Source organism: Populus nigra, chromosome 3 (assembly GCF_951802175.1).
Source record: "Populus nigra chromosome 3, ddPopNigr1.1, whole genome shotgun sequence".
Lineage (NCBI taxonomy): Eukaryota > Viridiplantae > Streptophyta > Magnoliopsida > Malpighiales > Salicaceae > Populus > Populus nigra.
Window position 1 is genome coordinate 6,979,203 of NC_084854.1, and position 72,089 is coordinate 7,051,291.

At 31.7% G+C, this 72,089-nt stretch overlaps 4 protein-coding genes and 1 long non-coding RNA gene across 8 annotated transcripts; 1 reads left to right on the plus strand and 4 right to left on the minus strand.

Annotated features, from left to right (window-relative positions):
- Window positions 1–2,212: 2,212 nt before the first annotated feature.
- Window positions 2,213–3,127, minus strand: LOC133687880 (uncharacterized). Its single transcript, XR_009841055.1, has 2 exons — window positions 2,793–3,127; window positions 2,213–2,574 (listed from the first exon to the last, which is right to left on the minus strand). It is a non-coding gene; the product is annotated as an uncharacterized LOC133687880 (long non-coding RNA).
- A 1,821-nt stretch (window positions 3,128–4,948) lies between these two features.
- Window positions 4,949–6,585, minus strand: LOC133688378 (large ribosomal subunit protein eL21z/eL21y-like). Its single transcript, XM_062107848.1, has 2 exons — window positions 6,285–6,585; window positions 4,949–5,390 (listed from the first exon to the last, which is right to left on the minus strand). The coding sequence occupies exons 1-2, from the start codon at window positions 6,519–6,521 to the stop codon at window positions 5,133–5,135; spliced, it is 495 nt and encodes a 164-aa protein (XP_061963832.1). The 5' UTR covers window positions 6,522–6,585; the 3' UTR covers window positions 4,949–5,132.
- Window positions 6,586–21,391: 14,806 nt separating this feature from the next.
- On the minus strand, window positions 21,392–22,161 carry LOC133689156 (dirigent protein 22-like). The gene has a single exon (XM_062108933.1). It carries the CDS (start codon window positions 22,109–22,111, stop codon window positions 21,524–21,526), a length of 588 nt encoding a protein of 195 aa, XP_061964917.1. The 5' UTR covers window positions 22,112–22,161; the 3' UTR covers window positions 21,392–21,523.
- A 9,025-nt stretch (window positions 22,162–31,186) lies between these two features.
- On the plus strand, window positions 31,187–34,242 carry LOC133688875 (uncharacterized). 4 transcript variants are annotated; one of them, XR_009841217.1, is made up of 8 exons: window positions 31,187–31,512; window positions 31,621–31,671; window positions 31,919–31,970; window positions 32,054–32,112; window positions 32,245–32,290; window positions 33,694–33,881; window positions 34,092–34,123; window positions 34,217–34,242. XR_009841217.1 is itself a non-coding variant. In XM_062108511.1 (8 exons), the coding sequence occupies exons 1-6, from the start codon at window positions 31,387–31,389 to the stop codon at window positions 33,834–33,836; spliced, it is 477 nt and encodes a 158-aa protein (XP_061964495.1). In that variant the 5' UTR covers window positions 31,188–31,386; the 3' UTR covers window positions 33,837–33,846; window positions 34,092–34,123; window positions 34,217–34,242. The 4 variants fall into 4 exon arrangements, 3 of the variants coding, with proteins under 3 accessions (XP_061964494.1, XP_061964495.1, XP_061964493.1); XM_062108511.1 differs by having other exon boundaries at window positions 31,188–31,512; window positions 33,694–33,846; XM_062108510.1 differs by having other exon boundaries at window positions 34,092–34,242.
- A 35,454-nt stretch (window positions 34,243–69,696) lies between these two features.
- LOC133688850 (zinc finger protein 8) lies at window positions 69,697–70,725 on the minus strand. The gene has a single exon (XM_062108472.1). The coding sequence runs from the start codon at window positions 70,588–70,590 to the stop codon at window positions 69,883–69,885; it is 708 nt and encodes a 235-aa protein (XP_061964456.1). The 5' UTR covers window positions 70,591–70,725; the 3' UTR covers window positions 69,697–69,882.
- Window positions 70,726–72,089: the final 1,364 nt, after the last annotated feature.

Consider the following 72,089-nt stretch of genomic DNA (forward strand, 5'->3'; position numbering starts at 1 on the left):
TACCAACATCAACATCTCAGGCCGAGAATTCTCTAGTTTTCACAGCAAGGCAACAACACAGAGAATAATATTATGGTGCTGTGTGCACTTTCCTTCCTGCCTTTTATTTTCTTGCTTGGTTCTAAGATTAATTTTTTAATTTTTTTTTAGTTTAATGTGGGTGTTCGGGTTAATTTATGCATACCTCGACTAATCCTACAGGCCCTGAAGTTAACAACCATATAAGCTTTTAGTGGCTATCATATAAGTAACCACAGAGCTCGAACCTGAGATCACAGAGAGAGCATATCTTTTAGTTCTAAACTTTTATCACTGGACCACCACCTAGATGATTTGTACGCATTTCCACTAATTTCTTAATTAATGATTGGCAGGAGAGGTGATACGATGCACAAGATTAAACTTGTTTGAAACAAGAATTTCTTTCCTTTTTCAGAATTTAAACAAAATTTCTTCGAAGGTCAACCTTTCCCCGTAATCGTAAACCAACTTCTAGCTAGGCAATTCGCTTAGAATTCTCATTAATTTCCTCGTAACATTGATTACATTTAATCTGACTTGACTGTCTATATATTTTATTAAATCTCATTACTTGATATTTATGAAAATTTGATTTATTGGGTTGATTATTAACATTTTTTTCCATTTTAAGTGACCATGAATGTTTGTAAAGTAATTTATCAATATGTTTATATCATAATTATGTGTGTGATATATATTGCTTCTCCATTATTGGAGTCTTCCACTAACTTATTTATCATTACTAAATTGATTAGTAAAAAATATGTTTTTTTTTTATTTTGATTGCACAACAAAACAACTAAAAATATCATTGGAAATAAAAAAATTTCATGAGCCATGAATTGAGATACAATGTTTGTTTTTTTTTTTGAAAATATATTTTTTCCCCATGTTATCCTAAATCACTTTTTTTTAAAAAAAAATTTAATCCATTTACTTTGTTTTTATTTTATCTAATTGAAATAAAGTCAGCTTATTCAATCCACTCGAGTCTATGACATGAGTATCATATATTTTTTTTTTCTAAACACGCTTGTAGTAGCTAATCATTATTTTTATGCAAAAACAATAGTCCAACCTCGTAGCGAAACGTGAACGCCGAGGCTAGTTTTTATGTGTACTAATTAGAAATATTATATGTGACATGGGACATCTTAGTGAACTATAAGTTAAAAGGGGTGAAATTAAAAAAAAAATCATCATCTAATCTTATGATTACTCGAAATCCTAGTTGGTCTTTAGATGTTCTAGGTAAGAGGTTGATTATATAATAGGAAAGATATGATCACTCTGTTTATCCTACATAAGATAAATTACATTGTTATTTATTTTAAAATGAAATATGTTCATTATGCCTGAGGATTGCATAAACCTAATGTTTTTATTTTAAACTTAAACTAAAAAGTTGTATTGGTTTGGATCCAAAAAGGCATAATCCCCACTTTGATGAAAGTCAATGTTGGACCTGATATAAAAGTGTAGTCATCAATGTAAACATTTGGTAATTAACATCTAAGGATAGAAGTTGAGAACATACCATCTAATTCTAGGTTGAGTTCTTGATATATATGACAACAAATATGCAACATAATAAATAGAAAAATAGAAACAACATAATAAAAGACATGCATATTTATCCACTAATTTCATTACGCGATAATCTTCATCCAATGATAAGAATTGATAATGAATCATTTAATCATAGGTTGAGTTCTCAAATAATAGATAATGAATATTAAAAATATATATATAAAAAGCCATCATAATTTTATAGTATCTATAATTCCTACCTAAACATCTATCAGTTTGGTTAATAGCATCACAACTAAACATCTATGAAGGTACTATATGTGAAATCGAGTTGAACCCCTCCAATGGCATTCTCAAGGCTTGTTATGCAGAGTGCTTGGAAAAACTCAATGGCCATGGGCAATGGGCACACATGGATCCTAAGCTTCTTAGTGTTTGCTTCTATTATTGCCCATGATGTATCTTGTTTCTTCATTAATTTAGTTACATTTTATGAGAGAGACGGAGAGAGAGGGGAGACATGATTAAAAGAGACAAATCACATGACAGTCACGACTTGATTTTAACCCAAGTCATTCTGCGGACTGTCTTCCGAGCCAATTATTGTTGCTTTGTGTAAGACAACACCTATAGATGGCAGTGAATGATAGGAAGAGCAAAATCAAAAAACATTTCGCTGATTTTGTACCAAAATACTGCATCCCTTTACATATGAGTGAAGACTCATCTTATGCCATCATGACGATGCCCTAGATCTAAATGTGTATTTTGTACGTGCCTGAATACAAACTCCGGCATTGTGACACAACAGTATGGGAATGCATTACATTGGAGGTTGCTTGCAATAATATGTGCAAGAACAGTTGGCATTCCTACACTCTCCTACCCCTAGAGGTTCCTGGGAACACTCTTGGTTACATTTCTGCAAGTCACATCTGTTCATGCTTAGCAGCTTGTGGCACGTGTGCTCTGGAATCCTCGCCGCATTGGCCCCATGGATTGCCCTGGCATGGCTAAACCCAGCTGCCAATATGAAAAGAAAAACATTTGAGTGGAACAAAGAAGCATGAATGCCTAACCTCCCAAATGCCATAGGTCCAGCAGTTTATGGCATGTTAACATGATTTGTTGATTTTAACATCTATTTCTGCTTTAATTGGTAGTCTGCCAAACTCGCACACAAGGTAATGGTAAAACATATGTGAAATGATTAATTATTTGCAGGGTGATAAGAGAATAACCTGAGACTAGCAGGAGCAGAAGAGAGAAGAGTGCATAGGATATCCTCATCTTTCAACTTCAGCTTGATCTTGTAGACTCAGCTTCTTCTTGGTTGGAAGAGAGGGGAGAGAATAACCTGAGACTAGCAGGAGCAGAAGAGAGAAGAGTGCATAGGATATCTTCATCTTTCAGCATCAGCTTCAGCTTGATCTTGTAGACTCAGCTTCTTCTTGGTTGGAAGAGAGGGGGGTCCTCAAGCTTAATGTCTTGATTGTATGGTAAGATTCTTTCAACATGAATAAAGGGTTCAAATCATTTCAAATCACCAGCTAGTGAATATTTTCTTCGAGAGAATAATTTGTCTTAGATCCCCAAGTCACTTCTGTAGTGCTCGTGACAGGCTTGCTGTAAAGTACATATTCTTTTCTTTGAAGAGACCATCTTTTTTTTTTTTTTTTTTTTTTGAGAGAGAGAGAGAGAGAGAGAGAGAGGAGGGGTTATTAAGAGTGTGTTTGGTACTGTGTTAGTTGTTGTGGTTGTGGTTTGAAAAAAGTTGTTTTATAAAAAGTATTTTTAGTTAAAGTTGGTTTGAAAAATTAGGTGTTTGGTTAAAACTGTGGTTGAAATTGAGGTTGAAAAAAAAATAATTTAATGTGTTTGGTTAAGAATGCTTTTGAAATTGAGGTTATAAAATAATTATATATATATATATTAATAGTTTTTAATTTAAATATTATATATTTAACTACTGCTATTACATTATGAAATGAATAATACTTAATATAAAATATTTTTTATTGTTCTATTAAACTATCTACAATTCCATCACGTATGAAATACATCCAACAAAGACTACAGTTGCATTGGTTTCGTAAGTACGCAACAACATCAGGTAAAATATTATCAAAAATAAAATTGGGATTGCGATCAAATTCTATAAATATTACATCATCAAACGATCTCCTTCTAATTTATATAGTGTTATTGAATAATGTGAAATACTAGTTTTTCAAATAAAATACAATTAAAAATAAATATTTTTTTTTTACTGGATCAGACCTAATTCAATATATTTTTATAGCTGTGAACCGAGTCTGATATTCACTGTTCACGTGAACAGTAGAGGAACTCTCCACTGTTCACTTAAGTGAACAGTGGAGAGTTTACTCTCTAAGAACGCAGGCAAGAGCTGCGGAGAAGCAGATAAAACTTGCTTCTCATAAACTGAGTTTCGATCTCAGTTTTTAGGTGGGATCCATGTGAAAAAAAAATGTGGTTTACAATAACCAAACACTGATTTTTAATATTTGCTTTCAACCAAACGGGGTCTAAGATGACAACAAATAACAACAGAGGCAAGCATGCCACGGATACAGAGATGTGTCAAAGTTTTATTCAACAGATGTGTCAAAAGAACTACAATTAACTCGCTGACTGCTGCTTCTCATGTAACAATTTTATGCATTCCTAATTTCTAACTCGCAGATTTTCTTTGACATGGATAATTTTTTCGCAAATGAATTTCGATTTACTGGCACAAACTACTACTGGAATTTAGCCAGCTTAGAAACGAAAAAAGGGGACTGCCATGCCTTTCCTCTATCCAGTTTTGCGTGATACATGAAAAATAGTTGCCACCAAGTCCCAACGCACGGTGAAGGCCAAAACAGAGGAAAACAAAGCAAGAGCAAATGCATGGCCGAAAAACTAGCTGTGAACATTAATCATACATTAATGCATAAGGAGCTTCGAAACTAAAATCCTTGACCCGTCAGTTTAATATTAACATTTTGGGAACGCAGTGAAATCCACTTTTCATTAAAAAAAAATATTTTTTAAATATTTTCAGATATTTTGATATACTAATATAAAAAAATAATTTTTTTAAAATACAAAATTATTATTTTGATTCAATTATAGATAAAAAAAAGTTAATAAAAAACTACTTATTTTGATGCAAGATATAAAAAACAAGTTGATGTCAACAGGATGCCAAGAACTTGCCTAGCAGCTGTCGACAGTAAAATAACAAGTTGATGTCGCGAAGGCAAAGAAAAAAGCGAGTGGCTTAGCTGGTAAACATTCAATACTTGAATTATCAGGAATATTTTGAAAAGGCAACCGATGCTTCTTCCAAACAAGCCACCCTAACGAGCAGGAAAATGAAACGCAAAAGTGCAGGGAAAACATTTAATTCGAAAACTACTTTAAATGAATTCCAAATTCCCACAAGTATATTATAATCTTGCTGATCTCTAACAGTGAAATGTAAACTGAAACTGAAAATACCAATGACTCGCCCCAGTCCACAAAGATTGGAGACAGAAACCAAACTGCACGACAAAAAGTTGAGAGGGGACCTAGTAACCGCCCTTGAGATCATTAACAACATCATATGGAATGGGTGTAACAGTTTCCAATGTCGCACCTTCAACCATGAAACCAGGTTTAGGACCCTGTGGCTGCCTCTTTGTGCTGATAACCTCACCTCTGGCCTTAGCCTCTGCCTTCAGTTGATCATTCTTCTTCTTCCTGAGACGAAATTCCTCAGTGCACCTTGAAGGCAGCAAATGCTCCACTCTTACATGGATCCTCTTCCTAATGATTCTGTTACCCACCTGTAAAAATGAAAGGGATTAACATGGAAGCCTTCCATTGCTCAAATTATAGTAAACAGTAAAAAGCATCAATCACTAAAACAACACAAGCAACCATCTCAGAAACAAACAGGCAGGTCAATCCGTTATGGTGACATGCAAAGCACAAAATATGAGGCCACGCTGAGCAATGGTGTGTAATGATGTCAGATGGAAATTCAGTAAAAACCTATTAGACAAAGATATAATAAGGCCGTCTACAGTTCGAGCTAAAAAGAGAACACTCATGTCATGCAACCAATGATACAGGGGCTCATTTGAATATTCAGCAGAAACAAGTCAAAAGAAAAGGTCTAATAAAAAAAAGGACCACGACGAAAGAAAGGACCAACGACAATGAAGGAGGTGTGAGCTCGGTTTGGACCCTTCTTTGATCCACCTTCACGGACAGGGAAGCGAAAGAGCATAGTCCACGTATGGTGGGCGTGGCAGGTTGGTTACCTCAATCTCATACAAAATGGCTAAATTAAACAGTTCAAAAGCTAAGCACAAGCAAAGATGTCTAAGCAGTAATTAAACCAAAAAAGTAAAACCAACCCAGCTAGTTACTTCAGCTTCAAAATTACTGGTTATGAAAATAAGCTCAAATCTCCAAACAAAGTAAAAAAAAAAACCTTATAAGACAACCTCAAATTCATCAATAACAAAAAAAAATCACAAATAGATACCCTCACAACATTTAGATATAAAAAAGAAACCCATGTCAACCACGAAGCAAACTGTCTATACATATCGAACCTATAAGTAAAAGCCTATCATTTTCACACAAACAAATCACCAAACACATAAAGTGCACTAGAAAACTCTTACCAAAAACCCTAAGATACAGTTAAGGATATAAGGAGATTAATATACCTGCTTGTTGATCTCGACGCCGATGGCGCGTTTGGTGACATTCCAGACACGTCCAGTACGTCCATGGTAGAACTTGTGAGGCATACCCTTGTGGACAGCGCCGTTAACCTTGATGTCTACATTGTCTCCAATCTTGTAGGTTCTGAGGTAGGTTGTCAATGGAATGTAACCCTTCTTTCTGAAGGGACGAGCAAAGAGATCTCTTGTGCGAGACCGGAGACCGTGACCAGCCGGCATTCTGTGTCTGTGTCTGTGTCTGTGTCTGTGAGAGAGGGGGCTGGCGAGGTAGGGTGCAAAGAAGGAACTAAAACCCTAGATGGCAATTTATAGGTGGTTTTGGACTACGGTTTGTGTTTGTGGGTATTGGGTTTTGTGGGCCTGTATCTGGTTCGAGGTTTGTGATTGAGTTGGGTCTAATAATGCAGAAATGTGAGTGTTTCTCTTTGGGCATGTGTGTGCTGAGTCTGATGGGATAAAGTGGCTTATAGCTCGGTATCCCTAGTTAAAGCAATTTCAATTTAAAGAATTTTTTCAATTAAATAGAATTTTGATGGGTTCAAAAAGTTAAAAGATTGATCATCAACTAAATCAAATGATTTAAGGTTAATTTTAATTTAATTTTTCTAAAATCCAGTCCAGATTAGGGATCGAGTCAATAAAATATTAGGTTTAAGAAACTCTAGACTCTTTCATAAGCAAATAAAACTTAAGTAAATATTTTTTTTTCTATTTTTTTTAAATCAAAACTTCATATTAAAAAAAGAATATTCTATTTTCTTATTAAGAAAAACCCATCTAGGGTTGGAAACTTATGATCATGAAAACCGATATATATAATTATTATTGGCATTTTATGGCGTAATTGTCGAGAACCGAGCTTGAAATATGCGCTTACCATACGAGACAAGTAATGAAAATGGAAAATTCTTTTCACTACGGCTTATGGACCACCTTCACATGTAGTATAATCTGCGCTACGCTTCAAATTAATTCAATTTTTTCTTGAAACTAAAAGAAAATTCAGATGTTGTTTTTTTTGAAAAAAAAACTTCTATGAGATTTGTTTTGATGTGATCCAGTTAATTTTGTAGGTTCAAAAGTAATCTAGATAATCTTTAAAAACATATTTTGACTCATTTTTTCTCTCCAAAATAACATCTATTTTTAATATTAAAATAACAATATAATTAATTGACAAGAGTTAACCCAGTTTAACATGTTAAAATCATGACCCAGGTTATGAGACTATAATAACTCTATAGAAAAAAAATCAAAATAAATTATAAAACCTTATTCACAATCAACCCAATATTAAAAGATGAAATAAAAAAAAATCAACTAAAAAAAATGACTTAAGTTAACTTGTCAAACTTATGACCCGTGTTATAAGACCAAGATAACCCCATATAAAGAAAATTGAAAAAAATACAAAATCTAATTCTTAATCAGCACAATATTGAATGTTGAGATTAAAAAAAGAAATAAATTAAAAAAACAAACATAAAAAATAACTCAAGTCAATCCGTCAAACTCATGACCTAAATCTTGAAACTAAGATAACCTCATAGAAAGAAAAAAAAAAGCAACTTGATTTAACCTGGATTAACCTATCAAATTCACGACTCTGGTTATGAGACTCAAATTAATAGAGAGAAAATTAAAATAAATATTGAAACTCAATCCCTAATCGCCCTATCAGATCTAATGTTGAACGATGATTTTTTTTAAAAAATTTAATTAAAAACATAACATAAGAAATGAGTCAAGTTAACCCCCGTTAACCTACTAAGTATTATTTCAAGTTATGAGAACAAAATAACCTAATAAAAAGCAAACAAAAAAATCATGAAGTATAATTCTCAATCAAACACAATATTAAATGATGAAATTCAAAAAAAAAAAACTAAGTCAATTGGGTTAGTCTGTCAAACCCGTGACCTGAGTCATGAGATGAGAACAACCCAATAAAAAACAAATCCAATGTTGAAAGATCAATGACCTAGGTCATGAGATCAAGATAATCTCTTGGAAAGAAAATTGAAAAATGACCAGATTTAACCGAGGTTAAAATATCAAAACCTACAACCTTAATCATGAGATCAATATATCCCCAATATAAATAAAATCAAAATAAATTATGAAATTCAATTCTCAATCGATTCAATTTTGAATGATGAAATTATAAAAAAAATTCAATACAAAAAGGATATAAAAAACAACTTAACTCAACTCAGGTTAACTTGTCAAATACTATTCTTGGGTATTGAGGCCGAAATAACCTAAATTCAATATTAAGGGATAAAATTAAAAAAAATTAAAAAAGGAAAAATAACTTTAGTCAATCGGGTTAACCCACTAAACCTATGATTTATGTCATAAGAGTGAGATAGTCCAATAAAAAAATTAATATTATAGGATAAAATTATATAAAAAAAACATTGATTGAAAAAAAATCAAAGAAAAAAAATGAATAATACTATGTAAGGAGAGAAATACATTGACAACCCGTCTTTTAGTTTTTTCGTTAATTTGAAAATTAAGCCAAATCAAGATTTATTAGAATAACTTCTAGTGATCAAGGAGATGGTGCACGATGCTTTTCACATGAAAATGCTATTATATATATCACATGAAAATGCAACATATTAAAATCATAAAAAACATATAAAAATATTAATTTAATATTTTTTTTCAAATAAAAATACTTTTAAAAAGCATCTAAAAATAAAAATAAAAACTGTGTTAAACACCTTGGAATAACTTCGTGCCTAGATTTTTTTTCCTAAATGGGTTTATTAACATTAACATTAACAATTAACAAAAACAATAATTTAATATACTGTGTACTACAGTGCATTCCAATTTCTTTTAGTTGACATGGCTGTTTCGTTAAAGAACCAATTCAACTAAAAAACTTAAAGTTTTAGATGTGGTTTCAAGATATGATTTATAATATATCTCATAATTTCAAGTGAAAGCTTTTTGGGCTTGAAACTTGTACAATCCACATTACTTTGTATTATTTATTTTTTATCAAATAAATAGAGATTATAAAATTTAAATTCATGATCGCATGATCATTAAAATTCTAATATTATATTAAAAAATTATTTTAACCTAAAAACTTAAATTTTTAAATAAAATCTTAAAATATAATTTATATTATTTTTTAATATATTCTTCATTCGTATTTGTTTTGTTGATTTTTTCTCGGCAGGTCATATGTTTCAACTCAACTTTTTTATTTCTAAAAAAAAAGAAAACCACCAAATCGACATAAGAAAAAAAGAGAGAGAGAGAGAGAAGGGAGGGCATCAGAGAAGAAAACGTAATCTTCTCTTTCATTTTGTACGAAAATAAGTTAAATTGAAATGATTACAGCTTTCAATACAACTTCTTTCCCAAAAAAAGGAAGAGAAGTGAGGGAAGCACCAAGAATGCGAAAGAAGAGAGAGAGAGAGACACCAAGTAGACAGAACAAAAAACAAGAGAGGAATCGAAGATTGCATGTACTATTTTGGTGAGGTGTTAGTAAAAAAAAGGTAGAAATGCAAGCCACCGGTGGAGCTACAGTGACGGGTTCTTTTGCAAGTCAACCTTTCCAATAAAAAGGTATGGGGTCTTTGGTTTCCACATCAAGTTAAGGTTAACTCAGTGAAGCCATGCAGGGCTTCTTCCCTTGAATGAAGCTACCTCCCTTTTCTATCTCTGTGCCTATCCCTGAAACTGGAGGTTACTGTAAAATCTTTTGTTCTCTTTTTTTTATCATTGTCTTGCTCATCTCTTGGAGTCACAATGAGTGAATATAAACCGTATTTGCTGTGATTCTATTGAAAGGGTTGGCTTTTTAAGAAAAAAATTTGTGCTTTGTTAATATATTTTAGCTCTATTTGAAATGGTATCATAGAGTGTCTAGGTTTTAAGGGCTATCAATTTTCAACTAGAATATGCCAGTTATTTATTTAACTGTTTGGTTGGCTTTATATATATAACGAGAATGACAAATACAATGATATATAACATGATTCTAGGTTGGATCTGTTGGAGATGAGTGGTGAGACTGACTCTTTGTGAATAGAATTTCATGTCAGGATTGTCTAACTGACAGAAGAAGCTTCAAGGATTATGGACTCAGTGAAGCTGATCCTGAAGGGCGTGAAATTATAAATAAGGAAAAGGATGAGCATATCCAAAGTCAAGCCCAGTTCTCTATGGTGTGGCATAAGGTGTTGGCTGTATATGTATCGAAAAGGCTAGCATGTCATGCATTAGTTCTTTGTCCTGAATGTTGTAACATCCTTTATGACCATCGAATGTTCAATCAACTTTTTGCAGAATTTTCTATGACAAAACAACACTAGAAAATTGTCATGGCAAGTATTTGGTGTTGAATCAGCTACTTTATGCCTCCATGGGATTGCTGAAGATGAGGAAATAATGCGGAATGCATTTAAGATTGCAGGTGTGCTCAATATATGCTTTGTCACACACTGACTCAACATGCATGTCTACTTTGTCTATCACTTCTATTGTCTGCTATGGGAATTTATTTCTGTTGGCTGAGAAAGATGTACAGAAGCATCGAGTGTTTTATGCACTCTATGATGAACTTTCACGAATTCATCATTTATTCAATGCATGGTCATCTGATCAAATGGATTTTGAACTTATGTGCTTGAACTTCATTAGCATTCTTTTTTAGCTAAGCCAATGCGGTTAAGTTATTTTTCATATTTGAAAACTTTTTGCTTCTTGTTTATTTTTCCTCGACTCCTCATATTCAACTTGCAGAACCACTGGTTTACGTGTTTGGTGCCAATTACAGGAAAGGACAAGGTTTGGTGCCTTTATCCCAACAAGAATGAAGCAACAATATCAGTGCAGGATGCTGTTTGTCAGGAAATTTTAACTGATCTAGAATGCATCGCAACCATGGTACTCTTCTCTCACAGTTGTAGTGCAATTGTCGTTTAATTTTAGCAGATTCTAAAAATACAAAATCATGGTGTTGAGTTTGAAACTCTTACACTAGGCACCCTACTGCTAACCTTTCATGGTGAGCAGAGAGGGGGGTATTTGTTTGGTTTGTTAGGAGGAATTTTGAAGATGCATTCGCGGGTTTTCAAACACTTTACAATATTGTAATAAAAGTTATGTTATGATGGTATTTGTGATGAATCTTAAAAATCATGTGAAGGGAAAGAAAATGTGTTAAACTTTTAATGTCCGATCCTGTATTATGGTTATCTAAGGTTATATGCACTGTTTATTTTTCTTCTTAAACTTTTATATGTTATATGATTTCATAGTCAACTGAGTTAATTTATCAAATTAATGAAACAAGTTATAAAATTGAAATAACCTTACTAAAAGTAAATTAAAAAAATTATAGAGTCAAATCCCTAATAAATCTAACGTTGAAAGAAGGAGTTGAAATTAAAAAATCAATTAAAAGACACAAAAAACAACTTGAGTTAATCTGAGTTAATATGTCAAACTCATAACCCGAGTCATGAGATGAAGATAACCTCATAGAAAAAAACTAAAATGAATTACGAAATCTAATTCTCAATCAACCCAAAGTTGAAGGATGAAATTAAGAAAAAAATCAATTAGAAAAAAGAAAAAAAATCAAGTTAACCGAGTTAATTAACCTGCTAAACATGTGTAGTTCAGGTCATAAGACTAAAATAACCTCATAAAAGTAAATTGAAATAAATAATGAGGCATGTTCAATAAACCTAATAAAAAAATCACACACTATTATAGTATTTTGTAACGAGGGGTTCAACAAAACCCTTTTTTTTTTAGTTTTTTGGTTAATGAGGTTAGTTTGTGAGCTTTGAATTCTTTGTTTATAGGCTCTAGCTAGCTGTTCATGGTTTAAACTTTTTGTTCATATGGTTACAAAGGAATGCCGTTAAGTTGTCGATGAAGATTGTAGCAGAGATTGCAGCTTTTTTTGTAAGGTGAATGGATGAAGATATCTCAAGTTAGATCAATTCCTTTTAGGTTTTTCTGAGCTAATTTAAAGTTTATTATGTTGTAGTTGAAATACTGGGCATGGCATTGGAATTTGTGGACAAGTGCCTAGATAGGTTCAGGAATCAGTCTTTCTATCTATGCATGATCGTAGTAAAAGACATTAAAGCTTAGCAAATACCATCAATGATAATGGTTTTGCCTTCTTGACCAGTCCAAAAGAAACAAAAAAATGAATAAAACAATTCAATTAACTAGAAAACAGAGATTTTTTTCTTTTAAGGCCATTGATATGCTTTTTTTTTTGTTTCAGCTTCCGAGAATTGCTCGACTGCTACTTCTGTCAGAATTGAATGTTTGCTTTCTTTTGAGCTCTACGATTCTGTCCATCCTTTGATTAGTTTTCTTAGAATTAGGTTTGTAAATAACAACTTCGTCAACCTTCTAAAATGCTTTCATAAATAGCATTCATGTTTATCTTGCTAATAAGCTTTCTAGAGTATTGTTTTGCCATCTTGGTTTTTGAGTTTGATTTTGGGGTTTCATTTTGTTCTTACAGTACAATGAAATCCATGGCTGAGGAGCTTTAAAGAAAGTGTATGAATCCAGGATCTTTTATTTCATTAATTTATTGGAATCCCATTACAAAATGAGTTTTATATTTATTTTCCCACCTGACATACTCTATGATTTGTTGCAAATTCCTAAAGATCTTGGAAGACTCTTTTGTGAGATTCGTCTCCTCAAGACATTGGAGCATAATAACATAATGAAGTTTTGCACTTATTGGGTTGATACTGCTAATATGAACATCAATTTTGTGTTATAAATCTTCGTTTTATAAACTTTGACACAATAGGAATTTGCCAAACTCAAATGATTCCATTGGCGATCCTGTACTTTTCTGTTGATTATGCTTTGTGGGTTCTTCGAATTGTTTATCATCTTATGATTGGGTTCTCTTTACTTTTTAGGTCTTTGATTAGGTATAGACTAAACACAAGAGATGTAACATTAGAGTTGTGCTTTTGAGAGGGTTTCTCCATCACCATAGCCATGACCCCTTGGGATCCACATTGTGACAATATGTTTTTGTGAATGAGAACCAAAGAAAAGTGAAGATTTGAGATCTTGGCCTCGCTGCACTTTGAAAATTGCATGTTACTCATTTTGTTGTTGGGTTTAATTGACAAATCTCATGAAATATCTTTCATTGCTCTCTTTAACCGGAGTTTAAGAATTAGTAGAAGTCTTATAACAGAAGGATTTAATTAGAACTTGCACAATAACATATAGATATAAAAACAAATTTGTTAGTGCTCAAATATTAAGATCATATCCTATTTTTAATTATTTCTAACACGCTAGGTCATTAATTGAATCTAAACTAGTAAGCATAATGTGGATAATATATCTAGTAAATTATTCCAAATCAACCTCCAACCTCTAATCTTTAAACCTTTTAATTTCACTATTATGAACTATAAATAATAAATAATAAGTTTTCTTGGTCAATTTTTCTAAATTAAGAAGCATCTAATACTGGAAAATATCTCTTTCACCTAAATTTAAAACATAATACTTGTATGAGAATGTCACTTACTAATAAACATAACATTTTTTTCAAAAAAAAATAAAATTATCTCATGTTTTCTATGTACAATTCACACTAAAACACTAGCTAGAATAATCTATAATTTACCAAAAAATAATTACGATAGTAAAATTAAAATTTTTAAAGGTTAGAAACCTTTAAAAAATCAAGTTGTTTTTGGATAATTTAAAAATGCTAAAATCATTGTTGATTTTTGTTTTCATTGTTGAAATATTGTATCAATTATGTTATTCTGTTGTTTACTTAGGTAGTCATTAATCTTAAATGTTGATAATTAGCTAATGATTACATTGATTTCTAATTTTTAGATTACGAGTTTTAGTTATTTTCTTTCAAGTAGTGTTATGTTTTTACAACTTTTGAAATGCAATTTTTAAACAATGATCCGTTAGTTTTTTTTTAATTAGTATAGTCTATGTGATTTGATATAATTACAATTCATAAAATGATTACTGATAATTCTACAAGATATACATGAGAAATTGAATTGTGACTTGTACAAATTTTGTTGAAATTTCATGAAAAAAGCCATGGAAAAGTTTTCACCAACCTTAGTTTATATTAGCATTCAAAGCCATGAAAAAGTTTTCACCAATCCTAGTCTATACTAGCAATCAAAGTCTATACTACCAGCCTAAGTCCATAAGAGAAATAAGTACAACACATGTCAAGCCATATCTAGAAACCAACTGGAACCAAGAGAGAAATTCCAAGAAACTAAGCATCTTAAAAGTTGGAGTGCAAAGTGTAGAAAACGAGTTTAACATAGATAGAAGAAGATATGGAATCTATTCCATATTACATGGAGAACATCATGTTATTTAATTTATATGGAATCAACGAGGAACTAGGATAAAATATTGTATGCAATTCCTACTATTCTCCTTCCTTTTTTGTTGAATGCATATTCTATATATGTGATTGATTTTTGAAACAAACATCATAATTCTTGTAAGGTTACATTGAATAAGATAACTTGAAATTATTCTAAAAATTTTTCACTATCAACAAATTCACCTTCCTTTTTGATTGATTTTATCGCTTACATTTAGTATTAGAGTCATGATGCTTTTATTTTGGATTTAACAATATTGAGTTTGATTTATAACAACTATATGCAATAGACTCTTGGAAGGACAATCCAAAAATATGTCACATTTCTTCAATGGAATGAACTACAATTATTGGAAAGCTCAAATGAGAATATTCATCCAGTCAGCTGATCAGCTATGAAAAATGGTTGTGAATGGTCTGCACATTTCTATTAAAAAAATGGAAGGTAAAATAATAGTTAAATTTAAAGATGATTAAGACGACAAAGATTTGAAAATGGTACATTTTAGGGGTAATCATTTTCGGTTCGGTTCGATTTTTAACTATTAAAAACAACCAAACCGGTTTTTTTGGAAAAAAACAAAACTGAACCGAAATCAAGTCAAACCGACTGGTTTCGGTTCGATCCGGTTCGGTTCTTGATTTTAAAAAACCAAGAAAACCTATATGCTCATATTTCTTCTCGAACTCACCAATAAGATGCCTTTTTACAACTATTGTTTTCCCTGCGTTGTGCAAACGAATTAAAAGCCAAAAATCAACACCACTGATTTCATCCCAAATCCAAAACTCTACTATAAATCAAAACCCAAAATTTCCAGGCACTAGAAATCTGGACTTTCACAGAAGTCATTGAAATTGAACCTTACATTATTCAACACAAAATGCAGAATCATGAAGCAAGCAAGCAAGCAAAGTAATTATATCACTAGATTGTTGCCTCAAATGTAAAGGGGAAACAAATTGAAAGATATCCATCCTACTCACACAAACAAATCTTCCCATGGTTTATTGGAAAGACTACTAACAATAACATTTTGTATGTGGTGTTGGTTGGGGTTCTCATGACTTACAAAGGATGGTGGTCTCTACAATCATATAAGTCACAACATATGGATCCATGTTTGAAGCAACCCTTCTAAGTTTAGGGGGAGAGAGAGGGAGAGAAAGAGGGAGAGGGGGTTGTGGATAGGGTTACTAGAGAGAAAGAGTGAGAGGGGGTTGCGGCTAGGGTTACTGAGAAGGGGGATAATTTTTTCTATTTATAATGCCTTTTTTTGAACCGGTTCGGTTCGGTATGGGTTAATCGGTTTCTACATTACAAAATCGAAAACCGAACCGAACCAGGATTTTTTCTAACTATTCTAATCGGTTTAATTGGTTTTTTTTCTTGATTTGGTTTTTTCGATTAAGTTTTTCTCGGTTTTCTCTGTTTATTCGGTTTTCCGGTTTTTTTGCACACCCCTGGTACATTTGACTATTAAAGCTATAAGTTTATCTATAATGCTTTAGGTGTAAATAAGTATAACAAGATTAATACATGTGAAATTGCAAAGCAAATATAGGATAAATCGGAAATAACACATAAAAAAACTTCACAAGTAAAAGAATAAAAAACATATGGACTCATAAATCAATTTGAAATAATTAAAATGCAAGAACATGAAAACATTGCTAACATGATGACACAATTCACACACATCACAAATTCACTGAAATACTTAGAAAAAACTTTTTCTAATGTCAAGCTAGTTAAAAAAAAGTATTTAAGTATATAACAAAAACACAAGAGTTAAAAATGACTATTATTTTTGAAGCCAAGGACCTAAATAAAATGAAACTTGATGAACTACATGGGTCCTTAACCACCCATGAAATGATATTCTAAGGCAATGATTAAACAACCAAAAAAAGAAAAATATAGCACGTAAAAGTAGTCACAAGTCTAATTATGAAGGTGAAAATAATAGTGAAGATGATGACATGACTTTACTCATAAAATAATTTCATGAATTTCTTAAGAAAAAGAAAAGATTTAGTAAGAAAACACTTGGTAAAGATCTCAACAAAGACTCTATAATCTGTTTTAACTGCAATAAACTATGACATTATGCTTATAATGTCTAAGTGCTAGAAAAGGGCAAGCATTAAACTTAAGGAAATTCTCTAAAAGACAAGAAAAAAATGCCATGATGGCAGAAATATGGAGTGATTATGACGATGATGATTATGATAAAGATTAAGAGACTTTTAGAGAAGATGAAAACAAATGTTTCATGGCTAAAAATGATTGTGAAGAAGAAGAAGAAAAAGAAAAAGAGGTAATTGATGAAATATATGATTTATATTCTGTTTTAGAAAAGAAATTTAAGAAATGTTTAAAGAAAAATATCATTCTTAGTAAATAGATCACTTCCTTATATCAGGAACTAAAACTGTTAAAAATAAAAAATGAAAGTTTGGTTGAACTAAATAATGAGTTAAGAACTAAAAATGATTCCATCTTAAATAAAAATGATAGCTTAAGAGAAAAACTTGTAATTCTACAAAAAAAAAAAGCTAGCACATGATTCAATGCATATACCTAATTATGTAGTGTTTGAAAAAGAGCTTGTAGAACATCAAAAAGAAAATACTAACTTAAAGTCTAAAATCAAATATCTTGAAACAATTGTATTTAAATTCATTGAGAGAAGAAACAAGTTCAAAAACTACTTCGATGTTAAAAAAAAGTCTTGATAAAAATGGGTTGGGATATGATCCATATAAGCAACCTCAAACAAAACCTAATTTCATTAAAAACATGAGTTCAAGCACACATAAAATCATCTGTCATTTTTGCAACCAACAAAGACACTACATATAAAACTACCTTATTAAAAATTACATTGGTTGAGAATTAATTTTTTTTTTAGTTCTATCCTTCAAGATTGGAGTTTTTTTTTTATATAGGACCTTGTGATTTTTTCCAATATCTTTTCTATGCATTTATCCTGGTCCCATTTCTTAGACCGTGGGTTTGACGAGTTTGCCTGGGATGACTCAGTTGATTTTATGATCTTTTTTTAATTGAATATTTGTTACATTCCATCTTTCAGCATTGAGTTGTTTTAAAATTAAGCTTCGTAATATTTTTTTTATTTTTTTTTCTTTTGGGTTATCTCATTTGCATGATTAGGGTTGCAAAGTTTGATTGACTTACCTGATTTGCTTGTTGTTTTTTTGGTTGTTTTTCTTTAATTTGTTTCTTCTATATTAGATTTGTTTGGAAATGAATTTAAACTTTTATATTTTTATTTTCTTCCTATTAGCTTATCGTGATCTTATGACTTGACTTGTATATTTGGCTCGATTACTTAGGTTGGCTCAAGTCTTTTTTTTTTCAATTTTGTTTTTCATTTAATTTGATGGAATCTTATCTATGTTGTTATATGTCCTTTTATTATTTGATTAAATTATGCCTTGAACATCTTTTTTTTTTTTTTTTGTACTTCATTAAAATAAGTTTGCATTACTCGAGCATCTTTTTTTAACTTATAAAAAAATTGTTCTGGTTCGTGGCTACATGCCCCCAAATCTAGAGTATACTATAAAAGTATATATGTCCCTTCCAACTTAGTAATTAAGCCGTACATTCATATTTATATTTGTTTATTTTAAGCAATTTCTTTAATTGATATCTATCTAAATCAACACCACAAAAGTACATTGTATTTGTTTTTAATCTAAAGATACTCTATATTTAAATTCAAACAAAATTAAGAAAAAAAACTAAAATAAATAGACAAAACATTTCACCCAGACAAAACTCATTGTAGATAGAAACATTGTTTTCTCCTTCTTGACCTTAAAATAAGCTTTTTGTCATGTGTTTAAGGGTAAAATAGTCTTTGTCTTGGGATAATTTTGGTGTTTTAAAATTAATTGGGAGCTAGATGGGTATTTTGTGGTTGAATTGTACTGTGAATTTAGAACACTGCCCTTAAAAGAAATCAATTTTTGAACTTTTCTTAGGGTTTGTTTTGTATTTTAAATAGTAAAATAACTTTTTTATCCTTAGAATAAAAAAAAATGGGAAAATGGAGAGCCTTTTCATTATTTTTAATATTTTTCACAGTAAAAAGACCTTGGCATCTTTGGTGTCAAATAATTTAACTCTTAGGTTAAAGGATATTTGTGTCCTTTTATTGTATTTTTTTAATTAATTGATTGGGGGTGCGGTCATTTTAATAATTAAAAAAGGCCCTCCATTACAGATTGAGCTCTGTTTTTTTATACTTTATATGACCTTGGTTTTATTTTTTTATTTATTTAATTGGGTTACCTAGGTGTTTTTATTTGTTATTCTTTGTTAATTTTATTTTTAAATTAAATTTTATTCTTGAATTAAATATAATTGGTTTATTAAATATAAGAAGATGATGCTCACTTTATTTTGTTTTGTTTGATTTTTTTTCCAAGACGTTTCTCTAGTGACTCATGCGACTTCTTTTTATATTGGTGTCCAAAATTTTGCGCTCATGTTTGAACCATCTTAACAAACTTTTTTTTGTGATGAATGATATTTACAATGAAGTGTCAGTGAGTTGCCAACAATATATTTGTTTTCGTTTCCTTTCAGGTATAATATCGGTGACTCATTTATTTTAGTTGATTGTTGCCAAATGTTTTTTTTTATGGTTTGTCTGCTATTGTTGTATGTAATTTAAATTTTATTATTAGACTACCCAGTCTTAATGGAACCAGTCGTGTTAATGACTCGAATATTAGGTTTTTCTTACTTCTTTATATATATTTTCATCGTTTAAAGATCTTTTTTGTGTGCTAATTTTTTTTTTGACTGGCCTATGATGCAACACGAGTCATTGATCTAGTAATAATTACAAGGTAAAAAACAAAAGAAACCATGACTGAACAAAACAAAGATTGTTGTTTATGATAGTGGTAATCATCTCGAGGTCAACAACTTTTTGGGAAGTTGCTTAATAGGACAACAATAATATAAGAAACACATAAGTTTTAATGAGAAAAAAGGATTGGGATATATAAACCTTAAATTCATAGTTTTTTTTAAGAAAAATAAATATATGGTGGTTATTTTCTCAAGAAGTTTACAAGACTTTTAAATATGCTAGAAAATCATAACTCCATGCATTAGGAAACAACTTAAAATCTAAGAATATAAAGAAAATTAAAACACAATCCGAAATAAAATAATATTCCAAAAAATCCAAGAAAAAATAGCTCAAACAACAATTTATAGAATTAAATAATTCGTTCGAGAGATCCAGTGGTCCAAAAATAACTGCTCATAGAATCATTTGAAAAGATTTAAGCCTAATTAAACAATCAAATATTTTATTATTGTAATTTTAAATTGTTAATATAATTTAATACGATAAAATTATTTTATTTCAAGCTTAGATTTGTTTTGTTGGTCTATTAGTATCTGTTAGGCTATATAACTGAATCATATCTAGACTTGCTTCTTGGAGGATCGTCGCTTGCGTTAGGTTTCTATAAGGTACTGTTTATTATAATTACAACTAAGAGAGCTCAGATACTGCTCTTTAATTTTTTTTTAACCCTCCTCCTCTAAGAAAGGGATTTAATTCCGAGTCTCCACCTTCATATTCAGTCTTGAATTCTTCTGCGTGAAGGAATGGAAAGCACTATCGCCCTTGCCATTTTCACCATGTAAATATGCAAAATCCTTCACCACATAAATCAAGGTCTAAGAGCCAAATCTTGAGTGTGACCGCTCCGCATGAAACGAAGTGTCATTATTATAATCTGAAGGGCAGATTTTCATAAAGGTGTGATTCTGGTTGTCTGTTTTCGTTTTTTTTCTTGTCTTTTATTTATACTTTAATTAGCCTTGATAATTTGTTTAATATTCCACGTTCCACACGCTCTGTAGTTTAATTAATTTAAGCACAGCGCGATTTTTTTCTTAAAAAAAGTAAAAAAAAATCACCATATATAACGTGGATCCATACTTCATCATCAATAACTTCTTCACTGTGTTTGTAAGCAGAAGATGGATAGCTAGGTACTAAGAAAGGGATTACAAATATTTTTATTTTGATAAGAATGGATTAAAAGGAATCCTTTAAGGTAATAATTATCTTCTAAAGTATGCTAACACTGGCTAGGTGAAAGTACAGCAACGAAACCCACCTTGCAATTACTTCATGGACACTAAAGCATGTCCTTTGAGTCCAGGTTTAGCGATTTCCAGTAGTACAGTAATATCAGTTAAAGGCATCTTTCATTTAGGGCTAAACTGCCCTACTCCTCCCCTTCAATGCGATTAATTTGGTATAATGGCTATTACTTTTGGCAATTATTTTCCAGTGTCATTAGTTAGCTCGAATATTCCATCAAAAAGAAGGAAGAAAACAACGAAGCTGGCTAGTGATTTTATATTTTAGTCACTGTCACTTGGAAAGAATCTACTTATAAAGAAAACCACACTGACACGGCTATGTATAAGCTCATAGAATCAACATCATTGTTGCCTAAATATTCGAGACCCAACGAGTGGGATTTTACGCGTAGAACACCTTGAAAAAATGAAAGCAGTGTAGACGGGGGACCAAAGGGAAAAGAAGTGTCAGCGGTATGGCAGCTTCATTCTATTTACAGATATCTTGGCCCATCAAGACATGGGCAATTAATTTTTCAACAACTTAATTTATTAATTAATAAAGCACTGTGCCACCAAGGAGCATATGATGTATTCAGCAAATTACAGCAGCGCAGTTTTTTTCTTGAAAAAAGAACTAGAAAATCACCCAAGAACAACTCAATAATGGAAGACATAAACGTTATACTCCACGATAGCATCACCAGTTTTGAAGTCAAGGTCATGAGTTTTTGCCTGAGCATAGCCTCTCGCAAACCTGAAAAGCCCACTCCCACCAACAACTGGCATCTCTCTAATGCCAGAAAGCACACTGTTTCGCCCCAGAATGCTAAGGGTGCTACCATTATACTTCCCTTCCGTGAAAACAAAGTTTAATGCCATCAAAAAACTAAGTTCACTTTGTGATGCAGATGCATAAATCCCCTGTGCTCTTCCTACAAGCTTGGAGCTGATCTCGGGCTTCACCGTCAAAGGGTCATCCATCATTGTGACCAGTCCAAATGATGAGAAAGAATTCTTAGTCATGGCTGCCCGGGCAACTGGAACAGCAGTGGGGTTGCTTCCACTGACTATGTCATGGAAGTAGAAGTGGAGGTGGCTTAGTTTCTCTCGCTTGAGGCCTAGGGTTTTTGGAGATAAGTTTCTTGAGAAACCTTCAGGTTTTGCTGCAGCAAGGGTCAAGGAGAAGAGAATAACGTTGGAGAGAAAAATGAAGGAACTAGTAGCATTTGCGAAGATTTTGGCCATAGTGAATCAGAACTAATTAACGTTTGGCAGAGAAAGAAAAGGTTTATAAATGGGCTTGGGTGGGACTTATATATATAGCCACTGAGTATGGAGTTTAATTACCAGTAGGTCCTTCTCTTCCAAGAAATCTTGTATTTTAGCCTCTTCTTTGTAATAAAAAAAATATATATAAAATGCAAGATTTGAGTCAACAATCTCGTGGTTTTTTTCATAAGCAACTAATTGAGTTATGACATTGAATTGTTATAAAACGATTAAAAATATATTAAGGTGATTTATTTTTCATGTAAACCATAAGATACCCTTAGTTTTTTTATATATGGTGATTAGATAATGTAAAAAAATAAATAATATAAATACTATTAAAAAATATGTTAAAATTTAAAAAACAAATCTTTAAAACGTTTTCTGTCGGGTCATAAAGGTAAATCTAATAAATTATCTTTATCATGGACCCGGGAAAGAAGGCAGAAAATAATTTCTTACCCCTACTCTTGGTCTATGAGAAATAATTCTTATTTCTTAAAGCTTGTTTCAAGCACAATGTAAAATGAACGTATAGTATGAACAACCAATATCAGAGAAGAATTGTGCTAATTGAAAGAGAAAAATACAAAAAAGAAGCAATCACCTTGCTGTGACTCAATATCTAATAGTATTGCATTCATGACTGCACAGATTTAAAATCGAGGAACATATAACCATGAAAATAAAAAATTAGATGCCTGTATAATAATCAAATATTAAAAAATCAATTTAATCTAAAACCTTAAGTTATTAGAAAAGATTTCAAGATATGATTTATATTATTTACTAACATACCCTATCAAGTGAAAATAATTTAAACTAGAAACTTGCAGACTCATACTATATTGTGCTTGATTTTTATTAAATAAATAAAGATGATATTGAGATTTGAACTCGTGACCACTTGATCATCAAGACTCTAAATACCATATTAAAAAATCATCTCAAATCAATAGTTTAAACTATTATGTTAGGTCTATTTATATTATTTTTAACACGAAAAGTCTTTAAACCAATTGTTAAGGCAAGAAAAGGAAAAATGTATACATTTGACAAAGAAATTACTCTAGACCTTCCAACACGGGTCAATTTGAGGAAAATTATAAATAGAATCCATGGATGTTCAAGAACTTAATGTTGAATGCAGAGAACATAAAACAAGGAAAAGGTGTTGAAATTTCCGAGCTGCCCATAACCTTCTTTTCCACTGGACAAATTGCAGTTGCATTCGGGCCGTTGGATATAAAGACAGTGCAGATGGAGCCATGTGGAAAGTGAAAGGTCTTTGACTGCCAAGGTCTAAAGAAGACATACTGACAAGTCTATTGGACCACTTTGTATTATTCCTCCAACATAAAAAAAAAAAGAAAAAAGAAAAAAGAAAAAGAGCACTTGTGAATATTTGCTTTCATGATATGCTGCCTCCAACTTACGGATGCTTTGAGGAAAAGACTAATCCAATGATAAATTGCTAGCAGCAATGGTTTATTTAGAGGTAACAATGAAAGCACATAAAAGTCAGAAATGGAAAATGAAACAACTAGAGAAATTATACTTCTGTGGAATATTTATGCCCTAGGGACATACTTTCCACCAACTCATGAAGCACGATCTTGGAGAGTTCCACCCTAGATTTTATGATCTTGATCGATTTTCTGTGTCCCGTCATCAAGATATACCATTCCAAGAAGGCCAAAGTTGCCATAAATTGATCAGTTACTCTATACCCACACATGATGTAGCTTGATTTATAAGTCTTAGGCATCCATAGCCACCACAAGTAGATCCAAGTGCCTCATCCGGTCATGTCTTCAATTTATTCTTTAAAGGTTACCAGTTTGAGCTCTACAAACCTCAGGGTCACTAGAGGTTTACATGGTCGTTAACTTAGGGACCCGTGAGATTAGTCAAGATATACACAAGTTAGCCCAGACACCGACGTTAATAAAAAAGAAGAAGCAAGTGCTGCATCTTCCCCAGTTGCATGTTTGTAAGAAAATGAAAGGATAGATAATTTATTAACAAAGAATGAATCATATTACGTTACATCATGAACTAAAAGGGTTCATGATTAACATAAGCTTGTTGTTTATCCTTTCAACTTTTATTATACCTTATAATAATGTCTCTCTTTTTTTTTTCATGCTGGTCATTAATTTTTTTTATTGTAGCCTTTTTATGAGCCTATTTTAGATGTTTAGTGAGTTGATGGTTCATATTCATGATTTTAAAAGATTTAATTAAAGGTTTTTGTTAGATTTTAAAACTTGAATGGAAGTCAAACTTAATGAGATGTAGACTAATTAAAATTGCTATAAATTGAGATTCTCGATACCCATGCATGATGTAGCTTGATTTATAAGTTACCAACTTCTCTTTGGTTATCTATAGAACCACAAGTAAATCTAAGGGTGAGCAAAAAAATTGAATAACCAATTGAACTAAAAAAATCAGAAAACAAATTAACTGAAAAAATAAAACCGAATTAACCGATTAGAAAATCATAAAATATTTCCGATTCAATTCAGTTTCGGTTTTCAAAGTTTGAAACCGATTGAACTGAACCGAACTGGCCCAGTTTAACTAGGCTAGCACTTGAAAAAAAAAGAGTATAAATAGCATATTTCTTTTAACCTTAAACTTAAATCAGCATTCTCAGCCACCCCCTCTCCCTGCTCTCTATCTCTCATCTCTTAAATCTATCTTTTCCTCCTCCATGCTTCACAACCATTAGATTGTTCTAGAAACGAAAGACCCAGACGAGGAATTGAATAAAAAGAAAAGGTATCCAAGCCGATTAGAAGGCTGACATAAGAGTTTCCAAAAAAAAAATGTTGAGAGGGAACTTAATTAGCTAAAAATAAGAAGAGAAGTGACTTCTCCCATGTGAAGAAGATAAAGATGGATTGTGAGGATCTATGTAGATTTTTTGCAATTGGTTTTCTTTGGTTCAAATAATAATGATTTGATGGTTTTACATTTCAATAACTTTTGATCTTCTCTTTGTTTTTTTGCAGTCAAATTACTTCTTTTCTTTCCTTTCTTTTTGTTTTGTGTATTTTTTTGGTGGGTTTAACTTCTGGGTAAGGATCTATATAAAAAATAAAAATTGAAGTTGATTTTCTAGAAAATGGAAGCAAGTACAAAAATAAAAGCCCTAAAAAATATGGTCAATAAAAAGCCCAGAAAAAATTCATTTGGAATAATTTTGGTCTGAACCAGTTTGGAAGGGGAAAAACCGAACCGAACCAAACTGAAATTAATTGGTTTGAATCAATTTTTGATTCGATTCGGTTCAAAAACTTTAAAAAATAATAATTTTGGTTTGGTTGTTTATTTTGATCCAAAACCGGATTGGACCGACAATGCTTAGCCCTAGGTAAACCCCAAGCAAATGCCCCATCTACCCCGTTGCTTGGGTTTTTTTTTTCCAATGGTGTCAAGAGTCCTTTTTTAATAAATAATTAATATGTCATCTATTTAAGCAGAAACATATCATCTTATTGTTCAAATTCTAGCAATTTTCAATCACTGGAAAGTCATGGTTTAAGTTTTTTTATATAAAAAACCCAAGTTTCAATTTGTTTTCACCTTAAAACATTCAAAAAACATCCTATGACCTTTAATAAATTGATTTTCAATCTCAAAACATCACTTATTCATTTTAAAACTGGAAATCTAATCAAATATAAAATATAATTTTACAAGTCTCGACCAAAGTTTTTTTGTCGTGTTCAAAGAGAAACACCACCCCTATTTAATTTTCCTCTCCAGGATGAATACATTGATGTCAAGATCAGCTTATTTATGGCTGGAATATGGCTTATTAAACCCTGTCCTTCTTTTCTCTCTCTATTTCAACAACCTTTTCTCTTATCTCTAAATATCCAGGAAGTAAAATGCATAATCTTAAAACAAAAGAATCAAATTAAAAAAAATAATCAAAGACCGGAAGTTTTTCCTTCCTTAAATAAGTAAAAGATCCAAAACACTATTTTTATGTTAATTTTGTTCCTTGTTGTTTGATTTTTTTTAACATTAACTTAAAATTCAATTATGTAATATCGATCTTTAATTTAATGTCATAATACTTCATGACACCTCAAATATGCTAGAATATGCAAATTAAAACAAATGATATAACTTAAAATTATGCTAACATAATGTGAGAGGATTAATTGAAAATAAATAAAGTTTAATGATTTTTTATTGTATAATTTTTTAAGCACAAGAAAAAAAGATAACCATTGTGAATTGTAAATATAGTAATTCACAATGCATTTTTCTTTGTCTCCACTGTCATGCCCTCATCGCGAGGGTGTGGCATCGTGACAACACTTTCTGGACAGTGTTCTATAATGATTTTTTGTTGGATAAGAGAGTCGTTACCTAATATTATAGCTATTAGAAACCCTAACTGGTTTTTTAGAGATTCTAGGTAAATGACTAATTGTGTAAATAAAAGATATTAGCATCCATAATACACCCTACTTAAGGTAGGCTGCATTATTTCCCCCCTCCTTTGTTTGCCATGGTCTGAAGATGTTTTTATTTCTATCAGTCTATTATGGTGGGTTTGCCACGATGAACAAACCCTGGTTTTCTAAGTCAAAAACTTGATCTGGAATGGTGAAATGTCCCCATTTATCATTAAGGTTTTTTTTTTTCGGGGTGAAATTGATATTTTAGCTATCGCATCATTCTAAATAATATTTTAGATAAAATTCCTTATATTATGAGTGAATGATTTATATTATTCTCAATAATATTTTGGATATTAACCTCATACAAGTCTTTTATCCTTATATTAAATTAAGTAATAATAAATTATTATCCCTAATAATATTTTGGATATTAACCTATTTTAGGTTTTTTATCCTTGTATTATAAGTGAATAGTATATTTTTCTTGCAAAAAAATTTAATAATTTTGAAATATAGGTCAAAATCCTTTAAAATTTTACAAACTTGTTATAAAATTCATGCCAAAGTATTTACAATTTTTTTTTTAAAAAAAATGCTCTGATATTTTTTAAGGATTTTTGGCCATATGCAAGAAAAAAAAGTATTTTTTGTATTGTTTCTTATTTTTTAGGCTTTGTTTGGTAAAAACGCATTTTTTTAATAATAAAATTGTCAAAATAGGCCGAAGAGGATGTTTGTCAAACACACTCTTAAACCAAAAAACTCTTTAGCAAAAACATTGTCAGTCAAATAAGGCCTTAGCTATTTGACCTGATTTTAACCTGACTGAGTTGAACCAACTAGGTTGACCCGAGATCCTTGGTTAGACTATAAACCAAACCAAAGATTTGGTTTTGACCTGAAAACAAACCAGAAAAAAAACAAAGCTAAAAACATATTAAACATAAAAAACTCAAAAATTCTTGAACAAAACAGATCAAATGCAAAAAAATAAAAATAAATAAAGAACATTCAAAGAGAACCCAACAACGTGGATCAATATTTAGACCATATTTCATGAAATAAAAGGCGCAAAAAAGATGGAAGTCAATCACTAAACAATAATAAAACATCAAACATTGACGATTATCAACCAATAGTCATGATTTAGTCAAAATAGATTTCAGTTCAAAATTGAAACCTTATGATTAAAACCCCTAGAAAACTTATTATTAATGCAAATAAACCATAGATTATTGTCTAATGATGTCATGTGAAGGTGAAGAAACAACAAAATGGACCAGAATTGGTTCAAATCATGGAGCTAAGACAATGTTCTTTTCAAGAACACGAAGAATACTACCTAGTAACCCAGAAACCCAGCAACTATCAAGCCTTCAAAACTGACATTTTTTACTTCTAAAGCATGTTTTCTTCATTCTAGCAAGTCATATTATCATAACCGAACATATGTGAATAAAAAAACTAACAAATAATATCAAAACATCAAAATCATGCAAAGAGATTCCAAGCTTCAAAAGTACCAACTTAAAATAACCTATATATTTATGCAATTTGGATTCAAATTTTTAATAAACCTTTAATAAGACCTAACTGAAACCTAGAAACCTAGAAACCTGCATCAGGCAACACAAAAAAACATCATAGCCTTGTTGCCATATTTGACATATTTCAAAATCACTTCATTTTATCAAAACTCACCCAACAAATATCACCTAAATATTCAGAAACATCAACAAACAACTCAGAGCAAGATTTAAACAATAAAACAATCTTTTTATGTATTAATCAAAATCAAAACTAAAGAACATCATAACAATAAAACATGTTCAAAAACACTTTTAAACATGTAAAACAAGCTAGATATGTGTCTTTTAGACATCACTCACTAGGTTAGTGAAGGATTATACATTCCCAAGACTCAGAATAGTTACTGTCTTTCTTGCTTCGAAAACCCAATCTTTTGCTCAAACTTTGACTTATCCTTTTAGCTCTTAAATGCCAAGCAATAAACTTGATTATGAATGAACTCCAAGAATAAGCTTTTTTCTCTTTTTTTCCTTGCCACCTTTTTTTACTTCCTGCCTTGATTTTTCAAGGGTTATGTATATAGGTTTCAACTTAGGATTTTTATGGATTTAATCAAAGATTGATCCTCATTCATCAAAGCTTGGCTCTTTTATCAAAATGAGAGAGTTTTATGTATGTTTTACAGCTATGAGTTATATACATATGTTAGATTTGCAATGGTAGTTTTGCAACAAACTTAATTTCAAAGATTTCAGTGGTTTTTCCAAACTTGGAGACCAATGAGCTTGTTTTCTAGCCTTTAGATCTTGAGAGAAACATGTCCAATCTTTGATAAGAACCCACTAAGGAGGCTTGCAGTGTGAATACATGAAAAAAATAATGGTCTTGCAAAATGAGAATCACAACCATCGATGATTGAGTTATCCACTTTTGAGACTTTATCGGAGCAACTCCGACGTCATTGTCATTGAAGAACACCTGAAGTTGATAGAGGGCACACCTTTCATTTCAATCGAACCTTGCTTGATTTGAAGGTCTATAGCTTCACATCCATTCGCTTGAAAGTGCCAACCCAATCAACCAAGAATCTAAAAATATAGTGATGACTGATCGGGGACAAGATATTGTTGAGTTAATTGAAGAAAATAGGATGTAAATGTTTGATGAGAATAACTGATCTTTGTAAAAGGTATGTTTCTCAATTGACTGGTGGTGGTTACAACTTCAAAGGTGGTCGAAAACGTCATATTCATTAATTGCTTTTAATGAAAGTGCTTACTCGATCAACCAAAGCTGCCAAAGAAAAAGATAAACAGTGGTCGAACAACACGTCATTTAGGTTACAACTTCAATTTCTTTTTTCTTTTGATTTAGTTCTTCTTTTCTTAATTGCAATTGTTTTATTTATATTGACTGTTTCTAATTGGATTTTATTTTTTATTTCGTCCCTAATTGTTTGATTTTGTTAGTTCTTTTTTTTATCAAATTTGGTTCTCATTCTTTTAATTTTTTTTTTTTGGTTTTCAATCAATTTCTTGATTTATTTGTTTTTCTTTAATTCCATCCTTGATCATTTCTTTTCATTGAATTTTTATGTCAAGTTTGGTGCTAATTCTTTTAATTTTTATTCTTTTAATTATTATTTTTTCAATTCCATTCCTAAAAATTTAATTTCATTTAAATTTTCCCTTAGCATTTAATTTCAATTGGTTTTGTGTTGAATTTAGTTCTAATTCTTTAATTGATATTTGTTTTGTTTTTCATTAACTTTTTTTCTCTTAATTTCATCCCTCAATATTTGTTTGGTTAAGAATCTAACTTTTTCTTTTTCAAGTTTGCCTTTAATAGGGTCATCCTAAACTCATGACCCGGGTCATAGATATAAAAGATTAGCCCGGGTCAACTTTCATCTTTTTTTAAAGCATGTTTTTGCAAATATTTTTTTTGTTGGTATTTTTTTGCTTTGGTATTTACTATGTCATCCCAATTTCATATCCTAAGTCATATATTTAATTTGTTCACCCGGGTTAGCTGTCGGGTTCACTCGAGACCTTTTTTTTTAATCTTTTTTTATGTGTTTCCATCATATTGCCATGTGTCCATTTTTTATATTTTTCTGATGTGTTCGGTCTTTCATAATATTTTTTATGTTGTGGGTTTATTCAATCATTTTCGTTTGTATTTATCGTTTAAACCATGAGTTTTTTATGATGGATTTAGCTTTTATTGATTCAAATAAATTTTTTTGGTAAACATAATCAGGTAAATATCTCATCTTTACAGTTTGTTTCTTGGTTATTGTTAATAATTTTTTATTTACATAAATGGTTATAAATTTATTTATAGTTAGATAATTGCATAGGTTTTTCAAATGACACTTTTACTTTTTCACTTAAAAAAACACATTGGAGCAACTTCTATACCCAGTATTTTTTTTTTAAAAAATATAACTTGCATATCAAATAAATGATTTTATTTTTTCCCTTTTTTCTCTTTTTTCTCTTTACATTTTTTTTTTGGAAAAATATTATTTTTTTATGCTTTACACGTGGCCTATTTTTACCATTTTTTATTATTCTTTTGTAATTTGTTTTTTAATGTTTTTTTTTTCTTTACACTTTTTGTTTTTGGAAACTTATTCTACACAAACTAAGGAAATGGTGTTTCACTGTAGCAATTGCAATATTGTTCTATTTTTTGGCTATGTTAAAAATTAGCTTAAGATCTTACATATTTTTATTAATGCATATAATTTTTATTATATTTTATTATATGTAAGAGTCGACTTTGTGATGCATGGTTATATTTTTTACTTGATGTAAGAGAACACGTTAATAATACTTACACATTAATTCTTTTGTGTTGGAAAAAATAAATTCAATCTATAGCTAGACGAGCGAATAAACACATTAATATCTTGTTTTTTATATTTATTGACAAAAATAGTTCTCATAGATGTTCTGATTTATAATTAGATTTTTTTTAAAAAATAAATTTAAAAAGCTTATATATTTATTTTTTACATTTGGCTAAAAACATTTATCCCATCTGCCGTGAATCGCAATTCGCATAACTAGTCTTACCTAATTGCCAAATACACACTTAGTCATCCTCGGCAAGCAGTAGCATTGTAGCATGAACCAATTATAAAACTAGATGGGCCAATTTATGTGTTGGGCTTTTGATTTTTGCTCTCTCTGTTGTATGTAGGTTTTGAATTGCAGAGTGCCAGCAAGCGAGCGCTGCGAGCGTCTTATTTTGGTGAGAGTGAGGCTACAAATTGGTGGTGGGTCAATGGGTACTAGAGAGGTATACGAGCAGAAATTAAGAACCGGAAATCTCTATCACGATCCTACTATCAAACCTGGACTCGGTTCCCCTCGCTGCCCTCGCTGTCTTTCTCTCTTAAACCCTATTTCTGTACCTACTCATCTTCAATCTCTGTCTCCTTTTCCCCTTCTTCTTTCAATGATGTAAAAAAATGTTAACAACCTGCTGATTTGCAACTTTTTTCCTTTTTCGGTGCAGGCAAAGGGAGAATGGACCATTACCTCTATTTTACATGACGCAACCGCTGTGGTCAGTTTTTTTTTTTTGAATTTCTGTTTCATCCAATTTTCAATTTTTTGCTCGATTTCTGTTTAATTAAACTCCATTTTTAGTTGTTTTCATGATCGTTTAATTTTCTTTTCTGTTTTTTACTTTTCGAGATAAGTTGAGTTTGAGGATTTTAAATAGGAAAACTTCGAATCCTTATTGTATTTTCGAGAACTATTATAGTTGATGATTTAATTAAAAATTTTTTTTTCGTCATTGAATTGAATAGGCTGGTTCGGGTATTGGTGGAATGCTCAGTGCAGTTCATGGTTTCAATACCGGTAACAATTAAAAATCCCTCGTCTTGGTGAATTTTGCTGTTGTTTTCGCATAGTGTTTGTGTTAAGTACACTTTTTATTTCAGGGATTCCATTCCTTCAAAATCGATTGAAGGGACCAAAGTGGCTTCCTTTCCTAGTCGGGGTACATCTATTATCCTTATTTGGCTCTGCTTTTTGAATCTCTTGACTAACTTATGCCTTCCACTTGTTTTTGGCAAATATCAATGAATCATGACACGCTTACTCAGTTTGTTAATGCGTTGTTTACTTACAGCTTCCTCCACTGCTTGCTGTTTCGGCTGCCAGTGCTGCATTTGGAGGTAGGCGTAACCTCTGTTACTGTGATTGATTTATTGCAACATTTTTTCTCAGCATGAAATGGATAAGTGGGTTGTCTTGATTCTACAATTTTATTTTATTATTTTTTTTTTTATGGGGGGGCCTGCTTGAGGTTATACGCTGAACTAAGACTCCAATGCCCAGTTTGGTAGTGACTTATAGAAGTCACATTCCTATAACCATTTTCTGAAAATGGAAATGAGTTCAGGAACTTCAACATTTTTCTGTTGCCATATTACCCTCTACATACTATTTCATGAAAATAAAATATTTTTCTTTTCCTCCATATACTAATTCTGAGTTGCCCCTCAAGTGCTTGATACTGCGATGGGCAATAACAGCTATATCAATCAAAGGATCAGTTAGTCCCAATGAACCAAACAATTCAAATAATTTCAGTTTCAAAAAAGATAAGTAAAGACAAAAATTGCGAACATTTAGGTGTCAAGTAAATGCTACTGGTTTATTGTAATTCAAGCTAAAGAGTTTAATGATCTATATGATCTGATCGATTGTGTAAGGCATGCTGTAGCAATGGTACCAGGGAAAATATAGAGAAATGTTTCACACAGCTCATGAAAGTACGAGCTTGAAGAGTTTCAATGCAATCCAATTAGTTGCTGGCTTATGGATCATAGGAGGTTGGCTTGAGAGCCCAAATGGGGCCAAAACCTTGGCTTCTTGCTGCAATAGCATGTCACTTGATGAGAAATGAGAGGACTAGGCTGGTGTGCCTCTATCAATCTTGTGGAAGTTTCATCATCTGAGGCAGTAACAGGTAGCACTAGCATGGTGAAATAAGAAACTTAAGAGGGTAATTGTCCTATTTGAGCCGAATGAGTTTCCACCTTCCTCACAGTTGTGGGATCCCTAAAGGTTAGCTTCTTGGATTTGGACAAGTACGAGAGGAAGTTCCTTACAGGTTTGGGTCAAAGGTATGTGACAGGGTTAGTGAAGCACTTATAGTCCGTACTAGGTTCCTTGACAGGTACTAGACTGCCTTGGTGCTTAGTCTTCTAACTGGCTGCTACTAGGTCCTCTCAGAGCATTTTTTTAAGGGTATATTGTACCATGTATCTTATTAATACAAATAAGGAATGTTATTCAATTTCTCGTATGTTGGACGATTTCTTTCCATGTCTTGTTGACTAGAACATGCGGATTTATGGGAGTGTTAAAACTCAGCATTAGTGTTTTTTTTTTTTTTTAAAAAAAATGTATAATGGCATGATTGATAAAACAAACGTCTTATACTAAAGCACTTCATCATCTTGACCGTGTATTTTCGTTTGCTGATTTGCTTTCTTGAGTTAGATTTACATGTATTCTTATCTTTTCTACAATTTACATATATTGAATTGCGTGTTTAATTATAAATTTGTAGGTTATGTGCTTCCAAAGTTTGCTCAACTTACTGTGACATCCTATTATGCTTCCTCAAGTGCCTCTCATTATGGGATTTCACTCCTCACCCGACATATTGAAGAGTCCTATACTTCCCGAGCTCAGCAAGAAAAGCTCAGATGATGTCTTGCAGGTGCATGTGCAACAGAATTTACTTTCCTCAATTTTGTAAGCAGGTTCAATTGTGTGCATGAATGCATGAATTTGTAGATGCTGTAATTTATGACTCTTACATTTCTGCATTTTTTAGTATTAAATTTGTCATGCTAAAATCAATTCATGAGCGATAAATGTTGTTTCAAGATGCTTTTGGGGTGCTCTTCCAACCATCTTGATTGTAAAGGTATTGATAACTAATTCGCTTTCTTTGGATGGCAGATGTTATCAACATGGACGACTGTCATATAATGGTATAAGTTGTCAAATATAGGGATAACAACTGTTACTTTACAAGCTACATTATATTAATGTACTAAAAGAGTTTGTTCTTTTGAAAAGTGCAGATGACCGTTTGGGCATCCTTATAATTTCTCCGTGACCTACATTGGTCATTTTTACAGTTTATATATATATATATATATATATATTGGTCATCAAGCTTTATTTTTTATTTTTTATAATTTCATCCTTATAAGTTATATTATCATGGTTTTATGTGATGAGATTTTTTTTCCGCTTGTCATGCTCATATATTTGAAGTATCAAAGAACATTCTGGAGTTAAATTAAAGATTGATCATTGATGTGATGAACTAGAATTTTAGGTTATAGTTTAAAAAAATTTAAAATAATAGAGATGACATTTAACACGAGAAAAACTGCAATTTTGTTTCAGTTTCAACTACGCAATTGTCCTGTATCAGGTTAAATTTTTGCCAACATAAAAAAAAAGGGATAAAGAACTAAGAAACGAGCATCTTTATTTAATTAATTAAAAAAATAAAATTCGTTTAGAAAAAGTTAGAATCTTGAAAAAAAAATCCAAGATAATCCTTGTACTTTCAAACCCATATAAAAATCATATGGAAAGAATAAAAATAAAAAATAAAATGTTATTGGATGGAAAAAAAACTAAGTATAAGTGAACCTAAATTCAGGATAATTTTTTAAACCTTTAACATGTTAAATTGTAGAGTTGGATTAAATTAAGAATTTCAATACTGTCTAATTAAATTTTGAAAGTTGAAATCAATAAAATTAATTTAATTAAAAATCAATTTTTTTTAAAAAAAAACTAAATTTAACAAAGACTGGAAAAAAACCAGAGGTAGCCTTTGTTATTAAAAAAAAATCTCATAGAAAACAAATAAAAAAAATATTAAAGAATGAATTCACAAAAAAAAGCTTAAAAAAATAGAAAAAAACAAGTAAATCCAAGTGAACCTTATAATCCGTTAAATTCTTGACCTGGGTTCAATTTAGAAACTCAATATATAAAAAATTAAATTTTGAAGGATGAAATCAATTAATTTAATTTAATTAAAAAAATTCCTTTAGAAAAACTAAATTTAACAAAGAAAAAAACCAAGGCAATTCATGTTATTTTCAAAACAACTAAAAAATCCCATAGAAAATGAATAAAAAAATAACAAAATGCTAGAGGATAAGGAAAAAAAATGTTAAAAAAGTTCAAAAAATCAAGAAAATCAATGTCAACTTCGTAAATTATGATTAATCTCTTAAATCTGCAACCTATTAAATTTTAGATTTGGGCTCAATTAAGAAGTTAAAAATCTGACCAATTAAATATTGTAAAATTAAATAAAAAAATCAATCTAAAAAATCTTGCAAGGTAAAAAATAGCAATAAATAAAGATTAGATTTGATACGAAAAAAACTCAATAATGATGAAATTATATATAAAAAAATAATTTCAAAAACCATCTTTAATAAAAAAAAAAAGAAACCAAATCTGACAAATAAAAAAAATCCATTAGTGATAAAATTGAAAAAAAAAATCCTTAATTTCATAAATTATTCTAAATAAAAAAATTATAAAAAAGAGAATATAAATGAAATTTTAAGGATAACAAACCTTAAGTTTGATTTAATTTTTTTGAAGACTAGCATGAAAATCGAGTAGGAGATGAGGAAAGAGAAAAAAACAAAAAGTCACACGCACTAAACAGGTAACAATCATATCACACACACCGTTTATACATGGAAAAGACACTAAAATACTTTAGCTATCGCCCTAAAAATAAGGTTTTGGATACTGGATGATACCATGCCGTCCAAACCTAGCAAACATTGTTCACACATTCTAACTTTTTTTTTTATATATATATTTATGAAATCATCATGTTGCCTCTGATGATGCTCAATAATTATCAAATAACAAAATGTAAAAAATAAAAAAATTCCTAAATTAAAGGCAAAACTTTTTGAATTATAAGGACAATGAAGTAACTTAACTGTTTTAAAATTAAATCAAAGATTAAAAAGCTCTTTGACCAAAGTTTAATGTATTTTGCTTTTAATAGTAATAAAGTAATTACATTGTACAATCAAAATGCAAAAAGAAATCATTTACATCTATCCGTTTTTGTATGACTAATAGGTTTTATGGTAAAAACATCTTTATCCCTGAAACAAAGCTATATAATTTTGCCAAACAAGAGAAAAATAATAATTTTTGTAATGTTTTTTAAGCTTCAAAATGGCTTTCTAAAGAGTTTTGTTTTTATATTTTTAAATTAAAACAAGTTAAAATTTAAATTTATATGATTTAAAAACTTGTACCTAACTTTATAACCATATGAGAGGGTCAAAACTTGCATTAAAAAAAGATGCGCATTAATATATATAAAATCAGGTTAAATAATGTATCATTAATCCTTTAAAAAAAAACAAAGAATGCTAGGTAAGTGGATTTGACCTTTTAAGCCTATGCACGCAAGGCTTATATGTTAAATAACCCTAACCTTTCTCTCTTTTTTTCATAGAAATTTTCATAGAAGATTTTCATAGAAGATTTTCAAAATATTTTTTATTTAAAAATATATTAAAATAATATATTTTTTTATTTTTTAAAAATTATTTATAACATTAATATATTAAAATGATTTGAAAATATTAAAAAATAACAATTTAAAACAAAGAAAAAAAATTAAAAAATTAAATATTTTTAAAAACGTTTTTTTTTTAAATAACAATCAGTATCGAAATTTTCCACATTGTTTAACCAAAGTGATCTTGGAAATAGTCTGTTTGCCCACCTGTCCCTCTTTCACAGGAATACGAGGCTTTGTCCTTCCAAATCAGTTGAGTATATAGGAACTGTCAAGTGACTGTTGCATGGCCGGAATCTGCGACTGCATATCCAATCGAGCTCCTTTCAATGCCAAATATGCAACTGGGAGGGTCCATTTGTATGTGTAAACCGCTCGAAAAACCATGACTCCTTTGACTAACTAGGTTGTGCTAGGATCTTTCATGGATGGCCACAAATGTGCTTCCTATGCCACTGTGGGTTAGGCACCCTTACTGCTAGGATCTTTCATGGATGGCCACAAAATGTGCTTCCTATACTGTGTAGCCTTCGATGCGTGAACGGGAAAACATGTCCTTGAGGCATAGTAGCCAGCAGAGAAATGTTGTCTTTTGTCCTTGTTACCTTGCTGACAGCTTTATCTAGCTGCTCCCAGAAAGGATACGAGAGGAAAGTGAAAAGTTTTACCATGGATATGCATTACGTGTGGCAGTGTTGGGTATGTGAAAAGAAGATGGTTATGTGATTAACCTTAGCCGAAACATGAACTCTTTACGTTTTTCAAAATCTGGACCTGGGCTTTGTTAAGTACCTACTTGGGCGAAAAGCTGTTAAATCTTTGTCCGAAATAATACTTACCTCAGCAGTACAATCTGTAGCCCAGCAATAGTAGATAAGTATAGGCCTGTAAAATTTTAATCTATAGACGTTGAAGTTCCAGGACAAACAATCGTAAAAGTAGCAATTGAAAATGAGTGGAAGGCCATGTAAAAAGTAGTACCTTATTATTATTATTATTAGGAAATACATGTTTTGTTGGGATTATCTTAAACCAAAGTGTCGAGAAGAGAAGCACTCACAAATAAATCGTAATCCTAAAATATAACAACTTTAAATTAAGTTGTCATATAAACTTAGATGGGAGTAATTTTGTGTGACATCTTGTAATATAATTTCTTATAGTGAATTTTCCTGATTGTCTCACTCGTGGAGGAGGCCTAAGTTGCCAAACCACTTTAATTTTATGTGTGCTCTTGTGTGATTGATTGTGCTTGTCTTTTATATTTCTCACTTACCAATTGGTTTGAGGTTTTAGGGTTTCCACTACAAACTAGTATCAGAGCTCGCTTTTTTATCAATTGACTTTTGCAATGGCGAAAAAAGTAACGTCGACAATGAAGTTTCATATAAGAAATTTAATGGTAGAAATAACTTCAATATATGGTGTATTAAGATGCATGCCTTGTTAGTTCAACAAGGTTTATTTAATGCATTAAAAGGTGTAGACAGTCTGCCTAAATGGATGAATGATGAGGATATATAAGATCTTATAGAAAGGGCATATAGTGCTATTTTGCTTTGTTTGTCTGATGAAGTTCTTAAGGAGGTTGTTGAAGAGACTACATTTGTTGGGTTATAGACAAAGTTAGAAAATCTTTACGTGACCAAATCCCTAATGAACTGATTGTGTCTGAAGCATCAAATGTATACTCACTATATATGCCTATTAAAGACCATCCTGATGAATTCAATAAAGTAATTTTAGATTTGTAAAATATTGATGTTAAGGTTGAAGACGAGGACTAAACTTTGATTTTATCATGTTTGTTACCTCTATCTTATGAATATTTTGTTGATACTTTGCTATATAAAAGGGATACTTTTAGTTTAGAAGATGTCAAAGCTTTCTTAAACTCTAGGAAGCTAAAAAAATGAGTGTTAGGGAGTCATAATGATGATAATACAAAGGGTTTAGTTATGAGGGGAATAAGAAATAATAAGGTTTCGAGTAGTGGAGGCAAGTCTAGATCAAAATCGAAGTAAAAAACAATTAAATGCTTTGAATGTCATGAAGTAGAGCATTTTAAGAAGAATTGTCCTAAGCAGAAAGACAAGAGAAAGAATGAGGAAACCTCCGATGTTGCAAATATTGCTAGCAAAGGAAAAATTTTCGATGAAGCTGAAAATGTTCAGGCTATGTTTGTTGATGGCTTAAGTGATGAGTGAATTTTTTTATTCTGCTTGAATATTTCATATTTGTCCCAATAGAAGCTAGTTTTATACTTATAAAGTTGTCAATGATATTGTTTCATTAAAGGACAACAAAGAACTTTTTATTATTGGTATGAGTACTATTTGAATTAGAATGTATGATGAAATTATTAGAACAATAAAGGTTCAACATATTCCAAAGATGATGAAGAATTTGATTTTTTAAGTCTTCTTAATTTCTAAAGTTATGGTTATTCTGCTAAATGTGAAGTTCTAAAAGTTTGTAAAGATGCTTTTGTCATGATGAAATGAAAGCTAATTAATGACCTCTACCATCTTTAAGGTTCCACAATTATTAATTAAGCTTATTTATCATCTATGATTGATTTGAATATTGCTTCTGCTCAGTTATCGCAAATGTAGCTAAGACATATAAGTGGAAAAAAAAGATGATAGAGTTAAGTAAAAAAAATTTACTGTGTGGTATGAAAAGAGATAACTTAGATTGTTATGAGCATTGTATTTATGGTAAAATATACAAGGTCAAATTCAGTACAATTATTCATTGTACCAAGGGCATTGTGGATTATATTCAGCTTGACCTTTAAGGTTCTTCTTCTATTATATCAAAAGTTGTAGCATAATATCTATTAATATTTATTAATGAATACTTTAGCAAGGTCTAAGTGTATTTTTTTTAAGATAAAAAGTAATGTGTTTATCATATTCAAGTAGTGGAAAGCCTTGATTGAGAACCAGATTTGTAAGAAGATCAAATACTTGAGAACTAAGAATGATTTGAAAATTTTCTTATGTGAGTTTGATGAGTTCTGCAATAATAAAGGAATTTTTAGACATCATAATGTCAATAATACAATATAACAAAATAGAATTACAAAACATATGAATAGAACACTATTGAAAAGACCACATTATATGCTTTCACAAGCTGGAATGTCAAATCACTTTTGGGCTAAAGAAGTTAACTTGACTTGTTATTTAGTGAATAGATCTCCATCAATAATTTTAGAGTTAAAGACTCCATATGAGGTATGATCTATTTCTCCTACTGATTACTCTAAACTAAGAGTATTTGGTTGTCCTACTTATGCTTATATTAAGGAAGCTAAACTTAAGCCTAGAGCAAGGAAATACATATTCTTAGGTTTTGCATCTAGAGTGAAGGGATATCAGTTATTATGTGTTGATAACAAATCACTTGAGTTTATTACTAGTCTAGACGTGACATTTGATGAGTTTACTATGTTTTGAAAGAAAAATGAGTCAACCAATATTGATGTTGAGATAGACTAGGGTACTAGAAAATAGGTAAAGCTTGAGGTTAGATTTTCAAAGATAATGCTGAAAGATGTTTCAATTAAGTCTATTAAGGAAATGGTGTATGATATTGTTGTTAAAAATGCATTTAAAGAACAACCTTATAGTATTGCTACAAGGAAATAAAAAATGATAGATAAAGCATTAGTTAACTGTGGTTATGCTGATTTAGTTGATTTTACCTTAATGTTATAGATAATCTTGATGATCATAAGCTTTGTTCTTATAAAAAGGTAATTTCTTGCAAAGAACCCTCTTAATAAATGATTGATATGAATGAAGAGATTGAGTCTCTTTATAAGAGGAGAGATGAAATCCCAGAGGTTGAGGATGGAAGGTTTAAAGCACACCTAGTTGCTAAGAGCTTTACATAAAGAGAAAGTGTTGACTTTAATAAAGTGCTCTTCTTAGTTGTGAAGTATAGTTCTATCTAGATATTGCTTATTGTGGTTGTTTTGTTTACTTAAAGCTTAAGCAGTTCGATATCAAAACAACTTTTCTATATGGTGAGCTAAAGAAAGGGATTTATATGTATAAACTAGAGGGTTTTATTGCTCAAGATAAGGAATGCCATGTGTGCTTATTGAAGAAGTTATTATATAGGTTGAAGTAGTCATTAAGACAATGGTATAAGTGGTTTGATATTTTTACGTTTGGATATGGTTACTCTAGGAATGACTATGATAGCTATGTATATTTTAGAAAACCTTTAGATGGTTTATTTATGTACTTATTTTATGTTGAAGACATGTTGATTATCTCCAAGAACATGCCTGAGATCAATATTTTAAAGGATCAGTTAAGTGGTGAGTTGTGATGTAGGATTTGGGTATAGCTAAGAAGATTTTAGGTATGGAGATGCATATAGATTGAAGTGTTGAAAAATTATACTCATCACAGAGAAAGTATATTGAGAAGGTACTCGAGTGTTTTGGTATGCAAGACTACAATTCAGTGAGTATTCCATTTACAGACCATTTTAGGTTATCTTTAAAATTGTTACCAGAAACTAAAAAAGAGAAGGAGAACATGTCAAGTGTTTCATATGCTAGGGCAATTGGAAGCACTATGTATGCTATGGTCTGCACTCGTCTAAACATTTCACATGTTGTTAGCGTGGTCAACAGGTTTATAGAAAATCATGGTAAAGTCCTCTAGTAGACCATGAAATGAATACTCTGTTATCTTAAAGGTACTACAGATGTTGGTTTGGTATATGATGAGGGTAATAGCACTAAAGGTGGCGTTAAGAGCTTTGTAGATTCAGATTATGCTAGTGATTTGAATAGGAAGAGATCGTTGATAGGTTATATTTTTACTTTCTTGGGGTATGTCATTAGTTGGAAAATAATTTTGTAATCCATTATTGCCTTGTCTATAATAAAGGCTGAGTATATGACATTGACAGAGGCAAAGAAAGAAGTTTTATAGCCGAAAAGTTTATTCGATAATCTTGGTTTGTCACATGAGTTGATTGTTATACATTGTGATAGCTAGAATGCTATTCATTTAGCCAAGAACCATACCATAGAAGGACCTAACTTACTGATATGAGATATCACTTCATTCTAGATATCATGTCACAAGGTATTGTAATGGTGAAGAAGATTACTATAGTTTAGAAACATGTAAACATGTTGACAAAGCCTATCTCTACAGTCAAGTTCAAGCATTACTTAAATTTGATTGTTTTGTGAAGTACTTTAGAGATTTTTGGTGGAGGAAATAAAAAAGAAGTTCAAGTTTCGTAAGTTGGCTCAATTTAAACCAAGATATAGATTTGTTGAGTTTGTCTTAAATTATAAGTCAAAATGAGAAAATAAATGCTTATATACTTATTTCATAAATAAAAGCCTAAAGTTGTCATATTTTAGGGTTAAAGGTTATTTGTGAGTGTTTATTTTCTCGATACTTTGGTAGCTATAAAGAGAAGAGAAGATGTGAGTTTTAGGTTACTTTGAGATTTTTAGTGAGATAACAATTTTGTGTGACACCTTGTAATCTTCTACTTTCTCATAATACATTTTTTTTTATCATCTCGCCTATGGAGTAGGCCTAAATTGCTGAACCATGTAAGTTCTATGTATGCTTTTGTGTGATTAATTATGATTGTCTTTTATATATCTCTAGATACCAGTTGGTTTGAGGTTTTAAGGTTGTTTTCACTACATGCTTTTTAGATTCTTTCGTGTTGATCAAATTGATCAAATATGTGACTCATAGGCAGATTAATCTTAAGCTGATAAATTATGATGTTGTAGTTCTCAATTATTCATTGTAGGAATAAAGTTTGAACCATTTATGTACACTACCATTAAAATGGCAAATAACAATAGGAACATCAATGAAAATAATATATCAGTAATTCTTTATTGAAATAACGACAAAAATTTTTTGTCGATAATTTTTGATAGAAATAGCGACATAATAGAAAAAAAATAAAAAAATCAATTAAAATCTTATCGATAATTTCATCGAAAACTTGACACATCAATAATGTCGATGAAAGTTTTGATGGAATTTTCAATGAAGATTTTAAACGTTAAAACTCAATAATTGTCTTTTTCCTTTCATTTCTTCATTTTCTAAAAACCACAAAATCCCCCTCTTCAATTCTCATCATATTCCAATAACCCTCTTGCAAATCCAGCCACCTGAACTCGTCAGTGTCAACCAACATTTGTCAATAGCATCAACTTCTGTCTCTTGATTTCATGTTTTGTTAAGTTTCACACCACCATGTTAGTAAACTCACCCATATTCTTTTGTAGCCCATTTTATTTTTTAAGTTAATTTATTGAAATGTGTTTGTAGTATTTGTTGTTCGCTTGTATATTTAAGTGTTTTCAATTTTTTTCTAGATAATATTATTGTATTAATAAATGATTTGTATGTTAGGGTTTGTTTAAGATTTGAGAGAAATTGATTTTATTTGTCATTTTATGAAATTGAGTTTGGTTCTATAAGTGTTATAATTGAAGAAATAAAAGGTACCAATTATATTTTGTTAATTTTATTGTGAAGTTAGAGATTTAGGAAAAATTGATTTTTATGGAATTGATAATAATTAAAATGTATTAATTTAATTTGAATAAGTTTGAATTGCATAAATGATGGATAATTAGTTAGGCACTAATAATTTGTTTTTAATTTTATTGTTTAGTTCATATTTTGATGGAAAGTGGAATTTGTGGAATTGATAATCAGTTATTGGGTTGCAAATTTATTTTTAATACAAAGTTGCTATTGTTAATCTGTATAGGTTTTATAAGTAATGGATGATCGTTCTTGAATGTATCGAGATTCAATAGAATGGTTGTATATGCAAGATTATCTTAAAGGAGTTGAAGGTTTTATTAATTTCATACTTTTTAATCCGAAATTAGTGGGGTGAAATTAGGTATCTATTTATGAAGTGAAAAAACAAAAAGTTTCACCATAAAAATGTTATGATGATACATCTATTTAAAAAAAAGGTTTGGCAAGAAATACTTATATTGATTTCCACATGAAGAATCCTGAGTTTCTTATGAAACCATATTATAATGAATGGTTCACTCAAATCCAACTTTAACTTCTAGTAACTTACGAGAGTTTGTGAATGATAATAGTAATTCTTATAAGAGATTGTGATGGATACAATGAAAATGAATCAAAATTATTCAGGTGAAAGTTCATGTAACATCCCTTTAGATTAAGAACCAAATATAGATGCAACTAAGTTTTTTGAGCTTTTGAAAGATTCTGATGAACCATTATAGGATAGACGAATATCTCATAGTAAATTATCAGCAATTGCACAAGTGTTTACCATCAAGTCAGATTATAGGTTAAGTGAGGCTAGTTATGATCAGATCCTTGAATGGATGTAAAACATATTACATGAAGGAAGTTGATTAATGATGGGTTTCATGTTGCAAAGCTCAAAGCCACTTTCATCTTACACAAGGATGCATAATTTCTTGTATATGAATGGATTAAGTGTCTATGACTTTCTATTGTATATGCTTCAAACTTAGCTAGATTGATGAATTTAGGGGAATGAAGATTGTATAGAATGAAGAGTCATGTCTACTATGTGTTTATGCAAATACTCATTTCACCTATTTATAAGGATTTATTTCCAAGAGAGATATGTGATGCATTGACAGAGATTAATCACTTTTTTAGAGATATTTGTTTGACCAATTTGCATACCTAACATATATAATAGCTTGAAATGAACATTATTAAGACAATTTACAAACTTGAAATGATTTTCCCTCTCTTGTTTTCAACTCAATGAAGCATTTGCCTATTTATCTAGCGTATGATGCAAAAGCTAGAGGTCCTATATAGTACAAATTGATGTATTTATTTGAGATGTCAGGGATTATATGTATCCTTAGTAAGTGACCATTTCATTTAAAAAAAAAACTTTTAGTTATTCATTTCTAATTACTTATGTACAGATACTTGTTCACCTTAAGAAAAACATTAAAAACAAAACACATATTGAGACTTTGATATATGAGGCTTATATTGTTAAAGAGATTTGAATATTTACCTTATATTATTTTAAGTATCATTTCAGAACAAGAATCAACCACATTCTAAGAAATGATGATGATAGTGAACTGTCTTCGATTGAGAATTTGTCAATATTTGATCATCCTAGATGACCATTATTAAGTAATGCGATGATGTGAAGATATTTGACAGACATCAAATTCAGACATGCGCATATTTATGTGCTATTTCACTATAATGAATTGACACATTTTGTTCATTATGTAAATTTTAAAATTATATATTTTTAATCAGTTCTCTTATATTCTTTTATAAACTAAATTCAGCTAAATTCCTTATAAGAAATATAAATAATTACTGTTATCTAGAAATTCAAATGTTAGTGAATCTCAAATTTTTTAATTATAAGATGAATAATTTACCATGTGGTTTAAAACACCGATAAGTATTTAAAAATTCATAACTCCAAAGTTTAGATTTATTTATGTTTTTTCTCCGACTGTTAATGGTTGTTAAATGAATGTGATCACTGACTTTGCATTTGACTATTTGATGTTTTTTTTTTATATATATATATATATTATTTTTAATATTAACATATCAAAATTTTTCGAAAGCCCTTGAGATTTGAAGATCAAAATGATGTTTTTTTTATATATAAAAAAATTAAATGAACTTTTTAAAAAACTTTTTAACACAATGCAAAATTATTACCAAACATAGCTTTTTCATATAAAGTTATGGATGGAGTTGGATAAAAATAAATAAACTCAAGATTCATATAGAAGAAACCTAAAAAACAATCATATCAAATCAGATTGTTTGTGAAGGAGAGTTTGTTTTCCCTAAACTAGTTCTTATAAAAATTGTTTTATAGACTTTTTGATTTTTTGTCATAAATTATTTTATAAAAAAATATCGACTTAAATATTGTATAATTGGCCTAAAATTTTAATTTATTTGCAAAGAAAATTGTTTAAGCTTACGGAGTTCTCTAAAATATATTATAAATAGTAATCAATTCATAATGGACTAAGAAATACGTGGCTAAAAAATTTATTTAAGTTTATGAATTACCTGACTAAGAAATCTCTGACTTGGAATTTGTCGATATTTGGAAATTAGGATAATAGACTCTTGGACTTGCAAAGCCAAATAAAGAACTTGAAGTAGAAGGGGAGTTTTGACAGTTGACAACAACAGAGAAATCTCATTTAAGCAAACTGATTTTTAAGCAATATATGGTAATTAAAAATGTGGAAGCCATTTGGTGATAAAAATCAAGACAAAACTGGTGCAAGCTAGGAGATATAAATACAAGATTCTTCTATACAGTAGCTAATTTTAGAAAAGCTTTTTGTAGTTTCTTTTGCTAATACAGGTTTCTTTTTGTAGTTTCTTTTGCTAGGTTCCATCATAAATAAAATCAACGAGCCTGAATTCAAAGAGGGTGCTGAGGTTCCTCATGTTGGCACTTAATGGCTCATGCTCATCAGAAATGTTTCTAGAAGAACTAGTAACGCTCTTGTTTGTATCTATCCCTATTAACCTTCTTTTTGTCATCCAAACAAATTTGATAAAAAATAATAACATTATCACTATATCTACCACAACCCGAACCCCAAGTTCGTGATCGACAAGGCAAGAGTGATGCCGTTGGGACATCCCACTTGTGTTAAACCTCAAAACATGTATATCATAAAATCAAAACTATATAAAATCATGCAGGATTTCATAATCTTTTAAAATATGATATTGTTCAAAGCAATAAAATCAATAAGAGTTCAAAACTTCTCATCATCAATTAAAACAAAAATGATAATCCATATACTTATTACATAGCAAAATCCAAACTTTAAATAAAATAGTGGAGCATCTAAGACATCGAATCAAACTAAAAGGAAAGCCTCATGAAAGCAAGCAAGACATATCAACCAAAAAAATAAAGAAAATAGGAACTCTTAGTCAAGATTAACCTACTAACGAAAACTAAGAACATTAAAATATTTTAAATGGAGGGGTGAGTTTAACCAACTCAATTAGGAAATAATATTTAATATACATTTTAACTATTTATGAACATAAGTCATCAATTGTGATAATATATAAATAAGAGAACATAACTAAGCATATTAATAAAAGGTAGTGGAATACATGTTAAAGATCAGAGACACATGAAGGTAGCCACTATGGGGCGATCACTAGCTAGGTATATAAATATGATGTGCACAAAGACTAAATATTCTTCGTTAGTACGAGGTTTCTGACAAGTATACTGATATCAATACATAATAGTTGCATGAATATCCTAAACAAATGAAAGTCATATCAAATATAATTTGATTTAATAGAATGCGAGTGCAAAATCAAGAATGAATGAATACTCAGAAATAAATAAACACACATATAGTTTAAAATCTGTAGAACCCCAAAAAACAACAGATGACTTGTTCATCAAAACCCTTCATTCTTGACATCCTAACATTTCGTTTTATGTCATCTAACACCCTATTACATCAAGTATAACTCTAAGATCAAGCAATCATCAAAATCATAACAAAACCCTAACTTCTTCATTGATTCTTCCATAAACAACCCAAAAATAAAAATATAATATAAAAGGAAAACACTTACTTGTTACTTTCACCTTTCTTGAACCAAAAACTTAAGATTAAAAACCAAAATCCTTAATTTGATGAGAGGAGGGTCGCATAGCCATAAGAAAAAAAAAGAGAGAAAAAAAATTCTCTTACAACTTTTCCTATATATACCTAAGTTAACTTAAGTTGGGTTTGAGATGACTTGGGTTTGGGTTTGAGACAAAATATAATCTCGAATTTAAACTTTGAGAAAATATGTGTTACCATCAAAATCAAACAAGTATGGATACTTGTTGCGCATTTTCGCCTTAAGTTCCCATGTCGCCTTTTCGCATGGGTGTCCACATCATACCACCTTAACCGATATGATATCCTTCAGCTGAAACTTCATAACTTGTCGATCCGTTATCTCCATTGGGTGGACTTCGTATTACATATCCTCCCTCAGCTCAACTGGCTAATCCTCCAAGACATAGGATGGATTAGACAAATACTTTCTCAACATGGAACACCAAATGTATGAAGGATAAATTAGGTGGCAAGGCAAGCTGGTATGTCACTGCCCTTACTCTTTCCAAAATTTCAAAAGGCCCTATAAAATAGGGCTCAAACTTTCATTTTTTACAAATCTAAATATTCTGTTAGTTAGAGAGACTTTCAGGAACACGTCACATAATGAAAACTCCAAACTATACCTCTTCTTACCCGTGTAATTCTTTTGCCTACCCTGAGTTGTTTGAACCTTATCTTAGATCACCTTAATCTTATCTGAAGTAATCTATATTAACTCAAAACCTATCAATCTTCCCTCGCGAACCTTATACCAACATACATGTTATCTACACTTTTGACCATATAATGCCTCATATAGTGCCACATTAATGCTCGTCTGATAACTATTATTATATGCAAACTCCATCAAAGACAAGTACTTGCTTCATTGGACCCAAAATCAATCACACGAGCTCTTAATATATCCTTAAAAATCTGTATAATCATCTTAGATTGTTCATTGGTCTGAGGATGAAAAACAGTACTTAATTGAATATGAGTCCCTGAGACTTCCTGAAACTTTACCCAAAACTAAGATGTGAACTATGGACCTTTGTTGGACACAATTGAGATCGACACATTGTGCAACCTCACGATCTCATTAACATAGATTTCTACTAGCTTTACAAACCCATATGTCACTTTACTAGCAAGAAATGAGCTAACTTGGTTAAATGGTCAACTATCACCCAAATTGAATTGTAACCCTCTTGACTCCAATGCAAATCTGACACAAAATCCATAGCAATCCTCTCCCATTTCCATTCAGGAATCAACTATGGCTGCAAAAGCCCTAGTGGCTTCTGATGTTCACCTTTAACCCTCTAACAGGTCAAGCATTGAGATATAAACTTGATAGTGTATTTCTTCATACCATTCCACTAGTAACACTCTCTTAAGTCTTTATACATCTTGTTAAAACCAGAATGTATAGTATAGGTAGTTTGGTGTTCTTATGCCATCACATATCTTTTCAAATCATCCACCTCAGGCACACACAGCCTATAACCAAATCTCAACACAACTTCCTCACTAACTACAAAACCCGAAGCCATTTCTAATTTCAACTCATCTTTTATCTTACATAGCCACTCATCCTTTATCTGAGCTACTTTAATCTGATCTACCAAGTCTAACATAGTTTGAAAGTGAGCCAACAATGCTCCCAATTCACTAATCTAAAGAATGACCTTATTATCCAACAACCCATGTAAGTCTTTAATTAACGATCTCCTCACCTACTAAATATGAACCAAACTACCAATAGACTTCCTGCTCAAGGAATCAACAACATTCGTCTTGCCCGGGTGATACTTTATCGTGCAATCATAATCACTTAGCAACTCTATCCACTTTCCTTATCTCAAATTCAAATCTTTCTGCTGGAAGATATACTGAAGACTTTTATAATCCGAAAATATATCACATGTCTCCCCATACAAGTAATATCTCTAAATTTTAAGGGTAAACACTACCATAACCATCTTCAAATCATGTGTTGGGTAATTTTGCTTATGCTTCTTTAACTTCCTCAAGGCATAAGCAATTACATTATCATTCTGCATCAAAATATAACCTAATCCAATCCTAGATGCATCATAGTACAAAGTAAAACCACCAAAACCCGAAGATACTGTCAAAATCGGAGCTGTAATTATCCTTTCCTTCAACTTCAGAAAACTTTTCTAATATTCTTTTGACCATTGGAACTTAACACGTTTTGTGTTAGTCAACGAAGTAGGATTTCATAAAAAGTTCTTCAAGAACCTCCTGTAGTATCCTGTTAAACCAAGGAAGCTTCTAATCTCAAATACCGTAGTCGTTCTAGGCCACTATTTAATTGCCTCCATCTTTTGTGGATCAACCTCTATCCCATTCCTGCATACCACATGTCCCAAAAACCTAACACTCTCCAACCAAAACTCATTTTCAAGAACTTTTCATACAACTGATGATCTCTTAGAGTTCGAAACATCAATCTTAAATGCTCTTTACTCATTCAATACACTAAGATGTCATCAATGAACCCAATAACAAACCTATCAATAAACAACCTAAAAACCTTGTTCATCACGTCCATAAAGGTCGCTGGTTCATTCCTTAACCCAAAAGACAATGCTAAAAACTCATTATACTCATGACGAGTCCTAAAGGCAGTTTTAGGAATATCTATCTTTCTAATCCTTAACTGGTAATACCCTGATCACAAATCGATCTTTAAGAAACATTGAGCTCCTTGCAACTGTTAAAAAAATTCATCTATTCTTAACGATGCTTGTTCAACTACCTATAGTCTATACACATCCTTATTGACCCATCCTTCTTCTTTAAAAATAAAACAGGTGCTCCCCACAGAGACACACTTGGATGGATAAACACTTTATCTAAGAAATCTTGAATATATTTATTCAACTTCTTTAATTCAGTTGGCGTTATCCTATAAGGTGCCATCAAAATTGGTTTCGTTCCTAAAAGTAGATCAATATAGAATTCTATCTCCTTATCAGAAGGTAGTCGAGGTAAGTCATCAGGAAAAACATCAATGAACTCCTAACTATTAAAACTTGTTCCATCTCTGGAACCTCCATACTCACATCCTGCACATAAGTCAAAAAGCCTTGTACACCCTTCCATACCATCTTTCTCGTGAAGGCCAAGAGAATCCTTGATGAAGATGATAAACTATTTTCATGAAAAACAAATTCTGTCTTTTCATCAGGCTTGAAAACCACTATCTTATTCTAATAATCAATTAAGGCATGGTGCCTAGAAAACCAATACATACCTACTATTTCTAAAATCACCAAATCACTCAAAAGCTTTCTATATTGCATCTCAACCTCATAATCAATACTAACATATTCCTCAAACATAACCTTATCAAATGGGTTAGCCATACACAAGGGACTCTTTAACAAATTAGGTTGTATACTAAACCTCAAAGCAAAATATGATGACACAAAAGAGTGAGTTGTTTCCATGTCAAACAAAACTCTAGTATTAAAAAAATATATAGAGAGTGTACCTAAAACAACAATGTTAAATGCCTGGGTATCCTGCTAAGGAAAGGCAAAAGCTCTCGCCTATTTCTGACCTAATGGCGTAAAACCTCCACCATTTACTTCACAACTCTGTTAGTCGCGCCCATCAACTCCACGATCACTCTCAAACATAGAATGACTAGTTGACTGAGTCTGAGTCTGAGTAGGAGATGCAACCGATACAAATTGCACTGGGCATGAACAATCGTTTATTGAACAATCCCTTAATAAGTGATCAATTTGTCCGCAACCAAAACAATATCTTGTATACCTAGAGCAAATTATATCGTAATGTCTAGATCCTCAAGACCGATATAGAAGCCTCCCTTCTAAACCCTGTGGTGCTGATTGAATAGTATCCTCACTCTGAGTCTGACCATCTACACCTATACTATGTGTATCGGCTCCTCTAAAGTGGACCTTGGCAAGAAAATCCTCGACTATCTAAATTAGCCTTGTCAACTCCCTGTCTTCTGTTAGGACCTATATTAGATCGCTGCTGAAAAGAGAACTGACTCCCTACCTTGGCCCTCTTGGTTAAATCAAGTGATAATTCATCCTTTAACTCTCATGCCTCAATAGCTCGGGTACAATCCACTAGAGCCGAGTACATCTTAAAATTATGATCCTCAATAGCTTTGAACAAGTAGCTATTAAGACCCTGGACAAACCTCTTGATATTCCTCTTCTCAGTTTGTACCAAATACGCAACATATTTGGACAGCTACGTGAACTCCACCTTATAATCTATCATAGTTAAATCACCTTGAACCAACTTGTCAAACTCATATACTCTAGCATCCCTCAAGCTTTCAGGCAAAAAATGCTCCAAAAACATCTCATAAAACTCCTTCTATACTATAAGTGGAGAATTTACTGCCCTTTTACTCATTTTAGACATATATTAGTTCACAACCACCTCACCTTCCAACCTTAAGGATGCTAACATCACTGCATGATGCTGACTTCACCTGAACCCTAGGTCCGTGAATGGCAACACAAGAGTGGTATCAAATGGACACCCTACTTTCACTAAGCCTTAGAACATATATATCATTAAACCAAAACTATATAAAATCATGCAACATTTCATAATCTTCCAAAAAGTATGATATTGTTCAAAGAAATGAAATCAATAATAGTTTAAAACTTCTCTTTCTAGTTAAGCATACAAATACGATGTGTACAAATACTAACAACCCTCCGTTAGCATAGAGTTTCTAACAAACATGTTGATATCAATACATTATAGTTACTTACATGAATATCCGAAACAAATGAAAGTCATATCGAATATAATTTGATTCAATAGAATACAAGTAAAAAATCAAGAATGAATGAGTACTAAAAAATAAAGCAACATATATATATATATATATATATATATATATATATATATATATGTTCAAGAAATAATCAATTGTACTCATCCTAGTATCAACATACATATATTATTTATATTTCATGCATATTAAAAATTATCCCACTCACCCGGAAAACAAAAACAAAAGGCAAATGGATGCAAAATCAAGAACACTGAAGATCGTTAGGAGAAACGTCAGTAAAACTTATAAAGGATACGAAAAACACTAAAAAACAACTTAAAGAAAAACTAACATCAAAGATTAAACTCTAAACTTAGAGACCAAATTGTAATTATAAAACTAAACTGATTCACCTGATCGATTATGAAAATAACCTAAACTAATCGAACCTAATAAACCTGATTAACCCCAACTGCATGGTAAACCGATTGACTTGTTGCAATAAGTGAACTGGTTGGTTAGGATTTCTAGAATCTCAACCTAACAGTTTATAATCTATATAACGCAAATAAAAAAACAGACGACTTGTTCATCAAAACCTATCATTCCTGACATCCTAATACTTTGTTTTATGCCATCTAACACGCTATTACATCAGTTATAACTCCAAGATTAAACAATCATCAAATTCATAACAAAACCCTAACTTTTTCATTTATCCTTCCATACACAAACCAAAAATAAAAAATAAAAAATAAAATATAGAAGGGAAACACTTGTTACTTCCACCTTTCTTGAATAAAAAAAAATCAAGATAAAAAACTAAAATCCTTGATTTAATAAGAGAAGGGTCATGACAGTCATAAAGGGAAAAAAAAAGGAAAAAGGAAAACAATTCTCTTACAATTTTTCATTATATACCTAGGTTAACTAATATCTTATTTTTAAAAAATCCTGGCAGCAACCCCCTATATGAAAGCCTACTTAAAATTTTAAAACCTATAAAATACACATCAACAAACTCATGTTGCAAACCAATTAATTCTATTTATGACTATTATTAAAATTATGTATGTATTTAGAAGAAGAAATTACATCATTTACCCAATATTTTTCTTTGAATAACCTTTATAATTTTACTTTATTTAGTACTTAATTTATGTTAGTTGATGATATTAGCATCAAAATAGTTATTGTCCCTCAAATTTACCCTAGAACCTTAAAATTAACAGTTGAGAATTTCCTCCCCTTTTCATGGCATCATGTATGAACAAAAAATCATTTTCTTATCAAAACCAAAATAAATCTAATTCTCATCATTAACTATCTATAGGCATAATAAATTCACATTTTGTTTTACAAACCAACTATCAAGATAATAATTGTTATCTTCAATTTAAATCTTCCATCCTAACCAATAGAGTTATTAATTATAAGCATAACAATATTTCAATTCTCGTAAAACAAATCTCAATTAATTAAAGAGTTATACCAAAAATAATAATATCAAAATTAAAAATTTCAAATAATAATAATCTTCTAATTTAATTTTCACTGCCAATCAACATTTAACCCTAACCTATTCAAAATAACAATTTTCTCTATTAGATTTTTGCTATCATGCACAACAAATTTCAATCTATCACAATTAACAATTTATCTCAAAGTTGTAAAAAATCCAAAAGATTATGCTAGTTTAAAAATCGAGCTTTACTATGGTTGGGGATGACTAAAAATTGCAAGAATAACTAACTTGTTCGAGGCAACCAAAATAGTGTCGGCACGTGTGAATCATGAGTTGTTATGGGTACCTCAAAGCTTCAACTCATTGAAGAAATTGGTTAAAATGTTGTTTTTTTTTAAATAAACACGAATATAACCTAAGTCAAAAGAGGGGGGGTCTCTTTATTACTTGTTAAAAGAGATTTGTCAATAAATAAAAAAAAGTAGGAGGATGACATGGGGAAAATTTACCTGGAGTGGAGAGTGAAGACTTGTTAATCTCTCTTTAATGGTTTGATTTTGAGCTATAAGACATAAGAGAGGAGAGGCAAAGAAGGGGAAGCATACAGATACGAGGGAGAGAGGATGATGAGGGGAAATGAGAAGAGAGGGAGAGAGAAGTTTTTTTTACTTCTAGAATTAGGAATTCTGATATTTTATTTATATCGTTTATTATTGATAGAATTATTAATGGACAATTTAATATTTAAGAATTAGTAATTAACACTGAAAGTTTTTTAGAACCCATAAAATTTCCCAAAAGCCCCCAAAACTTTTTGATGACATTTTGTTCAGTCGATAATTCCGTTGATGATTTGAGTTTTAAGTGGCAAAGACCTATAATTTTTTCCCAAATCTCTGGAACTCTCAAATAGATTTAATCAATCGGTAATTCCTTTGATGATTTGAGTTTTAAGTGGCAAAGACCTATAATTTTTTCCCAAATCTCTAAAACTCTCATATAGATTTAATCAATCGGTAATTTCATTGGTATAAAACAGAGGCAAGGTCTTGTAATTGTTTTCCACCTCTCTGGAACTTTTCGAGGGATTAAGTCTGTTGGTAATTCCATCGATAAAAAAACAATGGCAGAGTCTTGAATTTTTTTTGTCAAATCTTTAGATTTCTTTGAGGGAATAAGTCCGTTGGTAATTCCATCAATAAAAAATAATGGCAAAGTCCTGTAATCTTTTCCAATTTTCAAAACTTTATGAAGGATTATGGTCGTCGATAATTATGTTGGTATTTGACATTTTATCGATATGTGCATTGTATAAACCAATTTCTTTTTTCCTAATGTTTTTGTATTCCTTGTCTATCTAACCTGCAAATACAGTAAAATCACAACATGTTAATATTGGGATAGTAAAAATTAATTATGTTGCTTACAAGGAATTACTTAATCTATTAGTTTATATGAAAGTATAAAAAAATTATTTAAATATAGAAACATTTTAATATTGTATTTACTAAAAGATCTCAATTCATCGTAGTTAAATAACACATGATTATGTGCATGTCTAAATTTGATTTGTGTCAAGTATCTTCCTCTCACTGCTTTTTTTAGAAAAGCTCGTTCAAGATGGGGAAGTATTGATAAATTCTCACAAGGAACTTCCCCATCATCGTAATATCTTAGAACATGATTTATTCTTTTTCTTAAGTGAGACTCAAATTATTATCAGATAAATGTTGAAATCTCTTCAACAATATAAGCTTTATATATCAAAGCCTCAACATCCGCCTTGTTTTTAACTTTTTCTTAAGATTAAATAAGTATCTGTATGAAATTAGACAAATATTGAATAAATGAATGTTTATTAAAAAAAAAGATAATAGAAATTTACTTAGGATGGATAAGTAATCCCTAACCTCTCAAATAGATATATTCATCTATATTAAACTAAACCTCTAACGTTTTCCTTAAATGGTAAATATATATGTAGATGCTCCATCGAGTCGAAGAAGAATGAAAGGAAAATCATCTCAAATTTAAAGATTTTTTGGACAATATTCATTTCAAGCTTCTCCATGTGTTTGGTATGCAACTTGTTAGAGCATATATCTTTGAAAAAAATGATTGATTTTCTTGAGTGCATCCTATATCTGTTTTGACAATAAATCCCTATATGTAAATGAAATGAGTTTGTATAAAGACATGACAATCATGATTTTGTTTTCTATTTAATCTTCCATACTTCAAATTCACCAATCTAGATATGTTCAAAGCATATCTATAAGGAAAACACAAAATTTTAAGCCATTTGAAGACAAGAAAGTCTAAGGAAAAATTGACTTTGGGCTTTGTGACCCGTGTCCTATTATAAACCAAATCCATATTCTTATAGTGAAAAAAATAAAGGTATAATAATTCTAGTCTTCATGTTGTCCTTTGTCTTCCCTTTCATGTTTTCAAGCTTCTCCATGTGTTTGGTATGCAACTTATTAGAGCATATATATTTGGAAAAATGATTGATCTTCTTGAGTGTATTCTATATCCTTTTTGACAAAAATCTCTGTAAGTAAATAGAATGAGTTTCTATAAAGACATGACAATCATGACTCTTTTTTTCTATACAATCTTCCATCATTTAATTCATCAATTTAGATATGTTCAAAGCATATACATAAGGAAAACACAAACTTTTAAGTCATTGATAGATGAGAAAGTCTAAGGCAAAGCTAACTTTGGGCTTTGCAACCCGTGTCCTATTAGAAACCAAATTCATATTTTTATAGTGACAAAACAAAGGTATATTCATTCTAGTCTTCATGTTATCTTTTGTCTTCCCTTTCACGTCAATCACTGTGTTGAATATGCTTTCAAACACGTTCTGTTTTGTATGTATAACATCTAGTTTATGCATGACTCTAGCCTCACACACATATTCAATGACAAGTTGTAAGTCGTGTCTGTCATTAGCCAAAAAATATAGGGTGCAATAAATTATCCATATGGATTGAATCCATCTGTATATAACCCAAGATGTACATTCCATGGTTCCATTAAAAACCGAGGATGCACCCTATTAAACTATTTTCAAGCTTCACCATCGGAATGGTGCACCATGACTCCATCCATCACATAATATGAATGATGTTATGTCATGTGCTCAATAATATTTAGAGATATAAATAACATTTGCAACCTAAAAACAATTAGAAAATATATTAGTTTTCTATGTGTGACGAAAGTCCTTCCCTACCAGTTTTAGGTTTATATCAAGCATGCCTACAGGTTCTACACTTAGTAAAATCTGTATTTTCATGGTAGTACAACATGCAAAAATTTAGACATATGTCAATTTTCTAGTATCCTAGGCCAAAGAGTTTCATCATGGATTTAACAAAATAAAAGTTTTTTTGTCAACCTATTCCTTTCAGGTAAGATGCATTTCACACATTCAATGTATCTATCACAACTGGCTTTACTCAGCTAATGATCCAACTTGATAGTGAATACATGTGCAACGAACAATAATTTACAATAATTTATGCACCTATCATAAAATGATTCGTCGAAATCTTTTAAAAGTTCAAGAAACCTAATTGCGTCTGCATTTGGTTCTTCATCTACACTTGAACATTTACTTACATAGCCCAAATTAATTCTCATTATATCCATCATTATACTCTTATAAGGTTTACTATTAACATCTACAACTTCATACACATTACTAGAAATAGAAGTTGATCCAACCATCCTTTCTACCATATGGTTTTCCATGTGTAAACAAACACAAGTATTTTTTTCATGAACCTTTTTTTTATATATAGAAGATGCATCGTAACAACATCTACATTAATGAAATTTTTATTTTTATACTTCTTAAATGGATATATAATACCACCCCCAATAATATTTTTTAGATTACATAGTGCATAATTAATAAAACTCTCAACCCCATTACAATAATTCATATTGTGTAACCCTTTGGGTAAAACTTGATACATCTAAGAATGATCATCCATTACTGATATGAATCTTGTATAGAATATTGATGACAACATGTATTAATTAATAATGTGAACTAAATAAATTATCGATACCTAATTAATTAGCTATCATTGGTTGAATCAAACATATTTAATCTATTTTAATGATACCCTTTAATAATCATCAATTTTCTCCAGAAATTCAATTTTCTCCAAATTTACCGAAATTTTCAACTTAACAATAAAATTGACAAAATATGAAATGTATCCATTAAATAACCCATTATTTCTTTCATTATAAAAAACCTAAGTTATAAAATCAAACTCAATTTCATCAAATGACAAACAAATATAATTTTTTAAAATCTCAAACAAACCATAACATGTACAAATCACACATTCATACAACAAATTTCTATAGAAAAAAGCTATAAAACAAGTAATTAAACACACAAATAAACTACATATACTACACAAAATGCCAAAAACATTAATATAAAAAATGGGTAGGCTTGTGCACTTGATATAGCGAATCTTAAAAAAAATTAAACCAAAACAAGGATACTGATAGACTGAGTATTAGGGTGGCCGAATTTGTAATGATAAAAGCTTGATTTATGACAAAATGAGGGGGGTGTTGTTTTCTAAAGAAAGAAAGATAAAGAAAAAGAAGAAATGAGAGAGTGAGAGAGGGGGGGTTGTGTAATAAGTTATAACTTAAACATTACCGATGAAAATTAACGACGATAATTTTTTATAAATAATTCCATCGGCAATATTGACACATCAGATTTGACGACAGAATTAATGAGAGAATACTTATTTAATTTTTTTTATTCTTTGAATTTCACCAGTAATTCCCTTTTTATTCACTGACATAACTTTTTCAATCGATGAATACCCGATGAAAACAACAACGTGATGTTTTGTCAATAAATATTATTATAATTTACTGATGATATTTTTTTGTCAGTATTTCCATTGGTATTTAACAATTTTCTAGTAATATAATTATTTACTAGCACTAGCTTTAATGATATTTTCTCTCCATTATTATATAAAAAAACAATCAACTCATAATTTTATATAAGTGCATTATTTTTCAATCATTTCAATAGCTTCTCATTTTCTCATATACCGTCCACCACATTTACCTTCACAGCAACCATCATCACTGCTCCATCAAGGCCTTATTAATTACCATTGTATTTTTTTTATTTCATTATTTATCGATTATTAAAAAATATGTTTCATTTAAATATTATTTTCTTACTAATAATATCGCCATCACAATCATTATTTCGCTAATTAATCATTGAGAATTAATCTATTGCAAGTTAGAATTGCATGATTCTAAACTTTCTTCCTTGATTTAGTATTGTTTTCACAAATGGTTGTCCACATTGCTCAGCCGAGCAATACTCCTATATATAGCCTTCTTGTAAAGGATGTGTCCATCAAAGAATCATGAGTTAATATTATCTTTGAGGGTTACGCTACTAGGAACAACGTAACTTTTACAAAAATATTTAAAATGAAGGTTGAGCTATTTTCAACTGTGTAACGTTCACCATTTTTTAAATATTTTTTATTTTATTTTCGAGGTTACACTATTCGAGATATATATATATATATATATATATATATCCAAAATCTTAAGTGGTTATAGTATTCCGAATAATATAACTTTTATATTAAAATTTTTATTCTGAGTTGTGTTGCTCATAACAGCACACGATAAGATGTTATTTTTTTTTTTGAAATTATATATATAATTTTTTATAATCGAGTATGTTAAAAAAAGCCATAAAATCAATAGTTTTTTTTTTGAAATTATACTTGTTTCAATTTTGTTTTTTTGACGTGTAAATTTAAAGAAAGATCTTTTTGAAATTATACTTGTTTCAATTTTGTTTTTTGAACATGTATAAATTTAAAGAAAGACATGTTTTTCTTTTCTTTTCAAATATTTTCATCTTATTAAATATTTTTAAAAAAATTAAATTAAATTAAATTAAATTTTTTTAGTTTTTTCATATTATTTTAATGTACTAATTGTTAACGTGAAGAATAAATATGGAAATCACAGAATAGGAATCATAGAATATTTAGTTTCCTAATTAGCCTCACTTGATTGTAAATCGTCCATGATTATTTCCTAGACTAGTGTAATGAGCTTTTCCTAATTAGTCTCTGTATAGGCTATATATATATAAGAGCCTTTTCTGCTCTTACTTTTGTACTGAAATAACAATCAAATATATTCTTTCTCAATTCAACATGGTATCAGAGCAGAGATTCTAGGGCCATAGAATTATTTTTTTTTTTCTGAAAAATAATGGAAACCCCTTCTGCTGGGTTGAAAACTTATGAAGGGGAGAACTCAATCCTTGCAAATTTGACAGCAGGGATGACACAACTTGCCAGCCATGAACCTGCTGCACCGATTGGAATCAAGTTAGATGACAACAATTATGCATTATGGTCTCAAATTGTTGAGATGTATATCTCAGGAAAAGACAAGTTGGGATATATAAATGGAGACCTTCCACAACCTCTGCAAACAGATCCAACATTCCGGAAGTGAAGAACTGAAAATGCAATGGTGAAGGGATGGCTGATCAACTCTATGAACCCAAAACTTGTAAGCAACTTCATCAGATTTTCAACAGCCAAAGCTGTTTGGGATAACATTGCAACAACCTACTTTGATGGCACTGATACATCACAAGTATATGAACTCAAAAAAAGAGTTACTAGGCTGAAACAGGGAGGAGGATCTATTGAAACATATTACAACAATCTGCAGGGATTATGGAGAGAAATAGATTTTCGGCGTCCAAACCCTATGGAGTGCAATACTGACATACAGAAATATAATTCATTTTTGCAAGAGGACAGAGTCTATATATTCTTAGACGGGCTTGATGACAGACTTGACAATATTAGAGCAGATGTGCTCCAGATGCAGTCATTTCCAACAGTAGAACAAGCCTATGCGCAAGTCAGGAGAGAAGACCTAAGGCAATCTGTGATGCTGAAAAATGAAGAAGTCATATCTGGAGGTGCTAGCGAATGGAAGGCCAGTTACAAAATCACATGGGGAAGGGGCAGGTTGCACACACTGTGGAAATACAAAACACACCAAAGATACATGTTTCAAAATACATGGTTATCCAGATTGGTGGCACGAACTCAAGGTGAAGAAAAAACCAGAAGCCAGGCGTAGTGAACATCCTGGTCGTGCAGCCCTTATGAGCATGGAACCTACACTATCACTTGTACCTGCACAAGAATCTCCTATCTCGGCTAAAGAACAGACTGATCAGAATGACCCAGGTAATCAAGGTTATGTTTTTTGCTCTCAGAAGAGAAGACATGATCATGATGGCTGGATCATTGACTCTGGAGCAACAGACCACATGACGTATGATCCCTGTGATTTGTCTGACACCACTCAACCAAAACGGCTATGCATTGCTAATGCTAATGGAGTGACATATCCAGTGACTGGGGCTGGAATAGTTGCACTTTCTCCTTCTTTCTCATTACCACATACCCTGCTAGTTCCATCACTGTCCAATAAATTGTTATCTGTAGGACAAGTGACTGAGGAATTACAATGTTGTGCACTAATGTATCCTAGTTTTTGCTTGTTTCAGGATATTCTCACCAAGGAGATTATTGGTCGTGGTACTAAGAGGGAAGGGCTGTATTACATGGATGACTTCAGCTGTGGTCGAGCAAATAACATACACCCCATCGACAATAAGGAACGACAGATTTGGTTATGGCATAATCGGTTGGGACACCCCTCATTTCGGTATTTACGTTGTTTATTTCCAGAACTATTCACGAAATTTCGTGAAGCAGATTTTCAGTGTGAAACTTGTATTAAAGCTAAGAGTCATCGTGTATCGTACCCAATAAGTTTAAATCAGAGTGCCACTCCATTTGCAATTGTTCATACTGATGTTTGGGGCCCTGCCCCGATTACTATCTCTTCTGGAGCTCGCTGGGTTGTCACATTTGTTGACGATTGTACACGAATGACTTGGTTGTATGTGATGAAAACGAAACATGAAGTGTTTGACATATTTCGCTCATTCCATAATATGATTCAAACACAATTTTCTGCAACACTACAGATTCTGCGACCCGATAATGGTGGGGAATATGATAACAAACAATTCCACCGATACTTTCAGGAACATGGCATGCATCATGAGACATCTTGTCCACAAACGCCACAACAGAATGGTGTTGCCGAACGTAAAAACCGACATATCTTGGAGATCACTAGAGCTCTCTTGACAGCTGCTAATGTGCCCAAACGGTTCTGGACTGATGCAGTGGTGACTGCAGTATACTTGCTGAATAGACTGCCATCAAGAGTTCTGGACTATAAGACCCCGCTTCAAGTTCTAGGCCACCATGTGATCCTACCGTCAGTTCTCATGCTTCCGCCCAGAACATTTGGTTGTGTTGTATATGTTCATATACACAAAAACCAACGAACCAAGCTCGACCCTTGTGCTGTCCGCTGTGTTTTTCTTGGGTATGCAGCTCATAAGAAAGGATACCGATGCTATGATCCAGCTACAAGACGACTCTATACCTCTATGGATGTTACCTTCCTTGAATCTGAGCATTTCTTCACTTCCCCATCTTCTAGCTCCTCTTGTTAGGGGGAGCTCCTAAGTGCAGAGCAGGCTTGGGAATATTGGCCGGGCTTTACTGACAGTACAGTGAAGAATGCAGGGGGAGATAATGAGCATATCTCAGATAATATTATCCAGCCACATATTGCTATTGATACAGAGACAGAATTAATGAGGGAACAAGGAGAAAATGACAAGCACGTTGAGACCGAAACAGTGGAGGAGAGTGTAGAAACTAGTGAGCAAATGGAAGCAACTGGAGAAGTCTCCAATGAACAGCCCTTCCATGCCGTGACAGTACCACAATCAGTTCAATCTCCTGAGAATATTCATGAGGTACAAGTTCTAAACTCATCTCAAAATATTTCTGCTAGCTATAACTTGCCTTTCAGACATAATCGGGGACAACCTCCAAAACGATATTCACCTGATCATGGAATGAGCAAATCCAAGTACCCAATTGCCAACCATGTCTCAACTCAGAAGCTGTCTGAACCCCTCAAGGCATTGACGCATAAACTATCTACAGAAGATGTCCCTAATACAGTGAATGAAGCTTTGAATAATCCTAAATGGATTCAAGCAATAGAGGAAGAAATGGAAGCACTGCAGAAAAATAATACTTGGAAGCTCGTACCACTACCTGAAGGAAAGAAAACTGTGGGATGTAGATGGGTGTTCTCTGTTAAACACAAAGCAGATGGTTCAGTAGAAAGATATAAAGCAAGGCTGGTGGCGAAGGGATATACTCAGACATATGGGATAGATTATCAAGAAACCTTCTCGCCGGTAGCGAAATTAAATACTGTGAGAGTACTGATCTCTCTTGCTGCAAACTTGGACTGGCCACTGCACCAATTTGACGTAAAAAATGCTTTTCTCCATGGAGATCTTGAGGAGGAGGTGTACATGGATGTTCCACCTGGCCTTACTTCCCCAATGCAAGGGAAGGTGGTCTGCAAGCTACAAAAGGCGTTATATGGCTTAAAACAATCCCCGAGAGCATGGTTTGGACGATTTAGTTTTGCCATGTAGAGATACGGTTACAAGCAAAGTAATTCAGACCACACTCTCTTCTTGAAGCACCAACGAGAAAAGGTAACAGCTCTCATAATCTATGTTGATGATATGATAATTACAGGAAACGACAGAGAAGAAATCTCAAAATTACAAGAGCAGTTAGCAACCGAGTTTGAGATGAAGAACCTCGGAGGATTAAAGTATTTTTTGGGGATTGAAGTGGCTCGATCAAGACAAGGCATATTTCTATCCCAAAGGAAATATGTGCTTGACTTGCTGTCTGAAACAGGAATGCTTGACTGCAAACCAGCTGATACACCAGTAGTTCAAAACCATGGTTTGGGAGAATTTCCTAATCAGGCTCTCACCAATAAAGAGAGATATCAACGCCTTGTGGGAAAACTAATATACTTATCTCATACTCGACCAGACATTGCATATGCCGTGAGTTTGGTAAGTCAGTTTATGCATTACCCCAGCGAAGATCATATGAGTGCTGTGATTCGCATTTTGCGATACCTGAAGTCTTCTCCAGGCAGAGGACTGATGTTCAGGAAACATCAACATCTGCACATTAATGGTTACACTGACGCAGATTGGGCAGGGAACATCACTGACATGAAATCCACATCTGGCTACTTCACATTTGTGGGCGGGAATCTAGTCACTTGGAGAAGCAAGAAACAGAAGGTAGTTGCTTTATCAAGTGCAGATGCTGAATTCAGAGGTATGACCAAAGGACTATGTGAGCTACTTTGGTTAAAGAGATTAATGGAAGAAATTGGATGTTCATCTCAAGATACAATGAACATGTTTTGTGACAATAAAGCAGCCATAGCAATTGCACACAATCCAGTTCAACATGATCGTACCAAACATGTTGAGGTAGATCGGCATTTCATTAAACAGAAGCTTGAAGACAACGTGATTCAATTTCCATTTGTAAAATCAGAAGATCAGCTAGCAGATATACTTACAAAGGCTGTCTCGGGCAAAATCTTTCATAACTCACTTGACAAGTTGGGCATTGCTGATATCTATGCACCAACTTGAGGAGGAGTGTTAACGTGAAGAATAAATATGGAAATCACATAATAGGAATCATAGAATATTTAGTTTCCTAATTAGCCTCACTTGATTGTAAATCGTCCATGATTATTTCCTAGACTAGTGTAATGAGCTTTTCCTAATTAGTCTCTGTATAGGCTATATATATATAAGAGCCTTTTCTGCTCTTATTTTTGTACTGAAATAACAATCAAATATATTCTTTCTCAATTCAACACTAATACTAAAAATAATTTTTAAAAAATAAAAAATATTATTTTAATATATTTTAAATCAATCAAGTTCTCAAATATTTTATAAAAAATTATTTTCTTTTCTTTGAAAAGTTTTGCACCGTAGCATGAGGCGCAGGTTAGCAAGAGACCAGTGTATACCTCGTTCGCGACTTTTATAGGGTTGTGGACCACTGTTTCTTAAATTCCACTGGTGTTTCTCTTATATACATGAAACAGGAGAAGAAGTGAGTGGAAGTGGTCCTAATGATAATACATGAAATATTCACAAGTCTTTATTGTGCTTCTTTATATCATCTTCCTCATCACATGCCTTCTCCTAGATGCATTTACTCGTGGACCCCCTGGATAGCTGGTTGATGTTAACAATTTGGCAATTTTCCAGCTTCCTCTTTTTTCTCGTTCTTTTGGGCTGGATGGGAACCCTAAATTTTCCAACTGTTCAGTAAATTTGCATATAGCTTATAGTCCGCGAGGATAGAAATGCCTCTTGCAAAGGTTCTCTAGGGTCCACAGACCAAATTACCTTCGTGAAAGAAGAATTTGATGGGTTTCCTTCCATTTACTGGATTATTGCTGAGTTGCAATGTACTTATTTCCTATCATCAATATTTGGACAAAACTTGGCAAACGCGTTATACTCGTTATTGCCCTTTAGATCCTAGCTCGCAACCACACAATGAACTGAACGCCTCAACAGGATTCCTATTTGTCCTTAACCTTAGGGCTGATATTTCCAAGGGTACTATATATTTAGATCCAGCAACAATGCTAGATCCTTTTTGAATGGCCATGGGGTAAATTTCCTTTCTTGAAAATAACAGCGAGGGCTCTTTTTAGCTTACAGTACAAGTTCACTGCAGCTCTGGCGATTTAAAAGGAGTAAATATTTTGGTACTTTGTTCGACAGCTGGAAGAGATACACAGTATAAATGGAAACAAGGGCTTGTCACCTCACCTCCATGGTCGTCTTTTATGACAATATTCGGTAAAAAGCTCTGGAGTGAGAATTTCTCAATGTAGTTTGAGAAAAGGTCCTCAACCTAACTGATGTTGAATTTGTTCTTCCATTTCATAGTATTTGTTGAAATGACATAGTTTTTTTTTTAACAAATTCCTAAGGTTGCTATAAATAGTCGGTGTCTTTCCTATGTCTGGTCTATCAAAATATAATTCATAGACTTTTTACGGATAAAGAGCCTTTGGAGACATCTCTTAATTAGCCAGGGATTTTGATTCAAGGCAGCATGAACACGACACGACTCTGAGTCCTTCTTCCTCCACGTCCACTTACTTCGGAGAATGGTCAATGGCTACAAGTCTGCATCATATCTTCCCTTCAGTTGATGGATTAATTAGAATTTTTAATCAAAATAAATTAATCATTGCAAGGGTTTTTGATTGGGAGGTGTTTTTTATTAATCAGTACTAAGGCAAGTGGAGTTCTCATTACTTGCGTGAGGCATTTTTGGCACTTTGTTGCGAACACAAAGCAAATTATTATGCCCAAGTGTCGGATGCCATGGTTAAAGTCTGGTGTTCTAGTGTTTTGAAAGTGTGCCAGATTGAAATCATGTCCAGTACAATAATTGGGTTGTAGATGACAGCTTTATGAGTTATTTCACATTGAATGCTTCTCTTGTATTGGTGTAATTATTGAGTTTTTTTAATTTTAAGGGTATAATTTAGTTGTTCAGATTTATGGTTTTTTTTAGAGATTACTAGTTCGAGTTTTATAAATCTCAAAACTCGTGAAATTAATCGAGATATATGTAAAGTAGTTTGAACAACTATATTAATAAAATAATAATAATAATAATAATAATTGAGTCTTTTTTTATTGTACAAACAGGACTAATGTGACCGTTAATAACTTAATATGGCAATAACGATTTGTTTTACAGTACTGTTTTGGGATATGAATCCTTGAAGTACCCTTTCTAGCTAGGGTCTATTAAGCGAAAAGCATTCTAATGAAGACATTATTGAAAGGCAATTAACTTCAGTGAATTAGTAATTATGTTTCACCTAGATTCCCCAGCTAGATATAACTTTCAATTTTAATTCAAGGAGATATGATGCAAAGTAAAAGATGTTTCTTTCTTTGAAGTACCCTTTCTAGCTAAATATTTTTTCTACTTTTTTCTTCTTAATGAGAATCATAGAGATTATATAATTGTTTTACTGTTTCCACAGTTTTTTGGGCGTGTTTCTCCTTCCTGCACTGTTTGTAGACATATAATTTGCTTGAACTTGCAAAGTAAAGATGTTTTCCCCTTTGTTTAAACCAGAAAATCTATCAGCAAATAGGTTTAACTACTGGCATTAACAATATTTAAAGCATGGTGGGAAGCATGCCAGTTCTTTCGAATAGAACCCTAGCTAGATTTCTGCACACCATGTCAGGTTTTAGTTGTCTCCAATTTCACCAGACATTTCGAAACACTGAACTTTAGGATTTTTGTTGAAAAATGCCATATATAGTTTAGTAAATTTTTTGAGAGAATAATATAGGTTGGAAAAGTAAATAGCATATTTTGAATACAACCATGTTTTTCAATATCGATTATGTACACACAATTGTTATTAAGAATAATAGTTTAAAACAACAGTGATTTCTAATATTAATTCTATACATAATTGCTATTGAAAATAACAGTGTAGTGATGTTTTCTGTTTTGTAAAATAATTAATCTTATCAAAAGTTAACTCAAAATTTTATGAGAATTAAATCGTTAAAATATAAGATTTAAGATCTAATGACTAAATAGATAAGGTGTTTTGGCAGGAGAAAGAAATGAAGAAAGGAAAAATAGGTTATCGAGACACACTAATGATTTGTTTTTGACACATTTGGTATCGTTACAAAGATTTCGACAAGACAATTCTAACTAGACCTTGAAAAATCACTAAACGAGGTCATAATTAATCTTAAATTAACCCAAACAAAGCCCCTAATAAATTATTACCACGTTTGGTGGTCTTTTAAGGTGTGGTTATAATTGTTTTGTTGAGATATTTCTAACAATACTGAGTGTATAAAAAAAAAACTCCAGTGTGTTTTTGGTGACCTATTTTTCCTTGGTCATTAGATCTTGAATTCAAGTTCTTTACCATTGAATCTTTAAAAAAATTTAGATTAATTTTTATTGTTGTTTGTTAATTAATCTGATGGAGAAATAAGTTTTGAAACAACTACTATTTTCAATAATGATTGTATTCAAACCATGTTATTCTTTAAATACTTTTTAATTTTTCACAAAATTTTTATTAAAATATGTCGGAATATTTACAAAAGAATCTGAACTGTACTAGCTAATTTTACGAGACAAATAACAAATCCTAACATCCTTCTTCTTGGATTCGATTAATTAGTGCATTGCTTTCTTTTGTAGCATGTTGCCAATTCACTGAATCATGTGTTAAATAATATCCAAGAACCCCCGTCTAAATATTTTGTGCTTCCAGAGTAAAGTTGAGACAAGGAGAAGATACAAAATGCTGTACAACAATTGCTGGATTACCACAGCCAAAAAGATATATAAGACTATGTTACTGTCGACAAATAAGAGAATTCCCTCAGAGTCTCTCTCAAATTGCCGTGGCTCAACCTACTCAAACTAACCCACCTAACTTTTCCCTCCCTGTTGCAGACATAAAAACTAAGGTACACATAAAAAGGTAAGAAAAATAAAGATAGGCAGTCTAACTACCATGTTCATACGCTGCTTTAAGTCTCCTGAAGCAAATCAGGACACATGCTTTTCTAAGGGTTGGTTTTTCCATTTTAAAAGCCATGAAAGCTTTGGTACTAATATCTCAGAACACTGAAAATTGTGTCCCCTGCAACAGTTAAAGAAGAGGGAACCATGTCCTACATTAATTTGCTCTACTTCTCTACCTTGCATCTACGTAAAATTATAATATATACACTGGTATCGACAAATTCCGATAAATATAACATCGATCACACTAGATTTGACTTTAATAATGGCTGGATCGTGTCATTTTATAAATCAAATGACTTCATTTCTTCATTCTGCCTCCCCAATAATCATCATGTGCATGTTCAATAGAATATCATAGACATTTAATCTTAATCTATCGCTCAATGACCGAGATTCCACTGTACAAAACATATGCGATCTCAGTCTAGGATGGTGAAGATTTTGGGGATTTTTCTGCTCCTCTAGAACAATTTATCTGTGGTCTTAAAACTGCCACCTTTGTTTCATTAGCTTCAAGTCTCGTTAGAGGAGGATCCACTCAGATCTTTAGGCAGACATGAGCATCATTTAAAGTTTGATAGGCACATACACATACATAAAAAATAAAAATAAAAATCTCTATCTCTCTCTCTCTCAGACACACATATTTATTGAAACATCAAACACATGGTGAATTAAAAAAAAAGGAAAGGAAAACAAGAGGAGAAATTGCATTGGGAGTTTGGCGAACTATAGATATGCTCCCTGAAAATGCCATGGAAATATCATTTTCTTTCAGCAAGTTGTGCAGAAGAGACATCAAAACCTTATCACCTGATTTCCCTCATCACTGTTAAAGCACTCTTGCACTGTATCGAACCAACCTCTCTCCTCACTCCCACATGTCTAGACAACAAATAGATATACACACACGTGTTTATCCACAGATGTTTCATGCACTCACTACAGATACCCAGTTTTGAATATATATGTATGTATATTCCTCACACGTGTGACCAATTCTGAAGAAAGGCTGAGATTGCACGGAACAAGGTTTGTTCAGGCTAGGGTACTGTGTGAACCTCCAATCACACTTAACAATGAAAAAGAGCCTTATATTTGCACTGCTAGGTAAGGATTTTGAAGATGGTTCTCTTACTTTCAATGACTAAATCAGCGAATTTTAGCTTTTAAAATCAGCTGGAGAATGTTTCCAAAATGATACATGAATACTAATAAACTAGCTACCATTAGAAAGCATCAAGGAACCTATCTAGTCCTGCGCAAACCTCAGCTCATGTTGTGATATTTATTATACTTGTGTTTTTGGGTTCGATTCAAGAGCACGTACGTAAATCATTTCATTTACAAAAGAAATTAATACTAAGTTAGAAGAAGGTAGAAGAATTGCCTCAAGATTACACTAGTGGTCATGAGTCTCTCCATAGAAGAATTGCCTCATTTTTTACATTAAAAGCTTTGATGACCATCTTAGGAAAAATCTCAGGTTCTCTCTTTTATCCTACTTATCAAATTACAGATGAAGATCTAAACTAACATGGTCTTGCGCGCTCGGCTTGGAATCATATCCATACCGCCCTTGCGAGCTTGAACCAGTACCGGCCGGTGAGGGTTTCAATTCCTCACCTGCAAATAATGGTAATGGATGATGCATCGAACGGTCACTATGATGGAAAGTACCACCACCATGAATAGCCGGGATCCGCCACAAGCCTAATGGACTTCCATTGATAGGTTGTTGTGAATAGGAGCCATGACTGCCGTAAAACCTGCTAGTGTTAGAGTGGCTATTCCATGAAGGATAAGTCATGGCTGAGCTCGGAGTTGAATCTATCCTGTAGTTTACAAGGCCATAATAGTGTGCATCTGTAAGGCTGTTGTGAGCCATGGCCGACTGGAGGTGGGCACGTTTCGCGTGCTGACGCTCTCTTTTGTGCGCGTTTTGGTGGCCACCTAAGGCTTGGGAAGTAGGGAAGTTTCTGCAACAGTAATGGCATTCAAATCTTCGGTTGTTGTCACTACTCTCGCTTTCTTTCACGGTGTCTTCATTAGTTTCGGCTGACTCAGACTCGTCAGCTGCTGGACTGTCGTTGTTGCTGCCGAATTCTATGCCGAAGAGGCGAATGCCCTTTTCTTTGACGGGTGCGGGGCGGATGAATGGAAGCTGAGAGAAGGATTCCACATTCATAAAGTCATGAGTCTCTCTTTCAACCTTATCCATGAATCACTGAACTGTATATAAAATAGTTTTAGGGCTGGTGTTGAGGAGGTTTAACAAGAAAAAGGAAGGGAGGAGGGTTCAACTTCAAAGAGGCACTCCAGAGACGGAGAGGAAGATCTGGAGGGGGGGGGGGGGGGGGGGAGGAGGAGGGGGTTTGTATGTGGGATGTGAGGAGGGTGGGCCTATAAAGGAAGAGGAGGAGTTGTGGTGTGATCACTGGACAAGTGGGGCTGACCCATCTGAAAGTGAAGGCTGACATGGTCACAAGTTCTGGTCAGATGAGAGTGGCTTCGGCTTCTCAAAGTACCATCTTGGCTTGCTTTCACAAGTTCTTGGTTTGTTTTGGAAAGTTCCTGAACACCTCCTAAGATCCTTGATAATTATGTTTTCATCCCCTACTTTTAACGAAGTGACAGAAATAATTATGGTAATAATAAGGTTTTTTTTTACAACTGTAAACATCATTGACTCCATATAAATATTATGAGAGGGGGTAATTAATACATGGGGGGGAGTCATCAATAATATATAGTTCGTAGTTTTTTGCGAGTATATTTAGTTCCAAACGAATCTATATATAGCCAAATTAATCAAAGGTCACAAACAGAAGTTTTTTAGGATTATTTTTAGGTTACAAACAAAAAAATAAAATAAAACATACTCTCTCTCTCTCTCTCATATGATTGAGCTTTTCCTTTCTTTTTTACTTTTTATTTATTTTTTATTTTTTTTGCGACTTTAGTACCTAAGATGAAGGTTTTCTCGACAAGCAATGCAATTCAAATGTTAATTATTAGTCTGCTAGGATCATTTTTGTGGTCCGAGTTTCGTAAGTTTGTTAGCATCAATTAATGGGAGAGGGAAAACCTCTAGTGAATTTTGAGCTACCAGGACAAGTTAACTTCAAGAGATATATAGTTCTATGTAATGTTAAGAGATTGATTTAATGATTAAAGGAGCTTGATTTCTTTTCTTTTTTTAGCTTTTTAATTTAAATTTTGAGATTAGTACTTGGAAAATATATTAAATTCATTTTAATGCATAAATTCATTTAGAAATGTTTTTTTAAGATTATCTAGAAATAGATTCTATCTCATTAATAATGTACATAAATCGATTAAATGATATCTTTATTTCCCAAAAAAAACTATCAAATTTAAAATTATCATAAAAAATATTATACTTATTAATGGAAAGAAATATTTTATATTTCTAATTAAAAAAATCATCACACTAACCAAATAAAAAAAATGTTAAGAAATAATTTTAATATTTGTGCTTGTATGTAAAAGAAGAATATTGTATAATTCTCACCATCTTTGTATGGAAAATAATAAAAAGCTTGCAAAAGAAAAACTATGGAGATTCTAAAAAATATGTTGTACAAACTTAGTAATACGTACTTTAATTTTCTATAAAATTGGAACTTCTTTTTCGAATATAATAGTTTCTCATCTAGAGTTTGAAAATATATTTTTGAGGTCCTTCATATTTTTCTT

What these genes read in the sequence shown, in the direction of transcription:
- LOC133688850 (XM_062108472.1), bottom strand. Translation starts at nt 70,590, where the DNA reads ATGGATAAGGTTGAAAGAGAGACTCATGACTTTATGAATGTGGAATCC.
- LOC133688875 (XM_062108510.1), top strand. Translation starts at nt 31,387, where the DNA reads ATGGGTACTAGAGAGGTATACGAGCAGAAATTAAGAACCGGAAATCTC. An exon ending in AGTTCATGGTTTCAATACCG is followed by an intron (nt 31,971 to 32,053) that starts GTAACAATTAAA and finishes TTTTTATTTCAG; the next exon opens with GGATTCCATTCCTTCAAAAT. An exon ending in GGCTTCCTTTCCTAGTCGGG is followed by an intron (nt 32,113 to 32,244) that starts GTACATCTATTA and finishes GTTTACTTACAG; the next exon opens with CTTCCTCCACTGCTTGCTGT.
- LOC133688378 (XM_062107848.1), bottom strand. Translation starts at nt 6,521, where the DNA reads ATGCCGGCTGGTCACGGTCTCCGGTCTCGCACAAGAGATCTCTTTGCT. An exon ending in GCGTCGAGATCAACAAGCAG is followed by an intron (nt 5,391 to 6,284) that starts GTATATTAATCT and finishes TCATTTTTACAG; the next exon opens with GTGGGTAACAGAATCATTAG.
- LOC133689156 (XM_062108933.1), bottom strand. Translation starts at nt 22,111, where the DNA reads ATGGCCAAAATCTTCGCAAATGCTACTAGTTCCTTCATTTTTCTCTCC.